Raw genomic sequence first — 72,089 nt, 5'->3', positions numbered from 1 at the left:
ACCCTGACGTGCAACCCAAATGTTGGAGATGTGGTTATAAGGAGGCTTCCTATTATCATATTTGGTGGTCATGTAGAGAGATAAAAGCATTTTGGATCAAAATATGGTGGAATATCCAGAGAATTTTTAGAAGGAGGGTAAAATTTACTCCGCAATTATTTTTGTTAGGTATTGTTACAGATTGTGATACAAAGGAGGTTGTATTGATGTTAAATTTGATTACAGCCGCTAGGCTGTTAGTAGGACAATATTGGAAGAAGGAATCTTTGCCTACATTGCAGGAATGGTTTCTTAAAGTAGCTTATCTGGCGGAAATGGCAAAGATTTCGGCTTTCTTAAAGCAACAAACGCAAGAGAAGTTTTTTGCTGTTTGGGATAAATGGATAAAATTTATACAATTTAGATTGGGTATACAAAAATATTATATAGTTTTTTCATAAGTTTTATTTTCATATATATTATAGATAATCTTTTTATATATATAAATATAAAGTTTTTAATTTAATTTTTATTTTTACTTTTTAAGCCTATATTCTGCTCTGGGAAGCTCAGGGGGGGGGGAAGGGAGGGGGGGGGTTTTGGGAGGGGTGGGGGGGTTTTTTTTTATATATGTATTGTTTAGTTTTATTTTTTTGTATATGTTGTCTTTTGTTTTGTATTCTTTTTTCTTTTTTGTAAAATTCATAAAACTTTTAATAAAAAAAAAAAATTGAAAAATTATACACAATTACAGATAGGTCTTGATTAATGCCAACTCATTCAGCAACCATTCAAAGCTATGATGGTGCTGAAAGAGTGGTACTTAGTATCATCTCTCAAAGTTCTGGCTGTTTCATCACTCCCACGATCACATGGTACAACATAGACAGAGGAAGGGTCCTATAAGTACGCGATCACCATTTGTCACCTTCCTGTAGGGAAATAACACAAGTCACTCAGGTACCTCGATACCCTCACACATCCCCTGCACCCTGCACCAGCCACCCTAAGCCACAATGCAACAGTTCTCTGCATATCCTCCTCACCAGAAAGCTGTTTGGGATATATCACGATGCTAGTGGGTACCGTGTTGCCTGCATTAGACCAGAGTGTAAACAGAACTTGCTGGCTTGCCCAGAAAACTGATATCTCCACAAATAGCATTTATAGGTAGACTTAAGACCACATCTGAGCCCACAATTTCTGTTGCTAAGTGAGACAGATGCTAAGTGAATTGTGCCCCATTTTATGACCTTTCTTGCCACAGTTGTTAAGTGAATCACTGCAGTTGTTAAAAATTGGTAACATGGTTATTAAATGAATCCGGTTTCCCCATTGACTTGGCCTGTCAGAAGATCGCAAAAGGTGATCATGTGACCGAGGGACACGACAATCGTCATAAATATGAATCGGTTGCCAAGTGTTTGAATTTTGATCACGTGACCCTGGGGATGCTGCAAGGGTCGTAAGTGTGAAAAACAGTCCTAAGTCACTTTTTTCAGTGCTGTTGTAACTTCAAATGGTCACTAAATGAACTGTAGTAAGTCGAGGACTACCTGGATATCCTTTCTGAGCTTTCACATGCAGACATGCATTGATGAGAGCTTCGTCCCGGAAGACACTCCTATTCCATAGATAGGTGTTAACATTCCTGGCACGGGGTAGAGGCAGTCAGCATTATTCATCCATAGATCTCTCTCAGCTGTGATTTTCCAGTTGTGCTACAGTTCCCAGCAGGTTCTGCCATTAATTATGCTGGTTGAGGCTACAGGGAATTATAACTCACCAGTATCTTAAAGCCTGTAGGTTACCCTCTATATTAAATAAATGTATGAGTGATAGCTTTCTTTAAAACTGCTACTTCCTTTTCGCTAGAATTTTGGCATAAGTCTACATATTAAATTTAATTAGGTCTGCAAGCTAGATAATATATGTGATTATTTCAGGATTTTTTTTAAAAAAAACATGACTTTGAAGCAAATGTAGCATTGCTTATCTGCTGAAGTTAGGTTTGATTTATTTCATACTAGGATCTATAGCTGGTCATGGTGTTTGCAGAGTGGGTCAAAAAATATTTATTTATTGATTATTAAATTTCTATGCCACTTGTCTTCCCTACAAGGTGACTCAAGAGAGCTTGCATGCAACTCTGAAATATGCACAAAAGGGAAAGACTTATCTTCTTGTTGATTTTTGTACACTCAATGGAGATTTCATTTGCAAATTCCACTTTCCTCTATGGTAACTTTTGGAATACTGGTACCTTCAGTTGCGTTGGAAAGATAAGGGCCAGGCAGCACAGTGGTAGATTATACGCCCAAAAGGCAGGATGTTGTAGGAAGTAGTACTCACTACAACTTAGTTACTAACCAGGGAAGACCAAGTAGGTCCATCCTCTGCTTGAATAGTAAAGCTTATGTTCTAGCTGCCATTTAGTTGTAAGCAACTTGTGAAATTATTTTTTTCTAGGAAACTAAAAAGCTTCAAAATAAACCTGACTGTACTTAACTATTGAGTCAACTGGCTATGAATTGTGGAACAGGGTGAAAAAAATCTGTTACGTTTGCTTTTCATTTGCTGCAAAACTTCCCTCTAGCATGAGCAATGCAGCCATGCATGTAACCAGTCCCTTTGCTTTGCAGTTTTATTGCTAGTATGAAGATCTACAGCAGGGGTCTTCAAACTTGGCAACTTTAAAACTTGTGGATTTCAACTCCCAGAATTCCTCAGCCAGCCAGTCCTTTGACAATGTATTGGATTTGACTACCTATTGGCTAAACCAGTGTTTCTCAACTCTGGCAACTTTAAGATGTGAGGAATTCTGGGAGTTGAAGTCCACAAGTCTTAAAGTTGCCAAGTTTGAAGACCCCTGGTCTACAGCATATTGGGGGGGGGAGGTCAAATGCTATTGGAGACTAGGTAATTGACTTCTTCTTCTTAACTTTCCCACATCCATGCCTAGCAATTTGCCCCATTTTTAGATATTCTTATGATAAAAGCAGAGCAATTTTGTATACTACTAGTACTACATTCAAGTTGGAAGCGCCTTACAAGGCCCTTCCGAGTTGAAAGGATTAGCTGGTGACATCACTGTTGCTTGGGGGATGCCTGGTTAGAGGCTCCACTCATGTCCCCCTAAAGTTGCCCATCAAAGTGGTACCTATCTATTACTTGCAATTACATGCTTTCAAATTGCTAATTTGGCAGGAGCCGGAGCGAGTGATGGAAGCTCACCCCCGTCATGCAGCAGCACTTGGGTCTCAAACGTGGACTTGCCGATTGTCAAGCCAGTGTCCCAACCGCATGAGCCACCTTGCTCCAAGCAATTTTGTATGTATATGCTCTATTTTGAGAGTACATTCCCTGTGATGCACAGCAGGATCTCCCCATGGGGTCCTGGAATGCAAGACAAGAAGCATCAAAGGAAGAAGAAAAAAAATAAATGACTTGCCAATTATGCAGGAGGAACTTGCCAATAATGGAAGGGCTTTCTGGGTAACATCCTCTGACTGATTAGTAAGTAATGGCTGCCGAGGAAAATATGGTGTCCATTTCCCTGCTGCTTTCCTAATTGATATTATAATTTATCTTTACAAGTCATGTTTATGATTTTAGAGTTTAAGGAAGCTGTTTCCAATATGTTCCTACTACCTTTAAATGCAATTCTCCTGGTTTTCACAGTTTTTTTCTAGCCGTTTCAAGATGTACTCTGAAATTAAGCAGCGGTGTGATTTGCTCCAGGTTCAAATAGCCTCAGAATGTATTCATAGGACATTATTTCCAGTTGGTTTGACTTGTTGCCCCACCTCTAAATCAGAAAGGAGGCAAGAAGCAAAGGAAGCTATTAAACGGTATCTAAAATGGTAACTTTTGATTTGAAAATGGATCTAGAAGATGCAAATGTGGAAAAGAATAGGTGAAGGAATTTGCTTTTTTATTTCTAGGTCCCATGTCTTCATGGTGATTGGGATATGAAAAAAAAAAGTTTGTTTGTTTTTATTATTATTTTGCTCTCAAAACTGCAGACAAAGCCATGCAATTTTCTAGGCCAGTGGTTCTCAACCTGTGGGTCGGGAGCCCATTTGGGGTCGAACGACCATTTCATGGGGGTCGCCAAACAATGCAGTCCGCCATTTTTTCCCCCTTTTCCTTAGCTGTGCTACTCCCTTTTATTCTATTGGCTTTTGAAAGCCAGTAGAATAGACTCTCTTGAATAGATTCTAATTCTATTGACTTTCAAAAGCCAATAGGAATTGTCCAGGCTGTTTCTGCCCTGCTGAGCCCGCCAAAAGTCCCACTCTGCAAACGGTGCTGCACCAGTTGAGTAGTCCTCGACTTACAACTGGTTGAGTAGTCCTCAACTTATGACCGGTTGGGGGTCGCGGCATTAAAAAGGTTGAGAACCATTGTTCTAGGCAGTATTTCTAGCACCCAATTGATTTTCATATCTCAGGTAAGCATAGAACTCAAGTTTCCCTGCTCTTAGTCTACCTCTAGACCAAACTCTCTCTCTCTCTCAAGGCTTAAACCAATGCATTGGATCAGTGAAAACTATCATTCATTCAATAGTCAAAAGAGCAAACGAGTAATTTTTTTAACTGATGCTTCAGAAGAAATTAGTAGGTTCTGCATGGGTTTTTTTAGATGGTAGAAGAAGGCAGTTAATCTCAGACCGAGTAAGTTTTATTCAATTTTCAAATCAGTTTCCCACATACTTTTCTTATCAGAGTGGAGGCGAAATGTATCTGCATTCCAGCAAAAATATTATAGATTTTAAATGTTATTTGTGTCATACCGCACTACATGTTGAAATGACTTTTATACTTGCAGTTCTATTTATTTTGCAAGAGGTTTGAATGTACAGGTCTGTCTTTATATCAATAACATTGATGAAAAGCTTTATAATTTGCATGAATGAAAACAATGTATTTCATATATTGGATTTTTAATACACGTGAAAGGGACACAACTCATTTTTGCAGAGAAACACAATAGACCCCTATTGAACATTTGACACATTCTTCTTGGATGCTGGCAGATCCCCTGAGTATTGATATTTTCAACTTCTCTTCACAAATGTTTGTGTATCTCAGAGACCTTCCTGCCGTGGTATGTTGTAGTATATTTGTGATCTTTGGAGTGTTGGATGAAATGTAATGTGTTGGTAAAGTTCAGTATTTTTGTCTGTCATTTTAGCAAATGTTAAGCTTTTACACTCACAGCTATTGAGGAACAGTAATCCATTGGTATATCTTTTAAAACCACCATGAAAATAATATTCCTCCTCAAGTTCTGAATCAGTCTGCAAACAAAGAATTAAGTGAGGAAGCTATAAACATATCAGTTGTTTGCAATATTTTTGGTGCAAATATATTGCAAACAATATTTCTATAGTTGCTGTTGCAAAGGGGAAATGTTCAACAATAGATGTGGAACAAGTTACAAAAATGTGTCTCAAAAATGAAACACAAGAGTAAGCAAGGTGAACTTTCCCATTGAAAAAGTGGTTTAAACAGTAGGCTTTTAATGTTTTTTTAAAGTGTAATTACTAAAGTTGTAAGGCTATAACATTTTTAAAGAAGAATTACTGCAAGTAAGTGGTTTATTTATTTATTTATTTATTTCTTGCCCAAGCCTAATCCCATTAATTTTGTTCATTTAGGAAGTTGTTCAAATTCATGGATCACTTTAGAAAAGTGCAATAACACTTCAGGCATTCTTATAAAGTACAGAGTAAAGATAGCCTAGTGCATTGTGTAGAAGTGTGCCCACTTGCTCTCCTCAAAAGATCTAAGAAACCAGTTGATTCTTAACCTTGACAACTTTAAAATGGACAGACTTCAACTCCCAGAATTGTATTGGATTTGACTACCTATTGGCTAAGCCAGCGTTTCTCAACCTTGGCAATTTTAAGATGTGTGGAAACACATCTTAAAGTTGCCAAGGTTGAGACACGCTGGTTTAGCCAATAGGTAGTCCACGGGTCGGCAACCCGCGGCTCCGGAGCCGCATGCGGCTCTTTGAGCCACCTCCTGCGGCTCCGGAGCCTTCTCCGCCATTTTCATAGAGAGAGAGAGACAGACAGAGACAGAGAGGCACTTGTGCTTCCCTTCTCTCTATCTCTCTCTCTCACACACACATGCAGATTTGCCCCTTGCTCCCGATTGGCCCTGCAGCCGGATGCCCTGCCCCCTGGTGGCCAGGAAGGGCCTTTCCGGGGCTGGCCCAGTCCGAGGTGCATGTGGCCAGAGAGCCGCGCGGGGAAGCCCCAGGATCGATGCTGGGAGCGGCCCAGCAGAGCCTCCGTTGAAAGGGCCAGCCCTCCCGCAAGCTGCGGCCCTAGTGGGCCAAGCAGGAGCAGACCCGGAGATGGAGGGTGAGTGGGGAGGAGGGAGGGGGCTTACCTGCACCAGGCGGAGGGGCAGCCGAGCCGGCCTTGTGTCTCCCCGGGCTGGGCAGCAGGCCTGGCGGGGCCAGCGGCCGGCAGGGGCATTGGTTCCTGCCCTTCCCCGGGCCAGGCGGTAGGCCCAGCGGGGGCAGCAGCCGGCGGGGGCATCAGTTCCTGCCCCTCCCCGGGCCGCTGAGCCAGCCTCGCGTCTTCCCGGGCTGGGCGGCAGTGGCGGCTGGCAGAGGCATTGGTTTTGGCCGTCCCCGGGCCGCTGAGCTGACCTCGCATCTTCCTGAGCTGGGCGGCAGGGGCATTGGTTTGTAGCCGTCCCCGGGCCGCTGAGCCGGCCTCGTGTCTCCCCGGGCGGCAGACGGCGGGGATATTGGTTTCTGGCCGTCCCCGGGGCGCTGAGCCTGCCTCGCGCCTCCCCGGGCTGGGCGGCAGTGGCGGCCGGCAGGGGCATTGGTTTTTGGCTGTCCCCGGGGCGCTGAGCCAGCCTCGCATCTTCCCGGGCCGTGCGGCAGGCGGCGGGGGCATTGGTTTGTAGCCGTCCCCAGGCCGCTGAGCAAGCCTCGCATCTTCCCGGGCTGGGCAGCAGTGGCGGCCGGCAGGGGCATTGGGTTTTGGCCGTCCCCGGGCCACTGAGCCAGCCTTGCATCTTCCCGGGCCGTGCGGCAGGCGGCGGGGGCATTGGTTTGTAGCCGTCCCCGGGCCGCTGAGCCAGCCTTGTTTTTTCCCGGGCCAGGCAGCAAGTGGCGGGGACATTTGTTTGTAGCCGTCCCCGGGGCGCTGAGCCTGCCTCGCGTCTCCCCGGGCTGGGCGGCAGTGGCGGCCGGCAGGGGCATTGGATTTTGGCCGTCCCCGGGGCGCTGAGCCTGCCTCGCGTCTCCCCGGGCTGGGCGGCAGTGGCGGCCGGCAGGGGCATTGGGTTTTGGCCATCCCCGGGGCGCTGAGCCTGCCTTGTGTTTCCCCAGGCCAGGCAGCAAGCCCGGCGGGCAGTGGGGGCATCGGTTCCTGCTCGTCCCCGGGCCGCTGAGCCGGTCAAATCAACGGACGTGGAGGTACTGCAGCTGGCTTTTTGATTCGCCGCAGACCTCCATTGACTTCCATGGGGATTCTTGGCAATGAATGGGGCTGATTGAAATCGCTTCAAGAAGCAAGCTGCAGAGACACAGAGAGCTGCAAATGATCTCCACAGGAGATGCAGCAAGGGCAGGAGACGAGAAAGAGTCCGCTATGTCTGTGCACAAGCCTCGAAAGCTTTCTTCCTCTCTCTGCCTTTCTTGCTGGCCCTCTGATGTAAGCATCTGCTGGGTTTCCTCAACCTCCCCCCCCCGTTTTATTTTAATCCTACCATCGCCTCCCTCTTTCGCAAAGTTGACATTCCTAGGACTCGTAGCTCGCTTCGCTCCTGGAGTCACTTGGCAAAGTTTGAAGGAGAGGCTGCCTGCTCCCACCTCCCACGGAGCAGAACTGCTGCTTCCTCACCTCCCAGCGAAAGAACCCCAGAGAGCTGGAAGGCGTCCTTTCTCCCACTTTCCGCTTCCCATCCTCCCTTTTCCAAGCACCCCTCCCAGAGCAAACCAGAAGCCTCAACTCCAGCCTCCTGCAGCAGGCTGAGATAGGCGAGCCCGAGCGACCGTCTTCTGCTGCCTCAGAACATTCACTGCAGCAGCTCTTTCTCCCCGTCGGCTTCCTCCTCCGCTCCCTGGGAACCTTCGTGCCAAAAGGCAGCAAGAAGAAAGTCCCAGAGAGGGAGAGCGCGGGGTGAGGGGAGAGCAGTCTTTTCCGAAGGGAAGAGAAGCCAGGACTGCAGAGCCGTTCATACCAGAGCTGGATGGGGGGCAGGGCAGGCGCACGTTTCGCCTTAAGCTCCTCTCTTCAATCAAGCCCTGTGTTCTGTGCGCGTGCGCGCGCGCACATTTTGCGGCTCCCAGGATTTTTTTTTTGTGAGGGAAATGGATCCAAGTGGCTCTTTCACTGTTGCAGGTTGCTGACCCCTGAGGTAGTCAAATCCAATACATTGTCAAAGGACTGGAAGGAAATGACAGGGATGGCAACCTAACTGTTACTTCTAGTAAATTGGTGTTTTGTGAGAATGCACAATTTGCTTTCCAAATTCCAGAGATCTTCATTGACCCCAGGACATTACATCATCCCCAGCCTCCTCCTAGGCCTCCTCCTCGACTTCATTGTCCGCCGCCTGGGCCGTCTCATTGTGCCTGGAGGCCGCCGCTGCCTCGTCCCCGCCGCCTGGCATGTCCCGCGTTCCATGTGGCGGCGACCCACCGCCCGGCTTTCTGCCGCTGGAGAGTGCCGGCCTGCCCCACCAGCAGCCGCAGCCTCCCCCGCGGCAGCAGGCCTCGCCGCAGCCGCCCGCCTGGGCAATCCAGCCCGGCGCTCAGCCGACCCTCGCTGTCCCACGCGCGGCTTCCTTTTCCTTTTTCTCCGCCATCATCGCCGCCGCCGCCTCTTCGTTTTCCTCGGGCTCTGCGGTGGGGCCTTTTCTGGTGACTTGGGCTCCCCGCGTGACTTTGCCTGCTGCCCCGGAGGCAGCTGCCGCCGCCATTGCGGTGATGGCCAGCAACAAGAGGAAGCGCGACAACAAGGCCAGCACCTTCAGCTTCAATTGTACGCTGTTGCTGGGTCCCGCCGGGGAAAGGCCGGAGGAGCCAGCCTACACTGGCACCCTGTGGAAGAAGACGAATTACAGTCCCGCCATGGCTGGTTGACTTTACACAATTGCTGGATGTCCGGAGAAGCCATTGATGAGCTGCACGAGAGGTACTTGGAGAAGTTGACCCAGCTCTTTGAGGAGTATAAGGCCAAGTACGGCCTGCCCCAAGACAAGTACCTAATGATCATCTAGCTGGCCACATTGGACCAGTCTGGGACACAGAGGGGCAATATTTTTTAGAGAATGTTTGTTGTGGGTATGTGTATGTATGTAGATGAATGGTGGCCCTGTTATGTATAAATTTTATTATTGTATTTAGGGAGTATGAATGTGAATATTTTTATTTTTGTGTATATAAATTGAGTGTAAATGTGTATTGAGTGTTTGGGGTATGAGAATGGTGGAGTCAGGGACGGAGCCTGGTACCCCCTCTGCTGAGTGCAATAGCAAAAGCAGGGGGGGCAGGACTTACCATTGGGCTTGGTCTGTATGGAAAGCTAGTCAGGTCAGGAAGGGAGAAGGCTGGTGAGGGTGGGGGTACTCCAGGGAGGGGAGAAGGTCGGAGCATCCCGGTTATGACTGGGATGGGCAGATATGGCGGGAGCCGAGGGGCAGGCCATCTTTGGGGAACGAGGACCCGCTATATTAGAGCGATTCCTTGTTCCGGCCCCTCAAAAGGCTCATCCTGTAGTACTGGTGACAGGGGAGTACAGGGCCCTAGTTGTAGGCTGCTGTTGCTTAATGCCAGGTCTGTTGTCAGCAAAGCCCCCCTTGTCCGTGATTTAATATTGGACAGCGGGGCGGACCTGGCATGTATAACCGAAACCTGGCTGGGCCCTGAGGGGGGTGTTTCCCTCTCGAAGATGTGCCTGGATGGGTTTGTGGTGCTTCATCAGCCTCGACATCAGGGCAGGGGTGGGGGAGTGGCAGTCATCGCTCGGAAGTCCTTGAGTCCTCGTGGGATTCCTGCCCTGGAGGTTGTTGGGTGTGAGTCCCTCCTATTGAAGTTGGGTTCACGGGTTCAGTTGGGCTTGCTGCTGACGTACCTATCTCCCAGCTGCGTTGCAACAGCCCTGCCTGTGTTGCTGGAATCAGTAGCCGGGTTGGCGGTGGAGTTCCCCAGACTTATGGTACTGGGGGACTTTAACCTACCATCACTCGGCGATCGCTCAGAGGTGGTGCAAGAGTTCATGGCTTTCATGGCAACCATGGACCTGACCCAGGTAATTCAGGATCCGACTCATAGGGGTGGTCACACACTCGACCTTGTGTTTCTCTCGGGGCAATGGAGACATGATCTGGAATTAAGGGGAATAGAGATCTCGCCCTTGTCATGGACAGATCATTTCCTATTGAGGCTGGACTTCAGAGCATCACTCCCCCATCGCAGGGAGAGGGAGCCGACTAGGTGGTTCCGCCCCAGGCGCCTAATGGACCCAGATCGGTTCCAGGAGGAGCTTGGGGAAATACCTGACTCCCTTGTCCACAACTCGTCCGGGTCCCTGGTTGCGGCCTGGAATGAGGTGGCGTCCGGGGCCCTGGATCGAATTGCGCCTTTGCGACCTCTCTGTGGTGGTGGTCCCCGGAGGGCGCCTTGGTTTACTGAGGAGCTCCGGGAGATGAAGCGCCACAAGAGACGTCTAGAGTGATGTTGGAGGGCCAGTAACTCTGAATCTGACCAATCACTATTAAAAGCCTATCTTAGGACTTATTTAGTGGCGATAAGGGCGGCAAAGCGTGTTCACTTTTCCGCACTTATTGCATCCGCAGAATCTCACCCAGCCGCCTTGTTTAGGGTGACCCGCTCCCTTCTTAAAGTGGAGGAGGCGGAGGAACCCTTGCAGGGGAGAGCTGAGGAGTTTGTTCAGTTTCTTACGGACAAAATCGCTCAGATTCAGAGAGACCTGGACTCCGACTGGGCAGTGCCAGCCGAGTTGCTAGGGGCTGGTCTTAGTCATGTTATCTGGAGCGAGTTTGAGCCTGTGACCCCTGATGAAGTGGACAAGGCCGTGAGGGCAATGAATGCTGCCACCTGTTTATTGGACCCGTGCCCCTCCTGGCTGGTTTCTGCCAGTAGGGAGGTGACACGAGGCTGGCTCCAGGCGATAATCCACACCTCTTTGATGGAGGGGTCTTTCCCGCAACCTTTAAAGGAAGCGGTGGTGAGGCCCCTCCTCAAGAAGCCTTCCCTGGACCCAGCTGTTTTGAAGAAGTTTCGTCCTGTCTCCAACCTCCCCTTTGTGGGGAAGGTTGTAGAGAAGGTGGTGGCATCCCAACTCTTGCAATCCTTGAATGAAACTAATTATCTGGACCCTTTTCAATCTGGTTTCAGGCCCGGCTACAGCACTGAGACTGCTTTGGTCGCACTGACCGATGACCTCTGGCGAGCCCGGGATAGGGGTCATTCCTCTATCCTGGTGCTTCTTAACCTCTCAGCGGCTTTCGATACCATCGACCATGGTATCCTTCTGCGTCGTCTCAGAGAGATGGGGGTGGGCGGCACCGTATTGCGGTGGTTCTCCTCCTACCTCTCTGACAGGTCGCAGTCGGTGTTGGCGGGCGGACAGAGATCGACCCCTAGGTGCCTCGATTATGGGGTGCCTCAGGGCTCGGTCCTGTCCCCCCTCCTTTTTAACATCTACATGAAACCGCTGGGTGAGATCATTCGGCGACACGGGGTGAGGTATCATCAGTACGCGGATGATACCCAATTATATATCTCCACCCCGTGTCCTTTCAGTGAAGCAGTTGACGTGATGTGCTGGTGCCTGGAAGATGTGAGGGTCTGGATGGGGGTGAACAGGCTTAGACTCAACCCTGACAAGACCGAGTGGCTCTGGGTCTTGCCTCCCAAAGGTCAACTGGCTGGTCCATCATTAGTCCTGGGGGGGGGGCAAATTTACCTCCCTCAGTGCAGGCACGCAACTTGGGTGTCCTCCTGGACTCACAGCTAAATTTGGAACAACATCTATCGGCTGTGGCCAGGGGGACCTTTGCCCAGGTTCGCCTGGTGCACCAGTTGCGGCCTTATTTGGACCGGGAGGCTTTACTCACGGTCACTCATGCCCTTGTCACCTCAAGACTGGATTACTGTAACGCGCTCTACATGGGGCTACCCTTGAAGAGCGTTCGGAGGCTGCAGTTGGTTCAGAATGCAGCCGCGAGAGCGATTGTGGGCGCGCCAAGGTACGCCCACGTGTCACCTATCCTCCGCGAGCTGCACTGGCTTCCTGTGGGTCTCCGGACGCAATTCAAGGTGTTGGTTATCACCTTTAAAGCCCTTCATGGCATAGGGCCAGGTTACTTACAGGACCGCATACTGCCGCACAGTTCCCAGAGACCGGTGAGGTCCCATAGATTGGGCCTCCTTCAGGTCCCATCGGCCAGACAATGTCGGCTGGCGGGCCCTCGGGGAAGGGCCTTTTCTGTGGTGGCTCTGACCTGGTGGAATCAACTTCCCCCCAAGGTTCGAACTACTCCCACCCTGCCGGCCTTTAAGAAAGCCGTTAAAACTCTCCTGTTCCGGCAGGCCTGGGGCTGATGTCCCTGGGGGGGGCCGGGATATGATCGGACATGCGGCATGATTGTATTATTTTATTGTATTATTGTTAGATGATTGTTTTAATTTTGTACGCCGCCCTGAGTCCTTTGGGATTGGGCGGCATATAAATAAAATTAAATAAATAAATAAATAAATAAATAAATAAATAAATAAATAAATTTATACCATAAGAGGACTCATTTTCTTATCCTCTAAGATTCTCAGCACATTTTCAGATGACTTACAAAGACTTTCAGGTCCATTATTTGGAAGCTCCGTTTGGCACTTGACTCCAAAAGATCCTCAGATTTCTTTTCAATGAACATTTTATAGGAACTCTTATTCCAAAAATCCTCCTACTGTTTCTTCCTCTAAATCCTACCTGCTCCTATAATTCATATGGAACTAAAGAAAACGTTTTTGTGGGGTCCTTGGTACTCTCTGTGCTTGGTTATTTTCTTGCAGACATCTGGAAAAAACAACCAAGCTCAGAGAGCACCAAGGACCCCACAGTTCAGCCCTGAGCTGCAAATATTCTCTTCTACATATTGAGAATGTTTTTGCAACCACATTGCAGCTTCAGAATGTTATTAGTGTCTCTGTGAATATATTCAGAGCAATTTCGATGCCTGTGAGCCTCTACTGGTATCCTGGTGACTTTAATAACATTAATGGGATACAAATGTCATAAAAGTCAAATAAAACCTTAATTTGAATATAGTGCTTATTTTTTTTTCAAATATTCTCCAGCTTAATGACCTAAAGTTTATTTTTTGTCCTTGTTTTGGCTGCAAGTTAGGTGTTGAAATAAGCCCAGTTTTCCAAACACATGGTTCTCCATTTGGAATGTAGCCCATACTACATCATTAAATATGCCTTATTTTCATGGATTGTAAAGCTTTCATCTAAAAAGATCAGCACTATATTACAGCAGCAAGAACTTCTGTATTATAGTAATTCAAATTGTAATTACATCTTAGAATTTTGTATGTTGCTAGGTAATTCATCTGCTTCCCTGGCTGCAGAGCATAGGGAAGCTTTGAATTTCTGCCTGTGCACAAGGTCACCGTGAATTTAAAATGGCCAAGATACACCACTGATTCTATCATCCTGACACACAAGCACCTGGAATTGTGGCTCGCTAACACTGTTGCCTAGGAAGAAATGGAGACAGGATTTCAGCATCTAGATTCGCAGCGTGGATGATCAGATTGCTTTTGCTAAATAAAGGTCGATTAAAAGGAACTGCATATTGACGAGCAATTCCAGCAGTGGCAGTCCCAGCAAAAGACCATCTCTTAAAACTAACAGATCGGTTCTACAAAGTTACAGGAGAGCTATGGGAACTAGAATGAAATGAAACCTCCTTCCTCACAAAAATACTCATCAAACATTTGTTAGGTTATCAGAGTTATCGTTTCTGTGAATCGTGGATAGTGGCATAGGCTTATTACTATTGTACCAGCAACTGGAGAATCCGGCAGAACAGACATTAGGTTAGTCTGAAAGCAAAAGTAGGCTTTGTCTGGTGCTGTTGAGAAGCTCAGCTACAATGCTTGAACACAGGTGTGTTTTTAACAGCACCCCAACACCTTATCTGATAGGTATTTTTGTTCTAGGAGGCTCAATGTGTGTTTCTGAATTGAAAAATTCCTGATAATATTGTTGGACACCATTTGCTGTAGAAACAAAAATGTTCCTTATATTAGAATGAAAACCACAGGAATTTCAGATATATGTAATAATAATTAATTGTTCAATAATTTCAGATGAATTAATACCATTATATGAGTACAACAGATTATTTTCCCGCTTCAGGTAATGGTCTCCTTTGATTTTGATAAAATTTGACTTTTACCAAACACTGTAGCTTAAAAATGGGTTTTAAAGCAGGTTCAGCTATTTCTACAGATGGTTTATATCTTGCCAATACTAACTCCCAGCCCTATTTCCAGCCTATCACAGATCTGTTCTTCCACTTCAAATCCTCTCTCCATTTCTGTCTTCCATCTGAGACAGTGGGTCTCAACCTGTGGGTCGGGACCCCATTTGGGGTCGAATGACCATTTCACGGGGGTCGCCAGACAATGCAGTCCGCCATTTTCCCCCCCTTTTCCTTAGCTGTGCTACTCCCTTTTATTCTATTGGCTTTTGAAAGCCAATAGAATAGACTCTCTTGAATAGAGTCTAATTCTATTGGCTTTCAAAAGCCAATAGGAATTGTCCAGGCTGTCTCTGCCCTGCTGAGCCCGCCAAAAGTCCCATTCTGCAAATGGTGCTGGACCAGTTGAGTAGTCCTCGACTTACGACCGGTTGAGTAATCCTCGACTTACGACTGGTTGGGGGTCGCGGCATTAAAAAGGTTGAGAACCACTGATCTGAGATAAAGTCTGTTGAATATTGCCATTCTTCTCCCTCTCCTCTTTGTTCGACTTAGGAAGCTGCTGGATGAGACAATTCAACAGTACAGGGTGAAGTCTCATCAATGTGCTGATAACCCTCAATTGTGTATTTCCACACACACACACACACACACACACACACACACACACACACCCCTAGCTAATGATATTGTCAAGGTCGTTTCTCAGTTTCTGGAGCCTATGGGGGCCTGGATGGGTAATAATAGGCTAAAAGAAATCCAAACAGGACAAGTGATTATGGAGTTTGGACCTCTCTCTGTACTGGAAGCGGAAAAGTTTTCACTCTGGATTCTGTAGGCAGTTGCATTCCCTCATTCAGAACCTGTGGGACATTTTCCTTGGGCTCAAAGCTCTTGCTCAAAGAATGGATAATAGATTGCCTAGGGAGGCCTTTGCACAACTCAGTCTAGTGTATCATTTACCCTTGTACCTGGATTGGGAGTTTCTGATTATGGTTACTCACGCCTTAGCCATTTCCTGTTTGAATCGCTACAATGCACTCCATCTGAGTCTGCCCTTGAAGACCACTACAAGTAATTGGACCAGAATGAAGCAGAACCAGGCTAGCCCCTTTAACACCACAACTTCACAAATTGGACTGGCTTCTAATAGGCTTCTGAGGTTCAACTCATTGTGCCAGTTCTTACCTACGAAGCCTTATATGACACAGAACTAGGTGATTTGTGGAACTATTTGTTTATTTCTATTTGTCCCACATGCTCTTGCAGAATGGACATTTTCTAGCCCCTTTTGGGGAGCATGACTTCTTTTGTGGTGGTTGCTCTTTGAAATGTTCCCCCTCCCCCCTGAGATTGTTCCTCTTAAGGAAAGTTTTTAATTATGTTAAGGGCATAGATGCCTCCAGATCAACAAGGGACGGTTGTGGTATTGAATCTGCTTTCCAGCAGAACAGATGGAAAAGGGTGTGCTATGATTGGGCATTTTTACCACAGGGAGACAGCTGATCATTTAATTCAGACTACGGCTCCTAAATTCAATACATTTTGCTTTTCTACTTCCCGATATTAATCTGATATTAACAAAGCCCTCTGGCTCTGTTATAAATCATGGAGATAAGCATCAGAAACAGGACTTGCCTGTTTCCTTGCGCAGATCTCAGCCAAAACCCAGTCTTTCTTAGTTAAAGACTGCCTAAACCAGGAAGATCTCTAAACCATGTTGCCAACTTCTGCGTCCTAGCTCGTAAAGTTCATGACTGTTTGGTCGCTATTTGCTTAGCATGTGGCATAGATTTGGATACTTTTTAAACAACCGGGCCAGGTTTAACTGGATTATTTCTTACATGCCTTTAGGAAAGCAAAACTTTACCTCAGGGGTTCTCAACCTTGGCAACTTTAAGACTTCCCAGAATTGAAGTCCACAAGTCTTAAAGTTGCCAAGGTTGAGAACCCCTGCTTTACCTACATCATTGGTTTAGTAGCTTGCCTGCAGCATTAGCTCAAAAGCAATGAGTGGAGCAGATGGTGCAGCGAAGATCTCACCCCTCCCTTTACCAGGTATGTGTTTTAAAGACTGACATTTAAAATAATGCAATCTTGGATAGCTTAAAATATTTCAACAGCTGGAAGAGGAACACTTACAAGAGAAATTGCACTATGCAATTTCTATGACTTCACTCTTGGTTAATTGTTGGGAAGAAAAAAAATGATTCTTAAATTGAGAGGAAATGGCATTTTGTGTATCAAGAAAAAGGACTGACATGGACATTTTTGGCATGCCAATACTCCTTCCCCCAAGGTCATCTATCCCACAGTTACAATCCCCAAATCTCCAGAACTATCTGAAGGTCACCAGCCTGAAGAAAGCCAAATGAGCAGTGAGGTAAAGGGCGATCCATTAAAAAACAAACAAAGGTGAAGCTACTAATATAGTCCATTCAACTAAGCCATTGTTTGTTTTAACTGTGATTTGTTGAATTAGTCACAACTGACTGAATTCATTTATTTATGTATTAGATTTATATCGTGCCTATGTATTACACATAGGCTTTTCTTGGCAAGTTTTTTGCAGAGTAGGTCACCAGGTCTTTCTCCAGAAATAAAAGGTTGGAATAAAATGCAGCCCAGGAATAAAACATCAGATTGCACTGGGTCGTACAGCAATGATGAACATGAGCCAAATGTGGAACAAGAAGGACATCAGCTTGGCAACCACAGGGTTATCCGCTCTATTGGGTTCTCCATAGCTACCTATGGTTATGAAAGTTGGACCTTAAAAAAGCAAGACAGGAAGAAAATTGTTTGAGGTGTAATGTTGGAGAAGGCTCTTGCATATTCCTTGGACAGCAAAGGTGACTAACAAAGCAAGTAGTGGCGCTCATAACACCAGACATGTCATTGGAAGGCAAAATCATAAAACTGTATCTCGCTTGTCATACAGGGGAATTCACTTGAGAAAGCAATTGTGTTTGGAAAAGATAACAGTAAAAAGAAACCAGGCCACCAAAGAACACGGTGGCTGGACACCATCAGAGCTGACTCCAGCCAGAGCACAGAACAACTCAAAGAAAACTCAAAGAAGTAGTGCAAGATCGGAAGATGTGGAGAGACCTGGCCCATAGAATTGCCAGGAGTCAGATATGATTGAATGGATAACATATTCATTACACATAGACTCCTCGTTTTTTCCTATAAAATAGATTGAGTTGAGAGAGAGTGACTGAGCTACCATCATCCAGGAGTTTTGGCAGCTGAAGGCAGATCAGAATCTGCGTCTTCCCACTGCCAACCCAGCACCATTCTCACAAAGCCAACACTTTGCCTCATTATTTGGCATTAAACTTGAGTTCAGCTGGGGGGGGGGGCTGATGAACCCCACTATTGTCATTGGGTGAATCTAATTGCAGAATGCAACTCATTCTTCTACAGTGGCAGCAACCTGGTCATCCTTCAAAGTGTTGTGCAAGAAAGCCCATTTAGTTCAATTCCACTAGATTAGGGAAGGAGGGTAAGTATCTTCCTAATAGCAGCCTGGCATTATTCCTAGGTAGTGATGAGAGATATCCCAACTGCTGCTGGACACAAATTTAACATTTGAACTAGGGACTACTTTTTTTGTTGTTGTTTTAAAAAAAGTATAATTTTAAAGAAGTGGTTGATCATTTAAACAATGGCAGTTCCAGGAAATTTTAAGCCTTTTTCTTACTGCAATTTTCCCACTCAGAATCTATACCAGGGGTAGGCAGCCTTGGCTCTTTTATGACTCGTGGACTTCAACTCCCAGAATTCCTGAGCCAGCACAGCACAGCTGGCTCAGGAATTCTGGGAGTTGAAGTCCACGAGTCATAAAAGAGCCAAGGCTGCCTACCCCTGATCTATATGAAACCATTTGGTTTTCCACCTTGAGGGTAAAATACATGAGAATTGTAACTAACTACCATGCAACTGTAAAATACCACCATGACATTTCTTAATCTGTTTACAAGCCATCTCTGAAGGCCAATATTCTGTAAATATGTAACCTATTTTTAAGCACATGCTATGAAAGCTATATTAAACCCTTTCAGCCCATTTAAATGCCAAGCCTCTTATTTGTTCTTCTTGTTACACTGATTAACTAAGAAATTTACAACTTGTCACAAATAATTCTGCATAATCCCTTCGGCAGGAGATTTTATGGATTTGTACATGTAGTGTTAGAGCTGAATATAAATGAAACAGAATGTAAGGTTTGCTGCTGGTGACTGAATCCCCAAGAGAATAATTCATCTGATGTCTAAGGGCCACATTATTAGATTCATATCTAAAATGAGAGGGGAATTGAAAGCAGGTTGAGCTATTTGTTTTATAGTTTTGTATCCCGACCCAATTCACCAACACTGGTTTCTAAACTTTTCAGGACAAGAAACCTGTTAGCTTTACAAAAAGAAAAAAGAAAAAAATCCTCAGAGCTCCTGATCAAAAGACAACACTCCAGAGACATAAAAGTGATGGGATTCAAGTGAATTCCCCCCCCCCTTGTCCTTAATCTCTCACTTGATGGAACCCCATCAAGTTCCCACATAACTGCAAGTTCTGTAGAACATAGTTTGAAGTAACCTGCTGCAGGAAGAAACAGGATAATCCCCTCTCCTCCCCCAAAGCTACTATAAATGTTCAATTCTAGTGAAAAGGGTGCTGGAATATTGATGCTGTTATGGTTGCCAAGAGGCAGAGGCTTCAGGAACAAGGAATGCAGAGGGTTGTAGTAGAAAAGGCCTGTCATATGGTCCATATTCCCCTGTCCTCACATGGAGTATGGACTGAGCTAGCCTTTTCATGATATTTTATTAGACAAGCAGATTCAACACTGGCTATGCAGGGTTTGTGGTAAACTGTTGCTACATCATATAGGCCTTTGTGGGTGATAACCAGCACTACTAGAAACCAGTGCTGGGACTTTAGTAATGGTGTTACTATTACAACTTTACAATGACCAGGTTGCCCTGTCAGGTAATGTGTTGCCTCTGTTTGGAGACTTTGCAGCTTCCAGGTGACTTTCAATGATTGTCCCATGTAGGAGAAGTCGCAGTAATCCAACTAAGTGGTGGGTTCTTGTCACTAAAGAATTCTAATCAAGTAAGGTGTAACTGGAAAACCAGTTGATGTTGGACAAAGTATTCTTTGGCCATAACCTCCATCAGCTGCAAACTTATTAAGATGTAAATGAAGCAGTAGCATTTGCCAGACGGCAGGTCTTCTCTGCCATGGGACCTTCCTTACAGAACATTTTTCTTCTCAAATTAGGTCAGCTCCCTTCCTTTTGATGTTCCAGAAGTCCTAAGATCTGTTTATGTCATCAAAGGTGGTGTTCCCAGGGAACTGAAGACATGTTTAGATGGCTCCACTACTAAGAGGTGTTACTTACTCTCTCTCTCTCTCTCTGTATATTTTCATTTTAATAATATTTTTAATACTGTTTTTTAAATATTTTATCACAATTATTTTACATGTGCTTGTTATTATTATTGTAATATATGCCACCCAAAGTCACTGCCTATATAAATTTGACTATTAAATAAATAACTCAGCATAACTCATCTGTAGTCAGGATTGTTCCATTTTATGGAAAAGATTTGTTGTGTTATTATAAAAAACAATTTCCTTCAGATGGCCTTGTCATTGGTGCCAAAGGTTATGGTTAGCCTGCACAGTTGCATATTTTGCTTTTAACTATGTAAAACATTTGCTTTCATCCCTTTCTGAGTTTGGGCTATAAGAAAAGGAACCTTATCTAATATTCTGGTCCTAGGACAGGACTATCTTGCATAATTTCTCTCTGATCTCTGTAGACCAGTATAAGTTCAGACAGGGCTTCAGATTCCTATCTGTAAGTCCTTAACTTACAATCACAATCTTGCCCAGAATTTGGTCATAAGTCATTGCACTCCTAGGTCAAATCACCACATGAACACAATTTTACAAACATTTTATGATGGTCATTAACTGAGTCACTATGGTTATTAAACAAATTATTCCCTCCCTCACTTTATCTTCATGAGAAATAGGAAGGGACTTGTCTGACGCATTTACTCAAAGTAGTTTCTTGGCCTGGGCTCAAGCCCTTCTTATCTGACTGTTGCTTTAGTAGTGGCTCTTTCATCTGTTCTTCAAAGCCATTCCTTATGTCCTCTTGAGTGCAGAGATGGCATTGGTTGTGCTTGTTGATGACTTGTGAAGGAGTTAGGATGGAGTGGTGCATCCATCCTCATGATCTCTCAGTTACTTTTAATACCATCAATCATGGCATTCTTTTGGACCAGTTTTGGGAGCTGGGAGTAGGAGGCACTATTTTATGGTAGTTCTCTTTTGTCTGTGGCGAGTTTCAGTTGATATTGGAAGGTGAGGGGAGATCTTACCCATAGTCTTGTATAAAGTATTGCAGGGCTCAATGCTTTCCCCCCTTCTGTTTAACGTCTACATGAAACCAGTTTGATAAACAAACCTTATATATGTAAGAGTAAGTTTTAGTGAATCCAGAAGGGATCATTTTTGAATAAATCTGTGTTGATTTGCAATTTTAGCCTTTCTTTGTTTACTTGTACATACAGTATTCTTATAGTTCTGGCTTTCAATACACCAGGCAGTTTACAAATAAACAATGCCATGCTTTTTCAGTACACTTGCAAATGTGGTGTCTGGATTTAAGAGCATAACTGCAATTCACTTTCTTTTCAAAGCTTTTGACTGATGTATTATGGATACGTCCAGAGAAAATATGGAGAAAATTAAAATAATAATAATTATCTTGTCAAACTTTATTATGCATTTTTCCCATTTAAACCCTTTACCCTGTGTTTTAGCCATTAATTGTAGAAATACCATCTGCCTAAGTTAACACATTAACATTTTTAAAGAGAACATCAGACTAATATTTCCTTTATATTAGTATTGTAATTGACAGGAGCAGTTAGAAACAGTTCACATTGATGACCTAACTCTGTGTCATCTTCTTTCCAAATTGTTTTTGCAAACAAACCCAGTTTAATTTTTTATGCAACTCATAATTCAAACCTATTGGAATGGGATAAAAAAAAATCAACTCAAACATTTACCACTACCCTTCAATTTTTCCAGTTATAATATTAACAAACTTTTTTCACTTCAGTTATTTATTAGAAGCAACTGAAGAATGTAAAAGTATTATAATGAATTCAGAGAAAGGATAGGTCAGTGCTTTAGAGGAAAAGGTTGTCTTTTCACTTACATATTCAGTCTAATTAATTAAAAGTCATTGCAGAACAATATTCCCGAGCGATCATTGCAAGCCACATTTTCCCTTGTGTATCTTAAATAATTAGAAAGGCTTCCTTTGATTAGAGATCAACAACAACAAAATGAGCACACTGTTTACAGATGGAATGCTATATATACCCCATTCAGTGAAATGATGTGATTTATGTTTGTATTAGAATAGATCAATAACAGTGAAAGATCAGAAGTTCGGCTTAATTTCGGGACCAGTAATTTGATTATATTGCAACAATTCTAACATTAAAGAAAGAAAGAAAATGTAATTTAAAAAAATAGCATCCAAATAAGAATATAGTGAAAGGAGATGAAAAATAGCCCATTTAGAAAATGTATATAGATAAGTAAGATTGCCTCCAAATCCCCATATACCGAAATTCATTTGAAAGAGAAGCTCTTGGACTTTTAGCTTAGTTTAGATGCTGTGAGTGTTCAGCTGTTGCTCCTGGACTGTTTTAGTACTTATGTGACATCCAGTATTTAAACCTATCAGGTCAGGAAGTATTGGCACAGAGGGCCTTTCCAAACAGATGTCTGTATCACTTCAGAATTGGCTTTAAACCCAGATAATCCTATTCTACCATCACAGTTGAACAACAGAGCCAAATCATTTTGACTCAGCCATCAAAAAGAGAAAATCCTTTAAGTGGCATATGGCCACTTAAAGACAAACAGATCCCTTTGTAGGAACAATGATCTCATCCCATCTCTCACCTTCTTAGCCTCCCACCTGCTCCTTGTAGTTTAAACACTGCAGGACCAGATCATTCTTTCACAGCCTTTCTCAAAATGTGGACAAATACAAGGACTTCTTTGTGTTTTCCGTACTTAGGCAGGCAGGCTAGTTCATAGACTTGCAAGAATAAGGAAAAACGGATGGGTCCTACAAATCATTTAGGATATATACATAAAAGTGTCCATAATGTCATCGTGGGTTCTGCATGATGGAGTCCATGAACTGGGGCTGTAGTGTGCCAAATGCAAATTATGGGGCCAACAAGGATATATTTTAAGATGCTTTCAAATTTCAAAGTTGTTAATATATATATAATTAGAGGCAGAAGACATGTAAATGTCTTTCTTTCCTTATTTCTGCTTTGCACACAAATCACTGGGAGAGTTTGGTGAATGTCAGAAACATCATCTTCAGAGCACTAAATTTAGGAAAGTAAGATTGCTTTGCAACTCTTAAATGAGTAGAAAGCAAAAAACATTGAAATTGACATGCAGGGAAAAATCAATATATGTTAGTTGGTACTTGCAAATCAATAGATGTTGGATGGAATTGTTTGGAGCAATATAAATAACATATGTGGATCTATTCTTCTCTCACACACACTTATTTCAGAATCAGTCTTGATATATGAGTTCCTTTCTAAGTGTTCTGTTATAGAAGATTAATTTACCAAATTTCTTGCTTTCATTATGTCATTGTTAGTCATTTTCTCATGGACTAATAAATTCTTGTTTTGCAGAGTGGGTAAAAAGCAGAGCTTTTGACGCAAACCTGTCCATTCCTGCTGTCTAATTTTCTTAGATGCTATGAATCCTAGGAGAATGGAAACTGTAGTCTTAAACCCTGCAAAATCCACAAACTAGAGGGATAATAGCTGAATATACCCTTAATGCCATATACTTAATAGCAATAGCACTTAGACTTATATACTACCCCACAGTGCCCTCTCTAAACAGTTTACAGAGTCAGCATGTTGCCTCCAACAATCTAGGTCCTCATTTTACCAACCTTGGAAGAATGGAAGGCTGAGTCAACCTTGAACCGGTGAGAATCGAACTGCTGGCAGTCGGCAGAATTAGCTGCAGTACTGCATTCTAACCACTCCACCACCATGACTCATTTGTCATAAATTCTAAACTAGACTTGACTAGTTAAAGTCACTTTTAACCAATACAAAATGGTTATTTTTTTGGTTATTTTTCAATCCCATTTTATACATTCTTGTAGAATAAAAATATAATTAATGTATTTTCTAGTAATTAGATAAGAGTTTAATTTCCTTTCAACTGGTATCATTATATTCTTAAAATTTGTCAACCAGAATCACTTGTTGTGAAATGGATGGCCATGTAAAATATTTAAATAAATAATTTTTAAAAATTCATCTGCCCTTTCCCCTCCAAGAAAAGCCTTATGTATTTGTTTCAGATTATGGAAATTTGGAATGAAAAGAGAAGGTGAATGGCATGTCAATTTCCTGCCTATTATTATTATTGTAAAGGAGCACTTTACAATAAATAAGATATACTTAGAATTTTCTGTTGAATTAATTTTTTTCCAAAATTGCTTAAAGTTATTGACTCAATACTGGGCAACTGATCAACTAATCTGGATAGTACAGCACCTAAGGTGGTAGGTGATGGTAACCTAGACCACGGCTTTTCAACCTTTTCACCCATTGTACCACTTTTAGGATATGGCAATATCCGAGTACCACCAGTCGCCTAGCAAGGTGTCAAAAACTTGACCTCCCCCCAAAAAGGAAAAAAGTGATGAAGTACAGGTAGTCCTTGACTTACAACAGTTCGCTAAGTGACTGTTTGAAGTTACAATGGCACTGAAAAAGTGCCCTCCAAGCCACAACCGAGCAAGACACCTGCCTGCGGTGCTCTTCCTCCTGTCCGAGGTTTTCATTGTTGTGAGCATTTCTGTTGAGGATTAGCAGCAGGAGTCGGGTGGGGGTGTTTGGTTTTTATTCCCCATGTCTGCTGAGTGGTTGCAGCAGGTTTTGGGCACTTCACATGACCCTGGGATACTGTGACCATCATAAATATGAATCAGTTGCCAAGCATCTGAATGTAAATCACAAGACCCTGGAGATGCTGCAACATTCCTGCTGATCGGTGCTTCTTCTGGGCTCAACAGAAGCGCCAAGATCAGTGCTGCTTTCCAGCTGATTGGTGCTTCTTCAGGGCTCAGTAGAAGTGCCAGGATCAGGACTGAGCTCGAGCTGGAGCCTGGCACTGATCCTGGCGCTTCTGCTGAGCCGTGACAGCCCTGCAACTCCAGCCATCTCTTGCTCAGGCTTGTGCGGTGCAGCCACTGGTTCAGCGCATTCTCCTCCCCTGTTACCACTTTTCTAGGATGGTCGTGTACCACTTGCCAGGTGCCAATGTACCACAGGTGGTACCCGTACCACTGGTTGAAAAGCCCTGACCTAGACAGTAATTAACTAAACTGGGTCTGTATTGCTTCTATGACCTTTCAGCACCAAGCTGAACAGGGAATCTATATAATTCCTCGCTTTTCTACAGAAATGAAAAGTTTGTCTAAGCCCCAGTCTAGTAATTTCTTTAGAACTACTCCCTAAGAATAGACAAATGTTAGTGACTCGGCAGAAGTTTATCAGCTGCCTTCTAATTCCATTGTGTTCTTTCCCACATTAACTATCCCTTTTGAAGGAACTATTGTCTAGAGTTAATGAAAAGTATGCTTTCTTCTGAACAGCTGCAGGATTCAGTAGTGATGGTGATAGGGTGGAGTAATTGAAAATTGCAAATGTCATTTATAGTTGTAAAAACATTGTACCTGAGTTTCTGCATTAAAAAAAGAGTCCTCCTGAATTAGATCAAATATTTGTTTAAAAATAGTCAGTACAACCTTCACCAGAAGCATTTGGAAAAAATATCATGCAGCAGGGTCTGTCTCTGAAAGCCTGGAGGCGTGGACAAGTTCTGGCTGTTTTTGTCAAAATGATGGGGGCATTTTGGGTTGTGCCATTGCAATGCAAGCTTGATAGGTTCCACTCTTTTTGAACAGGCATATGACATCAGCAATGCAACTGCAAAGGGAGTGGGGCTTGGTTTGTGATGGCATAATGACAGTGGTGTGATTCAAATATGTGAACAACTGGTTCTTTGTGTGGATGCCGCTTCCGGAAGTCCATTCTGGGCCTGGGCAACAAAAAATTAGCTATCGGTTCTGCCAAAGTGATGCGAACTGGCTGAATTCCACCACTGCATAATGGTCCTTTAGTCATTCTGCTCCTGCTTGACTACTATTCTCAGGAGGAATTAAGAAAGCTTTTCCTAGCAAAGAAAAAAAAATAGCTTGCACCAGATATCTCTTTTTAAAGAGTGATGTGGGGGGGGGAACATTTTTGGATAACCATTTGTCTGAAATAATAGTATAGGTTTTCCTGCTTCAGCAGGGGGTTAGACTAGAAGATCTCCAATGTCCCTTCCAACTCTTGGACAACATGGCCACATACCACTCAGCTACTTCTGCGCATCAGCAGGCTGGTGCCATGTTGACTTTATAGCATCACGAAAAGATATTTTTATTCTCCAGGATCTTTAATAATGTACTAATTAATATTTTACATTTTTCTTTCCTCTTTTCTCTCTCTTTTTAACTGTTTACTTAATTGTTGAGTTTATTGTACATATTCATAGCATGCATTAATGTATGCTTTTAATAACTGTTTTAACCTTCTACTTTAATTAACCTTTTCTGCAAATTGTTTTGAGATTTTATTTTAAAAGGGGAAACAATATAAATTTTTTTAAGGTATCTGGTATAGAAAGAGTTAACTTGTAGTCTACCCCAGCTTTTTTCTCTGATGTAAACAGTGCATGTTCTGAATGTCCTTGTTTCTTTTCTTCCATTTCAATTGGAAGAAATTTCATTTCAACTAATTCATATGGAAAAACATTGCTTTGAAAAACAATGGGCACGTTCAGAATGTAATTTGTTTGTTTATTGTTTCTATTTTTATTCATTCTGTTGATTTGTTAATTTTATATTTCCTCTTTCCTTTAGATGGATGTACATAGTATTACTCCCTCCTCCATTTCCTTCACTATCACAATATCTATAAAGTAGGTTGGGATAGAAGAAAGTTATATCCAGCATTAATACTACACCATGCTAGTTTGGTGATTTGCTACAAAATAAGATTGAGAAGAACTATACAAACTGTTTTCTTTGGGTTTAGCATGCAAGCCCTAAGAAGGGGGGAAAGAGCCACTGAAAGTCTAACTTGTAATTTTGTATAATTAAATATCACCATTATATCTAAAGAGCAGATAAGGATTCTTCCTAAACTAATATAGCCATTTTTTTCACAATAATTTCTACTGCTTGAAAATTTCCTTGAAATGCATTTATTGAAAATTCTCAGGGATGTGTTTTCCTTTGAAAGCATTAATAAATTTTCACGTTTATTGAGGTCCCTCAACTCACATCAACAAACTCACTATACTTTATGTTTCCCTGTTTATCTAACACTATATCATATCCAGCCTTGCTTACTGTTATTCTTAGAAACCTGCTTATGTCATAAATTTTTGCTGCTCAATTTATAGACGCTGATTTACTATAATTTTTTATTTCCAAATGCTTCTACATTTTGATGCAGGGTTACTCTGTATTCTCAAATACCTGTTAAAACTTTATTTAAAACAACTCCATGATCCTGCCAAATTTAGCATTTATTATATCCATGTATTACACTTAATAATCTAAGTTTCTGCTTATATAGTTAGTCCTCAACCGCTTGTTAGGGGAGACTTATGATTGATCGTCCTAGTTCCAGCTCTCACAGCACCCCCACATTCATGTGACTACCATTTGCAATCACTGCAGGCTTCCAATATGCAAAGTCAGTGTGGGGGAACTGGCAAGAAGTCACAAATGGTGATAGTGTGACCGTGGGATGCTGCAACTGCATGGAATTTGCCTAACAACAGCAACTGGACTTTCTGCAGCTGTCATTGTAAGTCAGTGCAGTCACATGACATTGTGCTTTGCAACAACATTGTATTAACCATCAGTAAGCAAGCACTACCTGTACTGTATTCTAATGTTTCTTAAAATGTAGTCTTAGGACATCTGGGGGTCCCTCAGCCCCAAGACCCTTTCAGAGGCCCACAAAATCAAAATTATTTGCCATTGAAATGACCTAGGAAATACAAATGAAGCAGGAGAGTGACTTTCCAATTTCTGCCACTTAATTTTTTTACTGCTAACACTAAGGTGACCAACTGTCCTCCTTTAGGGAGGACAGTCCTCCTTTTGTAAGTTCTGTCCTCCTTCGAAAAGTGTCCTCCTACATGTCCTTCTTTTCGATATTTGAAGACTAATTTGCAGGGCATTTTTTTTTCTCATAGAATGCTCAGAATGGCGTTCCGGCACCTTTTTTTTGATGGGTTTTTTTTTTCAACTTTTGCATGAGCTGTGCTACTCCCCCTATTGGCTTTCAAAAGCCAATAGGAATTGCTGGTGAGCGTGCCAAACACCCAACCGGCAAACTTTGCACATGCAAGTTATCTGCAGCGAAGGCGAATTGGCAGGAACTTAGTACCCCTGCCTGCTACCCAGCTACACCACCTCCTAGTTAGTTCCGAAGATACCATGCTGTGGGAACCGCAGGGCCCTCTCTACACGGGGCTGCGTAGGTGGGCGGTAGTGCTGGCGGGGTGGCTACAGGCGGGGTGTGTCGATGGCGGGCTGCCCCCCCAGGGCCGGAGCTGGCACGGCTGGTGCTTTGGGAGCCACAGGGTCCACTCTACATGGCAGGGCAGTGGTGCTGGCGGGGTGGCTGCGGGCAGGGGCGTGGCAGGCAGTTGACCTTCCATGGGCCGAGCCAGTTTTTACGATATTTTTTTCTTCAATTTATTTCATTGTAAAAAAGTTGGTCACCTTACTAACACAATCTTCAAAAAACCCAAACAATGCTTTCATACATAGACACCATTAAGCGGTCTACAGAGAAATCAGGTTCTTTGTAGTATTGATATAAGGAGGTGAGGTGGAGAAGCTCAATCATAACAAAGACACGACCAGAGGCAGATTATGGAATAGATCACAAACATACAGACTTAAGTTCTAAATTTAAGCTAAACCTACATGCTAACTAGCCCCAGAATGACACTCCTTATTTATACAACCTATGTGTGAAATATTTATCAAGGGAAAGAAGATAGGCAAGGTTATAAAACAAGAGGAAGAAAATCAATAAGCTGTGCTATGCTAATAGCTGAAAATGCAAATAATCTGCAAGCTTTATTCATGTGAGTCAAGGAGCACAGTGAAAAAAACGGGACTAGGACTGAATATAAAGAAGACCTTTATAACTTTCTCTTTTAAAGAGCTTTAAAACTGACATGAAGATATGGAAGTTATTGATAGCTTCTGCTTTTAGAAGCAACCATCAACAGTAAAGGAACAAGCACTCAAATAATATGCCACAGTTTAGCAGCTGGTAGCGAACACAGTGAGGCCTTGAAAAAGACATTCAAATAGCAGGATGTGACTGTATCTACAAAGATCAGAATCACACAGATGGTGGTTTTTCCCTTGACTTTCAAGAAACAGGATAAAAAGTGTATTGTCATTTTTGATCCTTGATGTTGAAGAAGACTTCTGAGAATACAGCCAGTTTAAAACAAGACAAACAAAAAACAAAAACGAATCATCAAACAAATTACCTCAGATTTCACACTTAAGATACTAATAACCAACATCAAATTATTGTATTTTGGATATATTATACAAAGAACTAGCACTCTGAAAAAGTCTATAATGCTGGGTATGGTGGAAATGAAGAAAGAGAGCCAGTTTGAATGAATGGTTAAGGCACCAATCTAGAAACCAGGAAACATGGAGTTCTAACTTCATCTGAGGCATGAAAGCTGGCTGCCCAACTTAAAGTCCACCACTTTCTCTCAGCGCAGGTTACCTCACAGGATGATTGCTGCAGGGAAAATAAGAGAAGATAAGAGTATTAGGTATGTCCACCATCTTGAGTTATTTTAAAAAATAGTAAAATAGGATAATAAACAAACAAATGGAAGGGAAGAAGATGACAACCAGCAGCAAGGTGAATTATCTCAATTACAGTAGCTAGGAGTGCATCATTAGAAGATCTAACACATTAGGTAGAGACAGATACTCCTGGAGAACATCTATTTATGTGGTTGCTAAAAGTCAACAATAACTTGATGGCATATAATTAATCAATCAATCGATCATATGAGCAGAAGTATAGATATAGTAAATTGTAGCCCAAACATAAATTCTGTGGAAATCTAATATTCCACAACACTTAAGGTAAAACTTCATCTGAAGTGTATCAAAATTTTTTTGCATATTAACAAAGCTAACATTACTGGTTTATGTTTGTCAACATACAAGTTTATAATATAACCCAAAAGTCTCATGTTATCCAAACCTCGATTTTTCTCATAAAATCAGATTACGTAGGACAAATTCCTGCAGGTAATACCTGATGTAAATGTTGTATCTATTAGAGTTTTAGTTTCACAGAGTTATCAGATAATAGCTTGTACAATAGATAAAGTCAACAGTCTCCAAAATAAGTGCTATACATTTAACAGAATCAAGCTAGTGGAGATTTAGTTTTATAATATATCTGAAGTAATTCTAAAAATATAAATATTGTTATTCTATCAGGCTCATAATAAAGAAATGTGGGACATTGCTTTGGTGCAGTATCCATTAAAAGCACAGAGAACTTAATTTCACACATGATTGTTACTAGAATGTCTTCCTGATGTAATAAATTGATGCCATTATTAGGAAAAATGACAGCCAAACCAGAAACAAGAAAAATAGGGGAAGCTTTTGAATATAATGTTATCCTAAAATTTTATATTTCTCACTTCTGAAAGGATTCCTTCAAAATGTTTCCAGAACTTCAAAACATGAAAAAATTATCAGAGAGGAATCTGAACTGAATCTTGAACCTGCAGCAACTGCTAAGGCTCTCAGTGATAGAGTTATGTGCTTCCAATAACTACTTCCGATAGAGAGATAACCTTCTAGTCTATTTGAAACTTCTAAATAGTTTTCAGTGTAAAGACACCCAGTAGTAAATTATAGATGGGACTAAGAAAGTCTCCCCAAATTAATATGGTCCGGATGAGTTGGGACTGCAGTTCCCAGAACTTCCTACTGCTAGCATGCCCAAAGAAAGCTGACTGGGAATTCTGGGAAAGCTGACTGGGAATTCTGGGAAAGCTGACCGAGAATTCTAGAAGACCTAGTTTCCAGAGAGTCTCTTCTTACTGAATAGAGAATCTGGTTGGAGAACTGCTAGAGAACTTGGAGTGTTGGCTGTGGACCATGAGACTGCCCACAGTGTGAGAAGAGAGTTTCAAGAGACTGTGTGAATATCTGGAAGAAAGAAATGGGAGAGAAAGCCACAGATGAAGAAAACTAAACTGGTTTCCATGAACAAAAAATAAAGAATTGGGATTTTTTTTTTAACCTACAAAAGATTTTTAAAAATGCTTGACTGTAATAGGTGGCTTTGTAATTAATTCATGAAAGCCAGGAACAAACATCTGGTAAGCAATTATATTAAAAAGAGAGAGAAATACCTTACTGAATATATAAACAAAGCAACCCCCCCAGTCTGATTATTTATATGAGATCTATTTGGTTTTTTATTTGTTTGGTTTTCTTAGAACACTGCATCTGCGTTTTATTTTGATTCAGTAAGTATAATTTACTGCTAACCTTGAGAAAAGTGCTGTTGTTACAAAAGTATTTTTCTTCTTTCTTTACTTCCCTTGTTATAAGGCAATTACTTTGTGTCTCTCTGATCTCTGACAGTCACAATCACAGAGAACCTCTTACAGAAGGATAATGATGTTCACAATCAGAATACATCAATATGCATCTGTTGAGCCATTGCCAAATGTACTGCGGATGTATGTATGAAGGCCACACTTGGCTCAGGTTGATTTCAGCATTATTTATCTTTAATTACTTGCTGAGAAACATAAAATGGAATAGATTCAAAGGGATGTTTCTGGGGAAACATGTTTAAACCTGTTATTTTGAGGTGCATCTAGTCTGCTGCTAATTCTAATAAGACATATTTAAGCATGACTAAAAGTAGCAGACTTTAATTGTATTAAAACCTTTCAATTAATAACAGAACTAAAATCAGAATAAAGGAGTGGGGGAAGAGGTTTTGTCCAATTGCCCCTTTTCCATATTGTTCTGATTGATTAATTGATTGATTGATTGATTGATTGATATGCTATCTAGTCAGTGTTATTTTGGAAATGTCTGAAGATCTGGTTCCGCCATATTGCTTGGGAGGGGGGTCACAGAGGAGCACACACCTGTGGGGCTAGTTAACAGCTTCAAGGCTCTCCTCCTGCCTTTATAACTTTGCATTTTAACTATTTTTGCCACACAGTTTTTATGTGTTTATATTTTACTCGCACACTGCCCAGAGTCTCTCTGGGAGGGAGATGGGCAGCTTCTAAATCTGATAAATAAATCTAAAGAAATCTTGCTCCCTTCCTTCCCATTTTTTTTAAATTTTAAATCAAATTTAATGTTATTATCAATTATTTTAATGTTTTATATTGGTGTTTTATTGACTGCAAGCCTCTAGGCAAAATAGACCACCTATACATTCAATAAATAAATAAAAACAAAGAAATCAAATAAAAATGACATAACAGTAACTTCAATTTATTCTGAATTCTAAAATTTTGATACATTACATATTCAGTGGACATTATAAAAAAAACTGAGGAATTCAGGAAAGCAAGAATGGTGAAAGAGCAAGCTATCTTTCATCTCTTAAGTTACAACCTTGAGTATTGACTTGCATTTTCTGTATTACGTATTTCATCTTCACATGAAAACCAGATATTGACAATCAAGTGAAGGTATGAGCAAACAGCCTTTTTCCTGCTCTTTCTACATTTGCTCAGAGCACTTTGTTTAGAAAACTGTATCAAGATTTATAATTCAGAAACACAAGGGCAGTGGTGCTACATTAAAAAAAAACCACTTTTAATTAGTGTTTTCTAACAATCTTCCTTTATTTGGAAAGCATCTACTGCATATCTCCTCAGCATACAGTGTAATAGCCATTTGGACTTCCATTCCTAGCATGTCCAAACATTGTGGCCTTCAACCAGAAAATTATGTCTTGCAATGAATTAGTATGTCAGTTCCAACAGCCACTACATTCACTGGCTTGAAAGAAAAATAGACCCTGTCAGGCAAGCTGTGCTTGGAAAATGTCATTCACAGATATTGATTGCCATAGTGCCATAGGCACAGAAAACCACTGTAATGTTTAGAAGGGAACAATCATTGGCACATTGAATATAAATAGTTATATTCACAGGTTCATTAGATTCAATTAAAATTGGGCTCTTATGTCTTTGCATGAAAATGGTATTGTATCAGACCGTTTCTGTTTGGAAACACTTATAGGTATGGAACCTACTAAACAAATACATGCACTGGCGGCCTACACAGAAGTATGTTTGTATCTTTTGAAGTTTGGCGTAAATATTTGGTGTAAATTGAGACTACTTGTTTATGTCAATAATTGCTTTTCCCATAGATTATTGGCAGGACCATCTATGCCCATACAAGCTATTCCACAATGTTAAATGTTCAGTGATGTTCCTTTACTGATTTTGCCATGGTTATGGGGCCTCAATTTAATAACAACTTGTGGAGTAGGTGAGATTGACCTCTTTACTGTTGTAGTTTAATATGGGGGTTGACGTTTTCCTCTCCATCCAAAACTTTTTCCATTTTTAAGGGTGAGAGTTTTAGCATTGTAGCTTGCCAATATTTAACTCTAATTTAATAATGCTTTGATAAGACCACAATATTACATCCAGCTTTAGTCGCCACAATGTAAAAAAGACATTAAGACTCTAAGAAGAGGATAGAGAAGCGCAACAAAGATGATTAGGGGGCTGGAGGCTAAACACATAAAGAACGGTTGCAGGAATTGGGTATGTCTAGTTTAATGAAGAGAAGGATGAGGGGGGACATGATAGCAGTGTTCCAATATCTCAGGGGCTGCCACTAAGAAAAGGGAGTCAAGCTATTCTCCAAAGCACCCGATGGCAGGACAAGAAGCAACTGATGGAAACTAATCAAAGAGAGAAGCAACCTAGAACTAAGGAGAAACTTCCTGACAGAACAATTAACCAGTGGAACAACCTGCCTCCAGAAACGGTGAATGCTCCAACACTGGAAGTTTTTAAGAAGAAACTGGACAGCCATTTGTCCGAAATGGCATAGGGTTACCTGTCCCTTCCAACTTTATTATTATTATTATTATTATTATTATTATTATTAGTAGTAGTAGTAGTAGTAGTAGTAGTAGTAGTAGTAGTAGAAAAGCAACCTGGAATTAAGGAGAATTTTCCTGACAATTAGAACAATTAATCAGTGGAACAACTTGCCTCCAGAAGTTATGGGTGCTCCAACATTGGAAGTTTTTAGGAAGAGATTGGACAACTATTTGTCTGAAGTGGTGTAGCATTTCCTGCCTCAGCAGGGGATTGGACTAGATTCTAGAAGACCTCCAAGGTCCCTTCCAACTTTGTTATGCTGTATTTTGTATTCTGCAACTTGGGATCCACTGGAATCTCAAAATTTGAATGAAGAACCACTTCATTCTTAACTTAAAAAAATAATTTAAATTAGCTCATCTTAACTATAGCATACTAATACATTTTATTTATCTATATAGTTTGCATTTACAATTGTGAACTAATAATAATAATGAGAGGTGGCAGTATATAAATGAAATAAATAATAATTTTCTTCTTTCTATTTCTGTGCTGTGCTTGACAGTCTTTTTGATGTATTTCGATGTGGTTTTCAAAGGAGATTCAACTATCTGTATAATAAATAAGAAATAACTTTCCCATTTATACATTATATTAAAGAATGGATATTTCTTTGAAGTGTCTTCCTCTCCTCCTCTTTTATTTTAAATTCTGTTAATCTGTTTTATACATAAAACTAAAAGCTATATCATCTATATAGGAAAGGATATGCTTCAAATGTAGAGAGATTACTCAGTCTTTTTTCATTAGAAAAAGTATTTCTGTTTTTCAGACTTTTGAAATATGCTAACTGCAGCTTCAAATTAGTTGCTCAGAAATAAAGCAAACAACTAGCCCACTCTAAATATTACTTATCCCAGAAATGTGTGTATTTTCAGTGGCAAAAACAGATTCTTTGAAGGAAAAGGAGGAGACAGTAGAAAGGAAAGATTTTTTTTCCCCTAGAATGTTCCTGTCCTAATAAAGTTGTGAAGATTTTGGTATACTACACCATGCAATATGAAGTTTGAAGTTTGATTTGATGTTGATGTTATCCACTCAGTTGTATCCAATTTGAGGTAACATTGTTTATTTGGTGGATGTTTTCTTTTATTAGAAGAATAAGCTTTTCGAGACATAGCATCTATTGAGGTCTCTCTGATAATCGTCTAGAAGCAAAGAAAAAGAGGGAGCATACGGCATGCCGAAATATACATAAATGTACATTGAAGATTTTTTTATACCTTTTCATGCAGATCTGTGATTATGTCTACTGTACACTATGTCTACCGTAAAGTTGCTACTGTACTTGGCCATGACCAAGAGATGGGTCTGTGATCATACACATACCTATGAGCATAGCACTGGGAATCCTAGACTTCCATTATCCTTCCAACTCATGGGAGAGCCCAAGCAATATGATAAATGAAGTAGATTTAATTTGCTCATCTCTTTTTCTCCTCTCCTTGGGTGATGACTAAGCCAAACTAAAATATCTGAACGGGCTACAGCACTAAGCATTCCTCATATATGTAGAGCTAGTTCATATCCATTGTGTTTCTAATTAGGATACAATTTTTACAAATGTTTTGTGTTAAAATGTTGACAAAACTGAATCCTTGCTTTGAAATTGTTTTTAACAATTAAAGTTTATATTACTTCATTATACTGCAATGAAATAATAACTGTATTTTCATACTTGCATGTAAACGCACAGTAACAAATAAATGTAAAATGTAACCAATAGATGTGGCTATGGAGATTCAGGCTGCATTTCTATCCATGTGGACAAAAATGATTATGAATAAAATTATTACTATAGTTAAAGCTTAGAATAATTGAACTTAGAATACCCAGAGGAGCCCACACAGTCTTTCAATAAAAAACATATATAAAAATCTATCATAGAATCCTATAATGAATAAATTTTCTAATAGATAGTTTTGATCTAATGATATATCCAATGTGACAAAAAGCACAAAGGCAGTATTGTTCAAGCTCTAGGCTTCCTTTTTATGAACTGCCATGTTATCATGATCTGAAAAGAAAACATTGGATTCAGAAATTTTGAGAAAGTTTATAGTTTCTCAATCACAAGAAAAATAAGAAAACCATTTGGAACTAGAATTAATGCATGATACAAAAAATAAAAGGAAAATATTCTTGCATGATATTTTGCAAACATAGTCAGTTGAATTACAAAACATACAGTTCCACTGAGTTACATCTGAGATATGATTTTATATCTTGCAGCGATGCCTGTATTTAATCTTGACAATCTTAAATTTCAGTTCAGTTCTTTACACTTTTTTGACATTACAAAACTCCTGCAGTTTGCTGACCTACATTGCTCTGATCATCATTAATTTCTCACTAATGGTACTTAGTAAATGCTCCCCAAACTGACATTATGGTGAGTGTCATGTTAATATTTATTAGAGCTGGCCTTCATCCCAATGTTTTCATGCTGAAATGTATTTAATCTTCTTAATCTATTTTATGTTCTTTCACTAGATTCTGATAATAAAGTATAAAATATTATTAGTTTTTTAGGAATACAAAATTAAAGGACTTCTGGGGGAAGATAGCCTGCAAAAATGGAATCAACAATTGTGGCAAAGATCAAGGAACTGACCTTATATTTAACAATTTAAAACCTTATGCCTCAATAAATGTCTTACACTTGGATCCAGAGTTATTTATTAATTAATTAATTAATTAATTAAATGTGTAGGCTGCCCATCTTACCTAGAGGTATTAGAGTTAGCCATATGAAGAGTAAATCAATTGAAATATTGAACTTTCAATGAGTCTTGCTAATTTTCTTAGGGGTTTCAGAACTGAAGTGCAATCTCATAATTTAAGGAAATGGCTAAGGTATTCATTGTTTTCCCTACCATCACTAGACTCATTTCTAATTTAGAAATTCTTGTATTCTTCTTCTTTATTTCTCTCTATAAGTCAGATGACATGATTTGGTGGAAGATGGGGGAGAAGTACAACTTGTTAGTTTATTTGCAGTAGTTTCTTAACTGTCATGAAAAGATGACTTCTGATAACCTACATTTGACACAGTATAGGTGTAATGGGAAGTAGGAATAATCCTGAGGAACAGGAGGAAAAGCTGCAAGCAAAACAATGGTCAGATAAAAGAAATCTCAGCCTGGGGCAGATACATAGTTTGACTAAGCATCTCAGACATGCAGATTTGCACATTTTGTTATTATCACCTTACAATAAAGTAGGACACCATAACTTTGATGTCCTAGATTGGTCTACCTTGAAGGGCTGACAATTAAGGCTGGTAACCTATGCTTTCCCTGACAACAAATAGCTATAGATTCCTAAGACTGTCCCTCTGGCAGTTGGAAGATTTATTTGGGTAGCACTCCAGACTTGTTCTTCTACACTTCCCAAAATCTCTCTCTTCAGGCCCCCTCCCTCTGGAATTTAAATTAGAAGGTGATTTCTTACCCTACAGTTCTAAGAGCCAGTCATCCTCACAAGAAGTAGTTTCCTGCAATAATTGGAGAAACACTGTTCATGATCCAGGAAACAAAACTCCTACAAGAAACAAAAATCCTTTTTCTGGCATGAAAAACAACTTTTTTTTTTATCCACACGTGTAGTAAAATGTGTGCTGTTGTGACTTTTTGTTCATGTTGCCTTAGTCTTATAATATTCTGATATTATTTTGATTCAATTTTTCTCTTGCATTCCAATGTTATTGTGTTTCTAGTGTGAAGCCTATACACGAATAGGGAAGGCCACTCTTGGAAAATTATTTGGAAAAAAGGCCTCAGATCTTACACAAGCATGAGCATAGAACTTCTCTATTATTCATTAAAGGAGCCCATCTTGTTTTGGGCTCCTGTAGAAGCTTTAATATCAGCACACAAATAAACACAGGATGGAGCTTGCATTGCAATGTCATTTTGATGAAATCATCAAATTCAGTCGATGCCTCTGGATGCAGTTTCATTAAGAGTCATCTTGAGTCAACTCCTTATGACATGGTTAGGGATTTGAATTCAGCAGGAGACCTTGAGAACATGAGCAGAGTGCTTGAAAGAATACCGAATGAGTAATGTTCCTAATATAGGTTGCCTTGGATGCAGAATATGGGTTTGACTACTGAATACTAGCAGATGTTTGTTGTGTTTGAAGAAAAAGCTAGATTAATGTAAAAAGACATGAGTAGAGAAATAAAAACCTCTGTTCTATCCAAATTTTATTTTGAAATGAGAGGAGGAGAAGGAGAAGGAGAAAAAGAAGAAGGAGAAGGAGAAAGAGAAGAAGGAGAAGGAGAAGGAGAAGAAGAAGAAGAAGGAGAAGGAGAAGGAGAAGGAGAAGAAGGAGAAGAAGAAGGAATTCCCTTTGCATGTTAAACAAACAAAGATTCATTAACAAACAACAGGACAGGTGAGAAATAGATGCAGAATATAAAATAGGTGATACTATGGATGAAAGGTGGGTTTAGTCAAATAGGGCTGACAATATTGAAAAGCTAAGCAGAATCTGACTTGATTAATAATCTGGATGAGGGGCAAGATCCCAGACCTGTATTTAGACTAGATGGCGACAATCACCAATTCAGGGGGATTCCATATAATCAAGAGACCAGGGTTATTCACTGGCTTCATTTTCTATGTTTTGATTCTTAAATGAAAAAATCTGCCACTGAATTCAGAATCTTGTTACCTGATTTGGGGATCCATGAATAAGCCATAATAAGGAAAAAGATTCCCTGGGATCAGTTTCCCTTCTCTATGGCTACTTGTCCTAGAAGTTTTTACTACCATATACTGTATATTTACTGATTTGCTTTTCTTTCATGCTATAATTGCTCCTAGTATTTTTGTCATTAGTCTGTTGTAAAATTCCTTGTAAATTGGACTATGCAAGTGCATTTTAGTCTAGAATCTGGAGAGCCTTTTCTTATTTCAAAAAGGAACCTTATCAATCTTACCTTTTCAGTTGTTTTCACAGTGGTAGATTCACAGTAGATTGCTTTTTCCTCTTTTACAAGGCCAAAAGAGGGGGGGGGGGAAGGAGAGACTGGAATAGAAAACAATTGCTTTCATTATTGAACTTGGCAATGAAGTGCTGCTGAATTGTAATCTCTGGCTAGGATTTTTTTTAATGATAAAAGCATCTATTTTTAAAAAATGTCTTTAACTTTATTTCTGCTTTTGCTTACTGCATTTCTATTTTTAGAGTATAGAAAGCCAATAATAATGTAGCTTAAGCTTCTGCTCCTATCAATATTTAATTGACTCTTTCTGTATTAGAAGTCTCTATCTGTATATCGCAGTGTTTCCCAAACTTGACAATTTTAAGGCATGAGGACTTCAGCTCCCAGAATTCCACAGCCAGCAACGCTGGCTGTGGAATTCTGGGAGTTGAAGTCCACATGCCTTAAAATTGTCAAGTTTGGGAAACACTGGTATATCGAATCAGTTTTTCTTGAATATAACCAATGTCTTCCTGAGATTGCATCCATTACCAACTGAGGGTATGCATTCATATTTCAAAAATTACATCCTGCTGTTCCAGGATAGAGCATAAATATCCAAATAATTTTGGAATTAAGCATAATGTTACGATAGAACTAAAATGTGTCATCTGGTTATCTAAACTTCTGGCTCCAGTTTACAAACCGCCATCTTCCAGTATCATCATTATTTCTATTAAAGTATTTGAATCTTTAATGTGTCTATAAATATTTATATAGGTGGTAGAGGGATCCAGGCAATGCTTTGTTTGAATTGTGTCCAGCTAAGTAGAAAAGAGGCAATGGCAAACTGGTAGGTAACGTCCTGTCATGCATGGAAAGAGGCCCACTGTTTCTCAAACTTCGTGACTTTAAAATGTGTGACTTCAATTCCCAGAATTCCCAACCATACTTAAAGTTGCCAAGTATGAGAGTCATTGGGCTGGATTAAATGTTAAGAAGCACACTGGAAACTTTTCAATGAGTTACAACCTAGCACCAAGGAGAAATTTCCTGATACTGAGAACAATTAAGCAGTGGAATGGTTTGCCTCCAGAAATTGTGGATGTTCTATCACTAGAGGTTTATAAAAAGAGATTGGACAGCCATTTTTGTCTGCCAAGGTATAAAGTCTCCTGCTTGAGAAAGGGGCTGGACTAGAAAAGCTTCAAGGTCCCTTCCAACTCTGTTATTCTGTGTTTTGTATCCTATGGTTGCTGTTTTGCTAATTTTGCAGTTATAAAATGAATGCGTTTTCTTTTAGTGTGTGTGTGTGTCTGGCCTGCAAAGGACTGAAAAAGATGAAACATATTCTGGACAAAATGAAGCTGCTAATTATTTGAGGACTGTAGAGGGTTGTCCCCAAGATATGATCTTGAAAGTTACCAGTGATCATTGCAGTGGGTCCCTCACTGATCATGACTGATCTTTAGACTCAATCTCCTGTGTAGCTAGAACAGCTGATGGTTGAATGGCAGAAGTAATAAGGAGGTGGACAAATAACTCTTGCGGACACTTGCCTGTATTCTCTTCTCTCACTCTGAATATCTTAATTCCTGATGCCGGAAGGCAGTCAGTACATGGGCTATGGTGAGAAGGAAAAGCAGCCTGTGGAGGGCTACTTTCCATCATGGTATGCAAAACACTAAGAAGTAGATCCTATAGGAAACAGATGAAAAACTTATTTCTTTTCTCATTTTAAAGTCATCAACTGCAGTAGCATCAGTGGTGACTATGTCAAAATGGTCAAGAGAGATTTGGATTGTAAGCCCCACCCCTTTAAATCATAAATGCAATCTTGATGCATGCCTAGCAGGGGGGAGGGCTACATTGTGACAGTCTGTCTGCGTTACTGGAGATTGAGTCAAGAATAGACTGGACAACCATTGGACTAGGATTGTATAAGGCTCCTGCCTTAAGCAGGAGGTTAGTCTAGAAGACCTCTGAAGTCCTTTCCAGCCCTATGAGTCTATTATTCTGCAGAATCCCCTGATCAGCTGAGTTTTAGAATGGCAATACTAGAAGATTATTGCAAGCCTGGAAACAAAGAGTTAAATTAGTAAGTGCAAAGGGTTTCCTAGCAACAAGGATAGAGAACCATCATGTTTCTTTAGTGAATTAGTGAACTTTAGACAGCTGCTCCTTCCTTAGGAAGTTGTCCTGTATATATGCTTGTTCTCTTTTTTTACAAAATTAAAAAAGAATACTGCTTGTTTCAATAAAGACCTTTCATTTCATCTGTTAGGAAATGACTTTATTCTGCTCACTTGTTTCTGCTAAAATAGAGGACAGTTTTCAGAACACTCTCCTTGATCCAATATAGTAACTGCCTAGCTTTCTAATATTGTAATGTCCTCAATTGTCACAATGCACAGAATAGACAGACTTTAGGGAAGACAACAAGTCTTCATACAGGTCGGCTCTATGCCACTTAGGGCTTTATGAGTAATAACCAGCAACTTAAATTGTGTTCAGAAGTCAACTGGCAACCAATACAGCTCATGAAGCAGATGTATTAAATGAGCATAGTGAAGCTCACACATCATTGCTTGTGCCACCACATTTTGGACTAGCTGTAGATTCCAAGTGGTGTTTAAGGGCAGTCCCAGCTACAGCACATTGCAATATTTCAACAACAAGATAAACAATGCATAAGTAAAGAGGACCTCTAATCCAAGTAATCGTGATGGCGCAGTGGTTAGAATACAGTATTGCAGGCTAACTCATTGCTCACTGCCCAGAGTTCGATTCTGACTGGCTCAAGGTTGACTCAAACTTCTATCCTTCCGAGATTGGTAAAATGAGGACCCAGATTATTGGGGGCAATATGCTGACTCTGTAAACTACTTAGAGATGGCTGTAAAGTACTATGAAGCAGTATATACTGTAAGTCTAAATGCTATTGCTATTGCTGCAGGTACAATAGCATAGAAGGTCTACCTGTCCAAATATCTTCCTAGCCACAGTAGACACTGTATTCCTGAGAATACAGGAAGACTTGTAGGTTATTTCCAAACAGGACAGTGCCATCTCTTTATAAGTCAAAGATGAAAAGTTCCTGGCATTGTGAAGATCAAAAACTTACAGCCACTTAGTCTTACTAAAGCTGAGTGTGACCTGTTCCTCCAAATCCAAACTCTTACCAAATCCAGGTATTAGGAAAAGATTTGATAGTATTGCTTTGTCAGCTAGAAGTCAAAATGTACACACTGATAATAACATGAATTCAAACTAATAGAAGACTTTCTTATTGATCTCACACAGATATATTAAATAGGAGTAGAGAGGCACCCCACAGACCTCTCCCCTCCAAGTAACACCAAGTGGGGCCTGCAATGGAAAAAAGAACCATTGCAGCACTATAACCCCCCCCACACACACACACACACTCCTAGTCCTACAGCCAATCCAGAAGGATACCATGATCAGTGATATTGAAAGCAGCTGAGAGATCAAGGAAGAGCAGGATGTCCATACTTCTCCCATCCCGGCTCCATAATAGGTCATTAATCAGTGCAACCAAAGTCATCTCTGTACTATCTCCTGATTTGAAACCTGATCGAAAAGGGCCCTTAATCCTCTGAAAAGTTCAAGGAATCCATTTTGTCTTAGTTTCTTTCAATATTCCCAAAATTTAAAAGAAAATAAACCAGACATAATGGTTTTGCTTCCTCTAGCGATATTCTGAGGGCCATTAAAGGATGTGGTGATGTTCATATGTGGTCTATAGATTGCCATTCCTGCTGTACAAGATAAAAGATGATGTGGTGAGCAATTTCAGTCTCAATGATATTATTTGCCCGGATAATAGACTTGTGAGTTGAAGCCCAACTCACCCTTTCATGTGTTCTATTTGGAGACATATCATTTATTTTCAGGCCCTGGACTTTTGCCCCGGGATCCAGCCCAAAATGCAGCTGACCAAAGTATTGGCCTGTCTTTGAAGTTGAAAATCAGGTGATTATGATTACTGCAGTCACTGTATTTTTTAATGAATACTTCTCAGAACGTACCTGAGGACCTATACTGAATTTGTTCCGCAACTCATATTTGAAACCCATACTTGTATGCCTGAAGAATATGAATTTGTGACTTGGTGTTATTTCCAAATAAACAAGAATAATGCAAAAGGCATTTTTTTTTTAGTTATTCAAGGAAGTGTGGAGAAAATCCATCAGTGTGTACCTGTAAATCTGGACAACCCAGTGTAGCAAGAAATCACAATACATTCAAGGCAGGACAGCGTTTGGCGATATAGACTGAGGCACCAATAAAGGGCAGAAAGCAGTTTAATTCAGTAGTGGGGAACTGGCCATTACAGAGTGCCTTTTCATTAAATACGAGGAAGTCCTTAGGGTTGGTATGAACATTTTCCAGTTTTGCTTCATTATACAAGTTCAGCATTGTTCAAACTACCTGTTATTCCTTCCTGTGGTGCAGTGAATAAGGCTTTAATTGCTGTTGTTCAGAGCTCCTAGCTTGTGCTTTGTAGTAAATAAAAACATTTTCACTCCTGGGTCCATCTTATCCATAACCTTTTCTGCTATTCAGAATTTATTTTGGTGATAAGGTCATAGTATGGTATTGCCTGTCTGTTTCTTTTGTATGAACTATCTCTTCTCTGCATCACCTCGTTTGGAGAACCAGTGAGCAGTTGAAACATTTATTTGAATGAAAAGGGATCAGAATGGGAGCTGAGAGGTATTAACTGTTGCTAGCTCATTTCTTATTAGTACAGAGAATGCAATTCTCTCTGGGTGTATCTCATCAAGGTGAAAATTAAATGGTTTATGGCTTCAGATGTGATAACACAATACATTTTATATTCTTTGTTCTTCCAAATTCCAGAAATAAAAATTACACTAGAAAATACAGGACAAGTAGAAAAATTAGGATAAGCCAGACGATAGATTCTCATGCAACTAAAGATGTGAAAATTAGCAGGATGTTTTTTCAACGTTCCTGGCAAGGATTTTTCATTGTTTTGTTATCTGCTCATTCTGTGATAGATGCACAGTAAAATCATCAGAGAATATCCAGTGCAAATCCAATTACAAAGGATCCTCAGATAAAGGATTTTTTAAAAACTTGATGCAATGTGAAAGTCCGAGAATTCTTTAATTGAACTCTAAAGCCATCAAATAACATCCAAACAAGTTTTAACTCTCACTGAAACCAATGAATAGTTCAGAAACATTCAAGTTCTAACAGTTGAAGAATTCTAAGCCCTGAATATTTAATCACTGGGAATGCTAGATGCTTAGTACTTCTGCATCTTTGAAAAAAAAAAAAACTTCAATCCATCTTCCTATCTTTCGTTCTAATTATGTACTTATTCGTTTTAATTCAGATTGCTGGTTAGATGGAGAAAATCCTATGCATTTGACTGTGTGTGTTTCAGTTCTGTTCACTCAATGAACCTGTAAAGATCAGGAACACAGATAGTGGGCCTAATCGTGATTTTCGTACAATATAATGCCTTATGGCCTCCAGTTTCAAGTTTTTTTTCTTCTCCATCAGATAATGATCATGCAACCATATGAGTCAAGCTTTTAAAATGTGTTGCTGTGGCAACCTAGGAATGGTTTATTCTCCTCTAGCTTTGCAGTCATCCTCCTTCAGCCGCTTATCAATCACCAGTTGGGGCACTGCAATGTAAATATAGTGAGTTTGTCCTTGTTATACCACTCTGCCATTTTGTGTTTCCATTTGATTTCTCTAGGCTATTTTGCTAACCACTCTTCTCACGTCTTATCTGAGCATCTTACATCTAAAATGTATGGAAAATGAAGAAATTTTAGAAAACATTGCTCCATTCATAAGTGTGTGTCAATATTTTAAATTAACTGAGGAGCACCAACTGAATTTGAATTCAGATAGTTTAATCAAACAGTCACAGATCCTGCTTTCATTGGACAACCAGTAAGGCCCTAAAGAGCCGGACTCACTAGCTTTTGAGGGGGGGGGGATTGAAACCAAGACAGGAAATGATACTGTCAGGAGTATCCGCCGTCGTCCGCAAGAAGAAAGAATGCACTGGAACGCCGGTATACAACGAACTCATCAACTAGTTTATTCCGAGGATGAAATGAAGTCAGCACTGGGAGTGGTAGTTCTCCGGTGCTCTATAACTGTGTGCCACACCCTGTTTCCCCGCCCCCAGCCCCAAACCGACATCCGCCTAAACTCAATAAATGCCCCACCCTCTCCCTGTGTCCTCCCTTTCACCGACGCTATCCCGCCTCCGCATTCCTCTGCTCGGTCGCCCGCTCCCTGTGCGTTGTTCCCGCCGCCCACCCTTCCCCAGCTGGTATCCCCTCCGTCCGGTAAGTATCCCCTACCCCCAGTCCACCCTGAACACGCCTGTAAAGTCCTCCGATCTTGTCCGCTCCGTTCTCCTTTGCAACGTGCTGCCTTGCTCGGCTTCCGTGTACGTGCCCCATCATTCCCCCAGCAAGCCGGCGTCAGCTGGAGTTCGGCGTGCTGGAAGTCGGCGCGCCCTGGCAGCAGCTGATAGGCACGCTCCGGCAGCAGCCGGTAGTCGGCAGGAGCGGAACCCGGAAGTCGGCTTGCAGCCATCCAGAGCGGCATGGCAGCACCGGGTAACGGGTCGTGAAGGCGCACAGCCCCGGGTCCCTGCCTGGTGTGGTCCTCGGCTGTGGCTGCTGGTATCTCAGCGTCCTCGGGGGTTGGGGGTGTGCCATTCGTGTTCCCTCATTCCCATGTGTATGTCAGGCCCTTGGGGGCTTGACAGATACATTTTCAAAACAGAACTTCAGTGGTGATGCTTCATCTCCACTGTCATCATTTTGATGCTGTGAAATATGGTGTTGCATAAATACACAGGTAGTCCTTGATTTACAACTATAACTGAGTCCAGACTTATGGTTGTAAATTGCTGTGGTTATTAAGTGGATCATCATGTGATTGTGGCCAATTTTACAACCCTTTTTGCAGCAGTTGTTAAGCGAACGCAAATCTGTTTCATCCAATGGGCACTTTTTGCAGGTAAATGCAAAAGAACAGCAAAGACTACCAAAACCCACAGTTACATGACCATGGGATGCTGCAAATGGCTGTAAATGTGAACCAGCTGCCAAGCATCCAAAATGCAATCATGTGACTTGGGGGTGGGTGGAGGGAGTTTGTGGCCATTGCTGTTTTCAAATTGGGTTGAAAGTAACTTTGGGGAGTCTGTCATAACTTCAAATGGTCACTAAATGACAAGTCATTAACTGAGGACTACTTGTACTCCTTTCTTCTCTTAAAAAAAAAAACCACAACAGTAGAACTTTGCTATCACTTGCTAAACTGATTTCAAAAATTGGGAGTGGGAAGGGATGGAGATAAAAGTAACTCAAGAAAGGCATTTCCATGTCTTCCAAATCACATCTCTGGTTATACCAAGAGGTCACTTTGCCTTACCTCCAAACTAATGGATGGAAAAATGTATATTTTTGAACAACTTGTAGTTAGGATGGAATACTATCGACCTGAGGAAAACCTAATTTGATCATTCTAGTAAATATGTGGATAATTTAAGGTGGTTTAAATACGAATGTGAATGACCATGAGTCTATCAGGGGGTGAAAAGAGAAGATTGGGGTTCTTAGAATATTGTTTATTTTTTATGGGTGAACTCATACCTTTAAATATAGTTTATTTCGATTATCATTATTAATAGCCTGGTTTACACATAATGCTAAATGATGAAACATTTTATAAACCAGAATACCTGGGTTCTCATTACATGCTAAGCCAAACCAACAAATCACTCTGTTTCTACTGCTGGCCAACATCCCATTCTCTTCAACATATTTCTGACTGTCCTTTCCAGCCCAAATTTAAAGAGCGCTTTACTTTCACATCTTCTTCCCAAAGACTGCTTGACAGCGAACAGCCTCCCACCATGCCACAGAAAGAAATGTGAAATGTTTGAGAGAAATGTTTAATGCAGCCTAGAGCTGCATTAAAGATAGAAAAAGGAAAATCACAACAAAACTTTTGTAACACAGTATTGGCTTGCTGAGCTGCTCATAATTAGTTCACTTTATAGGTAATGTTCTGACTTCTGCTCCAGGCCACATTTCTTCTTTTATAGATACTGTTATTTCTAAATTTAAGCTCCTAACTCTTTTTTGCCATGAGTTAGTCCATGCAGTCTATTTCTCCACCGTACGCTCAGTGCCAGCTCAACCATTTATGACACACACACCCAGCCCACAATGACTGATGCTGACATTTTTGGCTGATGGAAAGATTTGCATCTTTGGACTGTTTCAGAGGGAGGAGCAGCACTGGAGACCTTAAGCTTTGCTGCGCTATGCAATACTTACTCAATCTTTCCTAAAGCCACTCTGCTTATTATAACAGAGGATAAATCCTCTTTCTTTCTTTCTTTTTTAAATTAATGACAGTTGCAAGAGTTTGGCAGGGGGGAGGGGATTCCTCAGCTTCTTGTGTTATTTTCAGGCAATGCTGGTTAAAAACTGGGGTCAGGAACTGTGCCCAAATTCAAGAAAAGAGATAAAAGTGCTTTGGGATGAGATTCATTTAAATTCTTTTTTTAAAAAAAGTATCAGTAACTTTGTTTGGGACAATGTTAAATGAATCATCCAGGCATTGTTGCCCTGTGCTGGAGATATATATAGCACACTGAATTTCAGACAGATCAGTGGCAAGTCTCTCTATAAAGGGGATCTTTATAATTTGGAAGGATTATTAAACTGTAGATCCATCTGTTAATTAAGGGGACTGGTGAACATGAAAGGAGAGAGAAATTGGAGGAGAAGGCCGGAAGATCCCAAAGGCTGGAGCATATGGAGACAATCTGCAGCATAGATGCTGTCAGTTCCTCCCTGGAGAGAAATGCTGGATGATTTAATATCTGGATTAGAAAATAGATCTATCTGTCAGTCATTTTACTCTGCTCCATTCTTCTTTCCCTTCCTCCTCCTTCCACCTTGAAGTTCTATATTGTTATGAAGAAATGGAAAAGCTCAAGGTCAGCTTTTCTACCATATCACAAATTTAGCTTCCACCCTAATACACTGCACTGCAAATGGGCTTGTTCTGCTAATTGTCAGCTTACCTGAGCTACTCTGAAGCAAATTGTCATTTGGAAGAACGGGTGATTTATGGAGCCATTTCCCCATCGGAGGAGTTCTTGCTTGACTTCTCCCGGATCCTGAGTTTCAATCTGTCAAAGAGAGTGCCAGGTTTTGTCCTTCTTCAATAGCAGCCCACTCAAAGTGAACAGATTGACAAGATTCCTTCATTTTCTCCACAGCATGAGACAAGCCTCATGCAAAATGCCCCAGCTCTGGTTATGTTTCTGTTTTATTTCCCTTTTATGTGGGGAAGGGGGAACAGAGTTTTACTACAGCAGAACGTGCAACTGTTTGCTGTTTATGGCCATGATTTCCATGTCTTCTTCTATTGAAGCCTATGCTAGGGGTAGGCAACCATGGCTCTTTTATGACTCGTGGACTTCAACTCCCAGAATTCAACTCCCAAGCTATGCTGGCTCAGGAATTCTGGGACTTGAAGTCCACGAGTCATAAAAGAGCTAAGGTTGCCTACCCCTGCCCTAGGTGGTCACAGATCATTTCCAACCTGTTTTTGATGCACTGGGGAATGGAAAATGTGAGTGTGGAAATGAAACATTTTGTTCATTTTACTTGCAGACACCAGCATTTTGTGTCGTTTTTGTCATTTACTGCATAATTTTTCCACGTTGGCTGCAGACTTAAAAAAATAAACTATATATATTTTTAACAGACCAGTATGTGCCATTTTTGGCATTGACTGCATAATTTTTCCACATTAAGGCTGCAGACTTTAAAAAAAAATACTGTACCGATGGGCACATAATCAAAATCAGGATTTGAGCGTATTCCCGCTGCTCTCTAGCAAGAGCCACAATACTGTCCACAGAATCAGCTGAATTTTTTTTTCATAGATCAGTTATTTTCATCTCTGCTTCCTCAGCTTTTTAGATCACAGATGTCTTTGCCCAAGCGAGTCTTTAATTACTGTGCTCATAAACTAATTCATACTTTGCAACTAGATATTCTCATGGGGCAGTTTGTTTTGTCATTCAACAGCCCTTAAGCTTTCCAAAATTATATGTTTGACTAGTCACTAGCCTTTCTCAGGTAAGAGGAAATCTACCATAAAACCTATAATAAATATTTATTATCGATACAGTTAAAGGTAATTCTACAGATTAAAAAATATATTACTTAATAATTCTGAATATTGACTTCAGTGCAAATGCTTTCATTGTTCTCTTTTAGAAATAATTTTATTCATCCTGTGCCACACAACCTTTATAGAATATATTATCTTGACTCCTATAACAGTCATACACTTCATAGCCATAGATTACACTTCTTTTGAACTGACACAGAAGCATTTATAATGTATAATATAGTACAATTGTATTTTGCCCTAAACCACAAGAGATACATTTGGAGGCATAACTTACTATCCACAACAACAGCATATTCAGTAGAGCTGGGGATACACATAGTGCTGTTACATTGTAATACAGGTAGGCAGTCCTTGACTTACGACCACAAAGTCACATTTTTCAGTACCATTGTAACTTTGAATGGTCACTAAACAAGCTGTTGTAAGTTTAAGACTGCCTACCAGGGGTAGGCAACCTTGGCTCTTTTATGACTCGTGGACTTCAACTCCCAGAATTCCTGTGCCAGCATGGCTGGCTCAGGAATTCTGGGAGTTGAAGTCCACGAGTCATAAAAGAGCCAAGGTTGCCTACCCCTGGCCTATACATATTAAACAGTATTTTTATTCTTTCCAACTCACCAGAATGTTGGAAAGACATGATATAAAGGAGTTTAGGACTTTGTTCATCTCTCTGTCTGCAGTAGAGTTAAAACTAAAAACTGAACAAAACAGGATCCACTTCCTCTAGTGCAGGGGTAGGCAATCTTGGCTCTTTTACGGCTGGCGCAGGAATTCTGGGAGTTGAAGTCCACGAATCATAAAAGAGCCAAGGTTGCCTACCCCTGCACTAGTACCTTCAGAGTCCTCCAGGGCATCCAATTCTGACTGCTCCATTCTAAGCCCGCCTACTTTCCCCTGGTCATGTGATCCAGAGGAGAGTGCATGTAGCCCACACTGTGCTTCCCAATACCCTTATACACACAATCATGAAGGCACACCAGATTCAAACACATACACAAAGGCAACTTGATTTGGTCAATCCAAGGAAAGTATAGCAATGCAGAGAGGATTCTCCCACTTTATGTTCTGGAGTGAAAGGGGAACTGAGAAAAAGGGAGCTGTGCTATGGGTGAGACAAGTCTAAGGGAAGTTCAGAGTCCTAGCCTGAGGAAAATCTCCATGTGTCAAGAGAGGCATGTTTATTTAGTACTGGGAAAGGCCAGGATTAACAGCCTACAGCAGTGATGGCGAACCTTTTGGAGACTGACTGCCCAAACTGCAACCCAAAACCCACTTACGCATCGTCGAGTGCCGGGTGGGTGTGGCCCATTGGCTGGGCGTGGCCAATTGGGTGGGTGTGGCTGCAGTGGTAACAGCAGACTGGGTGGGACTAAAAAGTTCAAGCAATCATTTCCAACTTTGCAAGATTTTTTTTTTCCCGCAAGAAGTTGAAATTGACTGATTGAACCTTTTTTTTTTTGCACATGGCAGCGGAGGCCTAAAGCGAAAAGGTTTTATAAAACCCAGCTGAAGGCTTAGGACTGGGGCGACGGCATGCGTGTGCCCACAGAGAGGGCTCTGAGTGCCGCCTCTGGCACCCGTGCCATAGGTTCGCCACCACTGGCCTACAGATACCCTGCAACATTAACTCAACTTTTTTTACAGCCTACTTTAAATTATTTATCAAAAGTTAATTTGATTCCTTGTTTAAACATTAGCAAAGTGATTTTTTTCCTTATATAAATCTACGAACTTGGTATAAACTGAAGTCTTAAACGATTAAAAAGGTCTATTTTGCAGATTAAAAAAAACTATATTTGACAAGGAAAATAAAGAAGTCAAGGAATTTCCAACATGATTGATTTTTTGTTTCACTGTCTTTCTCTGGCATTTGAACATACAGTGATTGCAGTGTAACATAGACTCATAAATTCAGCGAAATATTATTGATGAAACAGGAAAAATTGGGATTGCAAAGAATATCCAGCCCAGTTTAGAAGCCCAACTCAGAGTTCTATAATTGGTCAAGTCCAAGTGACTCTACTGCGGGGATGATTCTGATTTAATACTTCAAAAAATACTTCCATTTTCTTAGGGGTTGCTGAAGTTACTGAAGTTTAAAAGCAAGAAAGAACACAATGAAATCTGTCCCACCCAGTCTGCCGTTACCACTGCAGCTTTTTACAAGGGACAAAGCCTGCCAAGTCCATACAGAGGTTTTGAAACTATGTGACTTTAAAATACTCTTCTTAATGGAAGTAGAATCATTTTGGGAAAGACGGTGGATCTAGAGAGTTTTGTGTTCAATTGCTCTCCTGATACCCCAAAAAGTACATGTTATTCTGGCAAATTTTCTTTGATTGACATAAACAGTATAACACCCCTCCCCCCCCTCTCTCTCTCACACACACACACACACACACACACACACACACACACTACAGACGAATAACTGTTACCAACATGACTCAGCAGGATTGAGGAAATAATCAAAGATAACTAAAGGTTCAGCCAGACCATGAGTAAGCTCCTTCAGTGTCCCAGGATGCAATTAAAATGATCCTGGAGATTTAGAATATTTAGAGTAAGTAGGTATTCTCTGACCATATTATATCCCAACCAAATTTTATCATTCTCAGGCTTAAAGCCTGAAATTTCCTCATGTTTTTCATAGTTAACCATACCCTTTCCTCAAAGTAATTTGAACCAAAATAGAAATAAAGTAGCTCGGTCTTCTCTACGTTGCTTGCAGTGGCACCTGCAGCAAACCACAATGATGTCAAAGTAATATCATATCCATAGGCACATAATGATGTCATCCTCCTATTGTCTGATGCAAGTACACGTCATGGCATATGCATGATATTGTCATTTATCTGTCATCACTTCCCCCTCTTGTCTTTGTTGTGATTCCGTGCCATCCTGTGCTCACAACAGCTGAGTCTGAGGAATCTGAGGAGGAGGTAGAGGAGGCATTTGAAGGGCCATCAGGGGCAGAGGGAGGCTCTGATGAATTACAGGACTCACAGTTTGATGCAGAGCCTGGGCCTTTCAGTCGTGTTCCTGATGAAGCTCAGCTGTGTGAGGAGAATGAGTCAGACTCAGAAGACTCACACCTGATGGACTTGCTAACTGATGACCGCACACATCGTCAATTAGTGAGAGTAAATCAACAGCAGTCAATGTGGCACCTCCAGAGTAAAAGGAGAAGGCAATGAGAGGCAACGCCTTGTGACGGCTGTATAAAAAGAGGAGGTGTGGGTGGGGCTGGTTGCTGAAGGCAACCGTTTGCAAAGTGCTTCTTGGAATCCTGTCTGTTTGTCTTGCTTGTGACTTCTCGTCTGTTTGCATTGTGTTTCCTGTGGACTATTTCATTCTTTTGGACTTGAGTTTTGCTGTTTGTGTTTTGGACTATTTGACAGGTTTGTCACCCATGTTAAAAGGGGTTTGTTTTGTTGTAAAGTCTCCAGCCTATTGCATCAGCAGGGGTTTGGTCCTTGTGCCTTTAACAAGGATGGTAACAGGCTGGGATAGAACAGCCTTACTCCAGGCACCCCAAAAACCTTTGGTGTCTTCTTTTTAAATATAAATTATCTGATTTCTTACTTGCCCATCTTTTTGCAACATGCAAAGTTATAAATCTAAACAACTTTACAGTACAGATATGAAAATCAGTGAGAAGACAGCTTTTTAAATAGTCATATTTATTCTCTCAGATGTGAAGCAAAAAACTGACATTTCTCTTATTTTCATCCCATTTGTATCTGTATTTGTGATGTGTTAAAGGGCAAACAAATAGAATGCTGTAGTTCAGCCAGGATTTTAAAAATACTCTCTCAGAATGATATTGTTGGGATGGCAGCAAAGCCAGAGCTTACAATAGTTGCAACACAGACAGCTTAGGGCAGTGATGGCGAATCTTTGAGACCGAGTGCCTAAACCACAATCCAAAACCCACTTATTTATTGCAAAGTGCCAGGGCCACATCAGCATTGTGGTTCCTTCAGGGAGGGTGGTGGTGTGTGTAGCCCACTGGGTGGGCGTGGCCAGGGTGGTCATAGCAGACTGGGTGGGTATGGCCAGGTAGGCGTGGCCTCCTCGATGCTCTAACACCTCTACTCCAGCTTGCTAGCCGGCCGTTTTGCATGCTTTGTGCTGGGCAGGGCTGCTGCTCCAGGCAGCGGCGGCCTAATGGACCTGCGCGAGTTGCTAGTGGTGGCGGTTCATGTGCCCACAGAGAGGGTCTGAGTGCTGCCTCTGGCACGCGTGCCATAGGTTCACCACCACTGGCTTAGGGAGTAGAGTAGAGTAGAGTAGAGTAGAGTAGAGTAGAGTAGAGTAGAGTAGAGTAGAGTAGAGTAGAAATCCTTGGAGGTCTTCCAGTCCAACCCCCTGCTCAGGCAGGAAACCCTTTACTATTTCAGACAAATGGTTGTTCAATCTCTTATTAAAACCTTCCAGGGTTGGAGCATTTACACTGATTAATTGTCCTAACTGTCAGGAAGTATCTCCTTAGTTCTAGGTTGCTTCTCTCGTTGATTAGTTTCCACCAGTTGCTTCTTGTCCTGCCTTCAGGCGCTCTGGAAAATAGTTTACTCCCTCCTCTTTGTGGCAGCCCCTGAGATATTGGAACACTGCTATCATGTCCCCCCTCATCCTTCTCTTCATTAAACTAGACATACCCAATTCCAGCAACCTTTCCTTATATGCTTTAGCCTCCAGTCCCCTGATCATCTTTGTTGCTCTTCTCTGCATTCTTTTCTCAACATCTTTTTTTACATCGTGGTGACCAAAAGTAGGTACAGCAAATGTCATACCAGCCGTGCTTTTTGTTGACTTAAGAATGGAGGACCGAAAAGGCCCTGTGGAGCATAACAGGAATGAAGACTGTTAATGACTGGCCTGTTTTTTTTTTTCTAGTATTTTATTTCGTAAAGGTCACTTAGCAATGCAGTAGGGCAGCCAATACCTCCTTCCTGTCTTCTATTTTTCTATAGTTGGAGTAGGGAATGTTTTAATGGCCAAATGGCATGCTTTTTTTTTTTTAGTTTTTAGTTTTGAGAGTTGCAGTACCTGGTAGTGACATTGTGACAGTTCTGGAGAAGGAGGGACCAATTTTATTTCATTCATTTGTTCGTTCGTTCATTTTTGTATTTTGGAGATGATGAAGGCAAAATATATTTAGCATAGCAAAAGCTAAATGGACTTACTTTAACTTCCATCTTGTTTTAAAAGATGGAAATGTAAAGCTGTTCAAAATCAATAGTTCATTTATCAGTGACAAGCAGGCTGGGCTCTGGAAGGCAGCAAAATAGAGGGCTTGTGTCAGACAACAGAACTGTGAAAAGGAATGGCTTTGGCTCTGATGTGATGGGTGGACTTAATGACTCTTCAGTGCTAAACTGAATTGTGCATAATACAGAAGAATCATGAATTGTACATTATGGCACTCTATCCTATCAAGAGGTCTCCAATCCATTCACACTGACAGCACAGCTATAAATAAAAGTAGCACTGACTGAAGGGAGGAGGAACAGCGCTTAGTCATGGCATGACCATTCTAGCCTCAGCATGTACATCAGGGTAGGCAACCTTGGCTCTTTTATGACTCGTGGACTTCAACTCCCAGAATTCCTGAGCCAGCTGGCTCAGGAATTCTGGGAGTTGAAGTCCACGAGTCATAAAAGAGCCAAGGTTGCCTACCCCTGATTACAAATACAACTGTTATCATATGTTAAGTCAGGCAGCATAGCAGGATAGCCCGCTTCCATTCCTTTCCTTGGTGTATGTTTCCACAGCAGCCAACCATGTATATTATGCTGCTTTCCACTCTGGATAAAAAGATAGCTCCCAATGTTTGTGTGCAATTCTGCTAAATAGAAACCACGGCCTGAAGTCTCTAATTCAGAATTTCTCAACCTCAGCAACTTTAAGCGTTTTTGGACTTCATGCTGGCTGAGGAATTCTGGGAGTTGAAGTCCACACCGCTTAAAGTTGCTGAGGTTGAAAAGCACTTCTCTCACTTATGGAAGCAAATGTGCAGTTTTCATTCACTGAAAACCTTCTACAGAAGTTCCCACCGGATCCCTTTCTGTTGTGTAAGTATGCAGTGGGACAGTAAGGGATGCTGACCATCTGGTTGGCTGGCTCTTGGCCAGGGACGGCTGAGATGCTCCCCAACCGCCCGCCTCAATGCCGCACGAGCTTGAACAGCATCAGAATCTGAAACTGATACACAGCCTCGAGATTCCGAATTTAAAAGCCACGGAATAACCCCCGAGGCAGACCGATGAATGGGAGAACCTCTCCTCTTTTGCCCGATCCAGGAAATCATTCGTGGTTTTATTATTTTTTTTCTCCCGCCCGGGCCTCCGCGCGCTCCCCCCCCCCTTTTTCCTCATTTGGTTAGCAAGCTCCCGGCTGGAACCAGTTCAGCAGCTTCTGGTGACGCGCGTCCCGTTGCCGGTTACCTGAGCTGGCCACGTGAGCGCCACATCATCGGGGCTTTGAATACTGAAAGTCACCGAAAGAAGGAACCAGGAAAAGAGCCTGGTCCGAAACGGCGGAGAGAGGGACCTCTGCTTCGGGGCGGAGAGCGCGGGGGGTCAGCAAGCCGCCACAGCCTGCGGGGCCATCCTCCGTGGGTTGCTTTCCCCCCCCCCCTTCCTGCTGCTCCGGCGCGCCTCGAGGCTCCAGACTCCCGAGCTGAGCCGCCCGGGTCACTCAGGGACACACGGGTCTTCCGCGGGCTCCGGACAACGCAGCAGAGGTGGCGGGCTGGCGCTCGGAAGGAGTGCGCGGCGCTGGCGGGGGAAGATGCTGCAGTCGCTGGCGGGCAGCTCGTGCGTGCGGCTGGTGGAGAGGCACCGCTCCGCTTGGTACTTCGGCTTGCTAGTGCTGGGCTACCTGCTCTACCTGCTCTTCGGCGCCGTGGTCTTCTCGTCGGTGGAGCTGCCCTACGAAGACCTCCTGCGCCAGGAGCTGCGCAAACTGAAGCAGCGCTTCGTGGAGGAGCACCAGTGCCTCTCGGAGCAGCAGCTCGAGAGCTTCTTGGCGCGCGTCCTGCAAGCCAGCAACTACGGCGTCTCGGTGCTGAGCAACGCTTCGGGCAGTTGGAACTGGGACTTCACCTCGGCGCTTTTCTTCGCCAGCACCGTGCTCTCCACCACAGGTAAGCAACTGGCGGCGGCGCGGGCCTTAGCCCGGGCCTGGCGTTTGCATTGGGAACCTGCTTCCTTCCTTCCTTCCTAGGCCAGCCACGGGCCTGGCAAGCCGCAGGAAAAGAGTCGAGTCCGCTACGGCGGGAGAAAGTGGCGGCTTCTCCCCTCCACGCAACCCGTTTCCAACCGAGAAAGAGCTGACTCCTTTGGGAAAATTTAGAAGGCCGAGGAGCGTTTCTTGTAGGACTGCCTTGCGGCTGTTTGGTTTGCAAAGAAAGCGTCCGCCTTCACACAAAGCTCTTAACACGGTTACTGAAATAACGCCCGTCTGGAGTCGTTCGACGCATTGAACCATAAAACAGCACAACGGGGCTGTGTTAACAAAATGTCCCACAAAGAAACCATAACTAGGGTTGATGCTTCGTTAGCCAAGAATTGCAGGTGTGGTGGGGTGCAAATGCGAAATCTTTACTTGACTTGGTTAAGCGAGGTCTGTGATCATAGTCAGGGTCTTTCCCTCTTATAAAAGAGAATATTTGTAGCTCAGGGTTGAAATGAGGGGTCTTTGGTGCTCTCTGAGTTTGGTTGTTTTCTTGCAGACATTTCATTACCCAAACTAGGTGACATGGTTAGCACTGATGATGTTACCTAGTTTGGGTAATGAAATGTTTGAAAGAAAACAACCAAGCTCAGAGAGCACCAAGGACCCCTTTCCCTCTTGGCCTTCTGTCCCCCTCAGGCACTTCCATTTTTGCCTCCAGTCCTCTGCTCCTTATTTGGTTTCTGCACACAGCTAACACTTTGGGAACAGGGCACTATAGAACAGAGGACTTGGAGACAAGGTACTCCTATCTTTTGTGAAGTGGTAATCAAACTGCAAAGTTTTCTTTCTTTTTCCCATCATCATGTCATCCCGAGCTCCCATCCTTTTCCCCCCAGTTAATAAAACGCTGGGACAGGTTCCTGCTTGCAATATAAAAAAGAAGCCAGCCCAAAAAGAAAGAATCCTAGCTGGGTTCATACATTACATTTCAGTTGGCTTTAGTCTAAGTACTATGCCTTGTCAAAATGGGCCATCTAGTTTTTAAAACAGTAAATGTATGCAGGTGCACAGTTTGAGAACATGCCTTTTCACCAATGCTATTACAGTGGGTATTTGCTTAACTGGGCTTGTAGAATCATAAACAGTCTTAAATATTCCCAGTGAGAACTTAGTTCTAAATGAATATGCTTTCACTTTTAGACTGAAGTCACGTATGGCAATAAATCATGTAAATTGCTCAGCTTTGATTGCTTTAGTTTGTTGTTCGATTCCAAATACATATATACGTGTGTGTGTGTGTGTGTGTGTGTGTGTGTGTGTGTGTGTGTGTGTGTGTATTAGATACACATTTATGTATTTATTAGAGTTATATCCCACTTTTCATACAGGAGTTCAAGCAGGCACACAGCCTTCCTGCTTTTTTCCACATCAACATTCTTGTGAAGTAGGTTAGGCTGGGAAAAAGTGCCTGGCTGAAAATATATTAAAACCTGGATGTCTCTGCTTCTGCTGAAAAATGTATTATGTGTCAACCAAGTTTGTGACTTCTGGCCATAATAGTTTTTCTCAAGCTAGGCCATTCTGCCTTGTTTAATAGTCTGAGATTACAACAAGCCATGGCTTAATGTATATGATATCTTTGTTGCATTCATGAAAATCTTGCACGGTCAGCATTGTAAATTATTACTCTGTACACGTCCTGCAATAGTTATTTTTTAAAAAATGAAATGCTGATTAGTGAGAATGTCATTTTGTTGCTTTGATAATGAATCATACCTGTATAGCCTGTCTGGTAAACATGACCTTATGGAATGCAGCCATCCATCATTAATATTGTTATCATTGACCAGTTCAATAGCCATCAGATTTATCACTCATTATGGTTTGCTTAGAGAAATGTGGCAAACATTACATGTAACAACAAAGAAGCCATTGGGGTATCTCTAGCTAAAAATGCCCTTTTAAACCAGTAGAACTTGAAAATGAAGATGTTGTTCATGATTTCTCAAATGCAGGAAGTACATCCCACTGCTAAAGAGAAGGTTGAGAGGATGCAACTTTGTTACTGTGTTTCTCTTTCCTTTTTGAATAAGATGACCTGGTGAGGACAAGATGGTATTGTATTTCCTGATATAATGGAAAAACGATTGCTCATCGCATAAGACTTAGGAAGGGAAAGTACACCCATAACTAATTCATCATTTAGCTTGTGTCTCTGCAGCTAATGTATTGTGTACCCAAATGTACATTGTCCTAAACCATCGAGTTAAGTATCAATCCTTTAATGCATTTTTTCCTTAGTTCTAAATAAAGATCCTTTTGTGGATAGGATATATTGCCCTTAAATTGTTTAGAGGTCTTGCTGATTCAGCAGTTAAAATTGCATACAGGTGGTATGAGGAACTGTCAATGTGTATTCAGTATCATGTGCCATATTCTGATCAGTTTGGATGACATGGATGATAATGAAACATTTGTATTAACCATTACTATATATATATAAGACCCAAACTGCTAACTTTTAATTCTGAAAATTGCCATGGTATTATGTGTCCTTTTGGAAGGCGATATTTTTGATGGACAGATTGCGTGTGCTCCAAAAAAGAATGAGATGGAAACTCTCCATAAACAACTACAGCTATTAAAGCAGCCACATCTTTTCTTCAAGCATGAAAATAGATATAAACAATGTATATCCTGGAAGATCTCATATGCCTTCTTCCCAGTCATTTTTGAATTTTAACTATGACAATCATAGCTAATAGTCATTGGTGAGATGGTTGAAGCATCAGGCTAGAAACTGGGAAACCATAAGTTCAAGACCTGCCTTGGGCACAAAACCCACTGGGTGACCTTGGGTTAGACACACAGCCCAAGAAACAGGCAATGGGACACTGCTTCCGAAATCTTGTCAAGATAACTACAGGGATTTGGCCAAGTGTTGAGTTAATGTTGAGACTGTCAACACTAACTCAAAGTCCCCCCAAAAGGGCATTGAACCACCTGGATTTGCCATTGCTGTGTGAGGATGACAATGACAGAAAATTGTGAATCAAGAGCATAGGCTTCTTGTAGTCTAAAATGATTTAGATTAATCAAAGAACATTTCCACATCAGTTTTTGATGGTTTCACATCATTGTGATGCTACAATATATAGTCCACCAGCATCAGAGATTTGCGGCTGGATAGAACTATAAATTATTTGTATAGAAAGCCTCTAAATCTTAAGTGATATGAGCGAACTTTTCTCATGCATCCCACTCCAGTCTTTGCTTCTGCCCTTCAGAGTGCCTCAACATTAAAAGACCCATCACAGGGAAGTCTGCAAGGAATGTTATCTGCCTGTATTGGTACCCATCTTGTGATGGAATCATCCTGATCTATACAACCCTGTCCATTGCTATTGGAAAGACAACCCTTATGCCATGGCAACAGCCTTCTGCTGAAGCAGTTTTTCAGTAGGGGCTTTTCATGACAGGGCATTTTAATGGGGCATGAAACAGAATGGATTTCAGCTTTAAGGATAAGAATCGCCAAGCTATGATGATTTCCAGGTGGAATTAACATGTAACATATACAACAGGGTTAGATTCGAACAAACTAAGTAAACAAGGAATTCAGTGGTTTTTCTTGAAGTAAACAAGTGAAGGATGATAGTTTTGTTCCATTTTGCCTACCTGTGAGGCTGTTTTGCATATAGTTTTCCGACTGTCATTGATTGGTAGTTTCACAGCTTTATGTTCTTTTAAATAATGTCTATTTAATATAACAGCCAGTTTGTGTAATGGTATAGGGCAGGGGTAGGCAACCTTGGCTCTTTTATGACTCGTGGACTTCAACTCCCAGAATTCCTGAACCAGCATGGCTCAGCTTGGAAACCTCTCCTTTTCCTCTTAGCATGGCTGGCTCAGGAATTCTGGGAGTTGAAGTCCACGAGTCATAAAAGAGCCAAGGTTGCTTACCCCTGTGCTTGTGCATTCTACATGGTACAGAAGCCATCTCTGTTGCTGAGACCATATTCCTTTCTGCTGCTCACCAGGGGGAGGGAAGGTTTTGTATCCCAGTTTTGTCTCTGTTTCATTCCCATAAAGTGTCCCTTCAAAGCTGTGCACATCTCTCAACCCAATTTAGGGAACTGCTGTTAGGTTTAAATCACTTATTAGTTTGAGACTCAAATATAAGAAGAAGCACCTCTTCCCATATTAGTATAGCCATGAATTAGGTGAAACATCAGAAGATATTTGATAAGAAAGACATACAGAACAGAGCATTTTCAGCTCCAGAATGCCCGACAGAACTTGATCAACATTACATTCATTTATTGCCAAATTAAAGCATTTTATGCTTATGCATTTACAGCTTAATACTGTTTTTATGGATTCTGGCTAGTTGGTTTAGTTTAGTTCATTCACTTCATGGGCTGATATTCTGTAATATTCAATTGTACTTGCAAATGTGTTTTCATTATTTTTTTTATTATGCTTACAGCCTCTGCTGTCAAACAACTCTTGGCAATTACTGCTAAATAATATAAGAATTTAGAAATGTTTAAGAAAAAGACATACCCAATTCTTTCACTGTAGTCAAAAGAATTCGCAGGGTCTTCTTTCGTTTGTTTGCATGTGCATTTTACAACTTTATGAAATATTCAGGGCCAGTGTGTTTAGAAAGTCTTTTCACATAACATAGTAAATATTTCACATGCAGGCAACTTACATTTATTTTTGAGAGAGGCTAATTATTGTTGTCTTTAAAGTTTCATTTGAATGATAAAAGATAACTTGACTGATTAAGTGTGTTTAGCTTATTGACCTCGTGGAACTCCAAAACTGGAAAAAGGCTTTTGAGTCAATTTCTTAGTTCAGGAATCCCAGGGCATGGCTGCCTGACCTCAATTTCCCAATGAAGGAAACCCCATCACCTATCTCAGTAATTTCTTATATTGTCAAAAAGCTCTGTTCATTAGAAATGTGTTCTTAATTTATAAGAAGTTATAAGAATTCATCTTCCTGTAACTGAATCCCTCAATCGGTGTCTAGTGCTATAAAATTACAGAGCATGGGCTTTAATTTCTGTGCTGATGTTTAATTCATGGGCTATACTAATGTGGGAAATGGTGCTCCATATCATTTCAAATATTTGAAAAATGCTAACATATTCACCATCAGTGTTTTGTCTCATACTGAACATTTTCAGTTCTTCCAGGCTTTTTAAATAGCATATAGCTTGTAGTCTCCTGGTTATCCTCACATCCTTTTTTCGAAATTGTTCCAGTTTGTCTCTGGGTGTGGTGCCCAGACTTTACAGCTTTTTGTGAAATGTAATGGCAGTGAGACAAACATCACATGAATTGCAGTTGTTGTTAACCCCACTCCAAGCATGTATTTAATTGAGTCAACTTGTAGTATGTTTTAAAGGTTGGGCATCTCTAGTTGAGGAGGCACATAACTCAAGATGATAAAAATCTTTTGGAACAATACAACATGTCTAAGTTACTGCGATTTCCTGGTGGCCTCTCATAAAAATGCTAATTAGATTTGAGCCTAATCTTTGTTGAGATTAGCCGTTGTTGCCATCCCTGCCATCTGCTGTAGGATAAAGTCAAATACGGAAACTTTAATTCACGTTTATAACACCATGCGTGAAGATTACACGTCAGTTAACTTAAACCAGCCTCCTGCTGGTTATTGACTTAAACGTGTTATAAACATGAATTAAAGCTATTCTTTGAAAGTCCTAGCAACTGTAAGTATAGATGAACTTAAAGCAGCTTTTCTCATGCTCATATATAACGAAGCTGCAGAAATTTAATAATTAAGCTTACTGAGTTTTTTTCATCTACTTCTATTCAGTTTATCACTGTATGGCGATTTGATATCTGCCATCTGCCTCAAGTTTTTTGTATGACACATAATTCGAAGAATATTTTTCCTGTTTGTATTACCTTTGTCCAGGAAGTCTGAGTCATATGAATTCCTAAATATGAGCATAATATTTCTTTCTGTGTAAGAATGTTACTCAACAAAGTACACACTGATGTAACTGTAACATAAAGTTACAGTAAAATAAAATAAGATAAAAAATAACATGATGCTGACATATCTTGGAACTCATGCAAAACATGAGTTGTGAATGTTTCCTCAGAAATAAGTCAATGGTCTGGCTCCCAACTAAGTGTTCTGAGTATTACAACCTTAATGCATCTAGCCAGCCTTAGAAATTAAAAGGGCCATTTTGCAGAAGGATTAGCTAGATTCAAGTAAATGTTCTTCTGTAAAAAAATGAAATTCAGAAGACCTGAATCCAGATATTGTGAGTGAGAGTTGTTGATTATTAACCAATATGTAAGCCATTTTAAAAATCTGTATTTATTCTTTCGCCATAGTTCTGAAACTGAATGGCAATATTGTAATACCATATATATTAATATTATAATATAAATTAAAAATGTAGAGTAAGAGATTCCTCACTGATAACATCATTGCCAACAAGAAAATTATGTTGGCTGCTGGATGGATTAAGAAAACTATGTAATTAGAGTCTTAATAACTCAGGTAATCAACATAATAGGAGCTGTATTTAAAATTCAAAGAGTGAAGGATCTGTAATATCAATATCAAGTGCAGATTCATTCATAAACCTGCTGATCAGAGGGCCAAAATGGAAGTTTCTGCAATAACTATGGCTATGCAGTGCTTTGGATCTGAAGGGAAAAAAATCCTTTGATTCATGCACAAGCATGCACATACTATAACTCCCAGAATCACACTGAAGCTGCAGAGGACAGTCACAGGATCCTGGGAAAAGTTGTGGTTGATTTAAAGAGTTACAAATTGAGGCCACATGAGCATTTTTTTTTTGTTGTATAGGGGTGGGAAGTGGGGATTGGCTCCTTTTCTTGTACACTTTCCAGAGCCATATTGTTTGAGTTGGACAGCCAAATAAATAAGGAGATGGATTAATCCTGTGAATTGCATTATCATTAATATTATAAATATTAAATAACTGCCAGATAGCTTTACTGGTGTTTATTTCCAGTTTCTGGCAAACACCCCCCCCCCTTCTCATTATGGATTCATTTCATGACCACAGTATTCTCTTAAGACCACTGCAAAAAATGTTGGAAAAACAGGTCCAGTCACATGATGTCTTGACTTAAGCTGTAATTCCAGGCTCTATTACAATTGTAAGTCAAGGAACTATCTTTTTTCACAGAAGAACTCAGGCACTGAGGTTATCCTTTGACAGCCTCTGCACTCAGAGTAGTGGCTCCTGCAAAAGTCCCCACTGATTTTTGAACAAATTGAGGCCCTCCTGTTTTGTCGCACCTTCCTCTATTTTGTCTTAAGGCACTACAGCTTTGACATTATTTTTTTCATACAGTAAATCAAAGCACCCCTGGCTACAGGAGAAAATATGTAACCCATTTTTTTTGTTTTATTCCCCTTATTTTTCTACACATTGGACTCATTTTATTTCCAGCAGGATTTCTGCTGCTCATTGTACAGGAAGAAATAACTTTCCCAGATTACAGAACTTCTTTCTGACTTGTTAGACATTTGATTTATTAAATATATCAGTGGTTATCAATGTATTTTACTGTCAAGCTGTAGTGAAAATTCTACTACTCATGTGCTACTGACAAGTGCCATATACTACTGTTAGAAGCCTGGGCTGGATTAATTGCTCCTGACATTGGTTCCTCCTAGGCTGAGTCACGATTCTGCCCAGGTGCATCACGCAGCAGGCATTTCTTGTGCTACTAGCCAGTCAGGGAGCAAAAAACCTTACTTTTCTCATCACTGAATTGTGTTTTGTTGGATAGGGTCCAGTGTTTGAATCTGTCAAGATCTTTCTGGATCTTGAGCCTATCTTCCAAGTGTTAGCTATTCCCCCCCAGCTTGTTGTCATCTGCAAATTTGATGAGTTCCCCTTCTATTCCCTCATCTAAATCATTTATGAAGATGTTGAAGAACATTGGGCCTAAGACAGAACCTTGGAAGTACCCCATGGCATGCTCCCCTCCCTGTAGATCTAGTTCCATTGAGGACTACACATTGAATGTGGTTGGTCAGCCAGCTGTGAATGCAGCTGATGGTAATGCTGTCTATCTCACATTTTTTCTATTTTGGCACTAGTTTTACAGTTGACAATTGTCACAATGTTTTAGGAATAACCATGGTTTTCAGCAGTCTGGATTAATGAGGTTGAGCATTAAAGACTGATGCACGTTTGTAAACGCCACAGCCGAAGATGAAAAAGCATGCCATTAAACTGATTTTCTCGCTTCAAAGAAACCTTGAACGCTCCATGTCTCCGAATATTCTATTCTTGGCAAAATAAATACTACTTTAATTAGCTTGCTATTAACATAGTCATGCATGTTTTGTAGCCTGCTAGAAGCATAACTAGAATTGGGGCCTAATGCCAGAAATCCAACAGCATTTTCAAGAACTACCTACAGGCTTTAAATTTTTTTTTTAAAAAAGTCATGACATAGCAGGCAACTGCTGAAAAGAAATACTCAACACTTTTAACTGATGGAAAGTTCTATACACCTAGCCCAAACTGGAACATTTTATCCATCATGTAAATTTCTATTAATTCTTTTTGTTGTTTCAACCCTTGTGCTAGGAGACAGCCCTAGTTTGCAAATAGTTGCCTCACCTTGATAATATTTATTGATAGTTCATTGCACAGCAGTTTAAACAAGTGACCTGTGAGTTTTCTACCAAGAGATCTTAAAGTAGCCTTCAAACCTGACTACTTCTTCTGTGTTATTTATTAGATTTTACTGGGCAGAAACTTTTTGGTTGTTTCTGTCTAATCGATCTGTAATGTTACAGACTTGACTTGCAAAGATCTTGCAAAGAACTTACATCAGTTTTCAGTTTTGTTATTCAGCATTTGGATACTCAGAAACAAATTAATATATTGTGGTTGGAATGCATACAGTTAATTCTGAATTGATTGTATTTGAACAATTTTATTTCAAAGATTTATATGACCACCCAACTCAGAAATTGATACTGCATGATAGTTTATAAACTATATATCATAAGCAGAACAAGAAATGTAAGTCTGGAACGGCATTTTAGGAGGTGGGCCAATATTCCCCTGTCATAATTTGTTGATTTATAATTTGGATAAAAGAAGCTATTAATCTCTCTCTGGTACATTAGCATGTCAGAGGGAAGGGAGAAAACAGGGACCCTGTTGGTTTGGGAAAATAGTCCCAAGGACTGTGGGGAACCCGATGGTGAGAAGCAGAACATGGGGTGTCTCAGGGGGTGTGGAAGGCCTGGGGCAGAGGGCCTGGTCCTGTACTAGGCCTCCTCACCCCTGAGGCACCCCATGTTCTGCTTAATGACCCACATGGTCATTTAATAACCACATCAGAGAAAAGCATGAGATGGGGTCATTAAGCAAGGTGATCTTGCTTAACCACCATTATAACATGTGACCATAATGGGCAGGCTCCCCATTATGAGTCTACTTATATAAAGATACTTTGAATCTGTGTTGGAAATGTGAATGATATAAAGGGACATTCTATCATGTTTAGTGGATATGTTAAAGAGCTGTAAAGATTGGATACAAATACATCGATTCAGGACATTTTGAAGACTAAAGTACAATTAATACAAGAGGCTTTTCTTTGGGAACTGATGGACAGTTAACTAGAAAAAAATGACACAAACTTTTATTTTTATTTTTGACATGTGCAGGAAGATTGCTAAATTGTCAAAAATGGAAAGAGAGGAATGGCTGGTTAAGATGATGGAACTTGCAGAGCTGGTTAAATTAACTTCTTTACTTAAAGAAAAAAACAATATCTACATTTATGACTGTCTGGAAACCTTTTACAGACTTTTTTCATGAAACAGAAAAAAACACTTATGGCTTGTGATTTAGATGATTAGAAAAAAAAATAGATAATAGAAAAAAAGTGAGCTTTTTGTGTTGTAATCACTGAGTAAGCAATGAGTAACCAGTGGTAGGATTTGGATATGTGAACAACCGGTTCTCTGTGTGGATGCCACTTCCGGAAGTCCGTTCTGGGCCTGGGCAACAAAAAATTAGCTACCGGTTCTGCCAAAGTGGTGCGAACTGGCTGAATTCCACCACTGTGAGTAACCAAGCAAATATCCACACTGTATTTCCTGCAAAGGAAATTGGCAGCTTCTTTCTGTTCCTATTCTTTTCTCTCTACATTTTTCTCTTTTCTTTTTTCCTTTCTCCCTTTCTTTATTTTAAATTATGTATTAGTTTGTGTTAGTTTTAGTGTTTCCTTTAAAACGTTAATAAAATTAAAAGAAAAAGAGTGATACTATTTGCAAGTGCTTTCTCCATTCCCCCCCCCTGCATAGATGAGACAAATATTCTTCAGTTTTAAATGGAGTGCTCTCCCATTTCTTGTAGAATGAAGGTTTGCTTAGAAACTCCAGATAAGTTCGCTCTCACTTTTTTCCCACCAAAACACTGTGGTTAGGAGTTTAATGAACAATTACAAGGTGGCTTTCCAAATTTCAAAATGCAGCTTTTCTTTCTCTTTGCTTTTTGTTCTGTGGTAGACATGAATGATCTTTAATGAAGTACAGCCAACGATTAAAAAGTAAACCTCTGCATTTCAACCACAGATTGAGGTAGCTCCTCGACCATCTTAAGTCCGCTCTCTGACAGTGCATTCAAACTTAATAGCTTTCCTTCATGCATAATCCTCTAAATCAGTGGTTCTCAACCTGTGGGTCGGGACCCCATTTGGGGTCGAACGACCATTTCACGGGGGTCGCCAAACAACGCAGTCCACCATTTTTTTCCCCTTTTCCTTAGCTGTGCTACTCCCTTTTATTCTATTGGCTTTTGAAAGCCAATAGAATAGACTCCCTTGAATAGAGTCTAATTCTATTGGCTTTCAAAAGCCAATAGGAATTGTCCAGGCTGTTTCTGCCCTGCTGAGTCCACCAAAAGTCCCATTCTGCAAACGGTGCTGCACCAGTTGAGTAGCTTTTGACTTACAACCGGTTGAGTAGTCCTTGACGTACGACCGGTTGGGGGTTGCGGCATTAAAAAGGTTGAGAACCACTGCTCTAAATCTCACTGCTGTCCTTCTGCTTGTGTTACAGGTTATGGCCACACTGTGCCTTTGTCAGATGGAGGAAAAGCCTTTTGCATCATCTATTCGGTTATTGGGATCCCCTTCACCCTGCTCTTCCTGACAGCCGTGGTCCAGCGTGTCATTGTCTATGTCACCAGGCGGCCTGTATTATATTTCCACATCCACTGGGGCTTTTCGAAGCAAATTGTGGCCATTATTCATGCAGTGATTTTGGGCTTTATGACCGTCTCATGCTTTTTCTTTATCCCAGCAATAATATTTTCTGTCCTGGAAGATGATTGGAACTTTCTGGAATCTTTTTATTTTTGCTTCATTTCTCTCAGCACCATCGGCCTTGGCGATTATGTTCCAGGAGAAGGTTATGACCAAAAATTCAGAGAGCTGTATAAAATAGGAATTACATGTGAGTAGCAAACTAGCACACTAATAAGAAAAAGGCATATTTCTCCCTAATAGCCTTTTATATTATATAACTGCAGATACAAAAAAAAAGTCAATAGGGTTTTGAAATTCTTATTGAAGTTTTACTTTTTGTTTTATGTGTAATTTACATTTTTTGACTCGTTGCTACAGAAGATGTACAGGTAGTCCTTGACTTGTAACAATTTATTTAAGTGACTGTTCAAAGCACTAAAAAAAAATGACTTAAGATTGTTTTTCACACTTAAGACCTATGCAGCATCCCCATGGTCGGTCACATGATCAAAATTCAGATGCTTGGCAACTGGCATGTATTTATGACAGTTGTAGTGTCCCAGACCATGTGATCATCTTTTGGGATCTAACAAGACAAGTCAATGGGGAAGCCAGAGTCACTTAACAACCGTGTTACTAACTTAACAACTGCAACGATTCACTTAACAACTGTGGCAAGAAAGGTTGCAAAATGTAGTAAAGCTCATTTAACAACTGTCTTGCTTAGTAATGGAAATTTTGGTCTGAATTGTGATCGTAAGTTGAGGACTACCTATATATTCTCATTCTGACAAGCAAAGTTAATCAGTCAGATATTACTAAATGCAATCAAGTTCTTATAAATGATTCATAGAATAGCTATCAATTGTCTGTTTATAGGAACCAAAAATTAACAATTAAATGGAGCCACTATATTTTAAAAAAATATGTACAGTATATCAGAATCTTATTTTCTAGGACAGGAGGACACAAGCTGCAATCACCTCAAAGTTAGATGTGTCATCAGAGTTCCTCCAAAGAATTCTGTCAAATTCTGATTCTTAACTTGACAAAAAGCAACTGGATATTCAGCTCTTTGGTTTTTATTCCTTATCTTGAAGTACATTTTCTTAAATGTGCTAATATTCTTAATATTTACAAGATTAATAGAGTCTAGCACAGAGCAGAGTAGATCACTCCAAATACTTCTGATTTCCTATCACTCTTGGTAATGTAATCCTCTGATCACATTTTAAAATATTTTATTACATGTGATTATATAGCTTTTATCTCTTAGTTTTCAGCAGATGTTGTATACATAGGATAATGGGGTATTTCAGTGGTGGGATTCAAATATGTGAACAATCGGTTCTCTATGTGGATGCTGCTTCTGGAAGTCCATTCTGAACCTGGGCAACAAAAAAAATTAGCTACCGGTTCTGCCAAAGTGGTGCGAACTGGCTGAATCCCACCACTGGGGTATTTACATTGAAAGTGTGTAGATAATATGACCGTGAAACCCAGACCTTTGTTGATTGCAATGATTAGAATGATATTTTCAGACATAGATCAATTTAGTTCCAAATTTATGTTTAATTAGCGAGAGTATTATTGTTGACTGTATAACTCTTGTATTATACTCTGAATGTATAACTAATACTCTAGAACTCCATGTTAATCTACTTGCAGAAGAGAGAGAGAGAAAGAGAGAGAGAGAGAGAGAGAGAGAGAGAGAGAGAGATTTTTGCTGGCTTTTAATAAGCATTTTTGATTGGTCATATATATATATATATGCAGCTTTTACAAAATTACATGGTTAGTCAAATCACACTATAGATGAGCACTATTCACACCTTTTTTATATGTTTGATAATTATGTTAATACATAAGATGGTGTGCAATTCTGCTTAAGAGTCCTAGTGTTTTGATTTAAGTCTTTCAGAATGTGGCAGATTTCATGGGGACATGCAGAAGGATTGCATGGCATAGACACTGAGAGTTTCTGGATTAGCAATTAATACTTTTTCACTGTGGAGATTTGCACCACTTCAGAATGGTATGACATACATTCAATCAATTCATAATTCATCAACTGTGATAATTCTTTCCTAGGTTACCTGTTGCTGGGCCTCATTGCAATGCTGGTTGTTCTAGAGACTTTCTGTGAGCTTCATGAACTAAAAAAATTTAGGAAAATATTCTATGTGAAGAAAAACAAGGAAGAAGACCAAGTGCACATTACAGAACATGACCAACTGTCCTTCTCTTCAATTTCAGACCAGGTAGCATCCATGAAGGAAGACCAGAAAGTGGATGAGCCTTTTGTGACTCCTCAAGCTACACTTAACTGTGATGGCTTTATAAACAATTAACCAAGGGCTTCCATTCCAGTATCAACAACAGTGCACTTAACATTCTTGCAGTTAGAACTAATACTGTTAATGTAATTATAGAAGCAGGAATGCTATGCTCTACTATTCATATATTCATAATGCTTTGGGATCTTTTCCAATTTGTGGGCCAAAAGGAGGTATTTTTGTTGCTGGTTCTACATATTGGGAATGCTTAGCGTGCAGTTGAGAACCTCAGGCTTTATGATGTATACACAGTATACAAGATAAGACTATCCTGTTCAGGCTTTTCTTTCCCACCCAAGAATCAACAAAGTAATTTCATTTTTAACAAAGACCAGTCTTTCGTGTGCCAATTTTATGCATGGCAACAAATCTTTGGAAAGCACTGAGTTAGTAAATCTTCATGCTTTTCCCATAAGGAAATATGGTAGCCACAGCAGCACTTGGAAAATAGGAATAATCTTCCAGATGGCGGTCACTGAGCTATGTGGCAGTGCATTTATCACTACAGAACTGAAAAGTGAGAACCAAGTTTATTCAATCTGTTATGCGCTGTCTCAGTCATTCTAAATTCTGAAAACATTTAGGGTTTGTCTCAGTATGAATAAGGCAAACAAACAGCCATTCTGAAATATCTCTCCCCGGTCTAATGTCCTACTCTGATCTATCACCTCTATCCTGTGTACAGCCTGGAGAGGGGAGTTTGGACAAAGGGTTTTATGTGTGGCAGAAAGTTGCTTGAGTTTTACACTTGCTACATACTAAGCCTACACCAAGTAATTTTACCCTGAAATATATTCTGCATGTAGACTTTACTAAGTCTGAATGTGATCTCTGGTGTTTTCCTTCTAGCCTTAAATACCACAAAAGGATGTTATGTGAAAGATTTGAATGGGTTGTAGGAACAGGGACCTGTGAACACCAGCATACAGAACTGAAGGCATATTACAGTGGAAAGCCATCTTCCTTAGCATTTTCACTTCACGTTGGGCTCCAGTTTTAGTAGACTGCCTGTGAGTTTTCAAACTATTCATAGCCAAGCAGTTGTAGAGCTATGATCTTATTTATTCAGTGAAATAATAATCAAGCTGAATAGTGAAGTAATGAAGAAAAGAGAAAAATACTTGAAAGCTCTTATCACCTAAAAGCACTGTACATGAACTTAATGTTTATTAATAGATTTTGTACCTTTACTAGGGAATGACTTTCTTGATAAATCTGCTTCAAAATCTATGTGAATTGAAATTTATTTTTAAGAAACCACAACTCAGAGATGCTTCTTTAATTTGATTTGAAGCTTGGTGTAGTGCATGCTCATGAAAGCCGATATTTTTGTACCACTTATGTTTGTTTCGATTGTATAGTTCAACTTTTATTTATGTACATAAATATATTTATATATTGTGCATATCAGGTAGATTGTTAGAAATGAAGTGTCAGATTTGAAATTTTAAAGGTTCTTTTCATAGATTTTTTTTAATTAAGAAAAAATCATTCAAACTATGGCACTGAAAATAATGACTTAAATTCTCACCAAATGAATGTGGAAGGATAAGTCATTATGCCTGCAATGTTAAAATTCCTGTTTTGTTTTATTTTAATATGACAGCCTACTCATATTGATGACAGTATTTCCAAGTAGCTTGAATGCTGCAGCATCCTTCATACTGTATTGTACTATAGACTTCAGATTTTATTGACAATTGTTGTCTGGAAACAGGTGAAGCTGCATAATTGCACAAAGTTGTTTTGTTTTATTTTTTTAAGTAAGAACATAATAAAGCTTAGTTGGAATAAGGATATTGTAAAAAAAACCTGTAGAAATAAGGAATTATTATTCTAATAATTAGTATTTCAGACTTTTAAAATAAATCATGTATGGTTCCAATTCTCTCTCTCTCTTTTTTGACATTCTAATATTTAACTGTGAATTTACTTGTCGCATGAGACAAGATATATATTACTGCCACTGTTACCACTACCACTAGCTTCTTCAGTACACATCTGCCACATCCCATCTGGACCTAGTGACAGGTGTTCAGTGCCCTATGTTCAATAGAGTAGAATGCAAAATGGTATATTATTATTATCATTATACACATAACAGTGTAAAATCACAGATGCCACTTCTTTAGCTAGTGTTGGCCTTCATTTATTGAGTATAAATCACTGGGACCTGACAGATTGCACCCCAGAGTTCTGAAGGA

The 72,089-nt window shown here is 40.6% G+C and overlaps 1 protein-coding gene across 1 annotated transcript; it reads left to right on the top strand.

The window, feature by feature from the left end:
* The first annotated feature begins 55,491 nt into the window (after positions 1-55,491).
* On the top strand, positions 55,492-71,770 carry KCNK1 (potassium two pore domain channel subfamily K member 1). Its single transcript, XM_039353026.1, has 3 exons — positions 55,492-56,202; positions 67,362-67,757; positions 69,641-71,770. Exons 1-3 carry the CDS (start codon positions 55,848-55,850, stop codon positions 69,898-69,900), a joined length of 1,011 nt encoding a protein of 336 aa, XP_039208960.1. The 5' UTR covers positions 55,492-55,847; the 3' UTR covers positions 69,901-71,770.
* Positions 71,771-72,089: the final 319 nt, after the last annotated feature.

The sequence above is a fragment of the Crotalus tigris genome, unplaced genomic scaffold, assembly GCF_016545835.1.
Source record: "Crotalus tigris isolate CLP2741 ecotype Arizona unplaced genomic scaffold, ASM1654583v1 scf7180000018486.1709376, whole genome shotgun sequence".
NCBI classification, from domain to species: Eukaryota; Metazoa; Chordata; class Lepidosauria; order Squamata; family Viperidae; genus Crotalus; species Crotalus tigris.
Note: the sequence above shows the minus strand (reverse complement) of the source record. Positions and strands in the feature narration are given on the sequence as shown.

Bases quoted from the DNA above. Each gene is read 5' to 3' on its own strand.
- KCNK1 (XM_039353026.1), top strand. From the start codon at position 55,848: ATGCTGCAGTCGCTGGCGGGCAGCTCGTGCGTGCGGCTGGTGGAGAGG. The intron at 56,203-67,361 runs GTAAGCAACTGG...CTTGTGTTACAG, and splicing joins CACCGTGCTCTCCACCACAG to GTTATGGCCACACTGTGCCT. The intron at 67,758-69,640 runs GTGAGTAGCAAA...ATTCTTTCCTAG, and splicing joins GTATAAAATAGGAATTACAT to GTTACCTGTTGCTGGGCCTC.